Genomic DNA, 72,089 nt, shown 5'->3' with positions numbered 1-72,089 from the left:
ACCTGGGTTCGATTCCCCACAATCGTACACGCCCATTTTAGGTGTCCCCAGCCTTGATATTGCCAGAATATTGCTAAGGCGGCGTAAAACTAAACTCACTCACTGACGAATTTAATTTAATTATGTACTAAACAGGGTAATGGATGGCCACTGGCAGAGTTTATTGGCACCCTTAAAGTTTCATATCTCGAATTAAGCGAATCTTATCGGTAAAACATTTTTTCAGGACGGGGTCGTGATGTCATTGATACCTGCTATTGAATTGATAGACTGTTCACGTATTTGTTAAAGAGATTCGTGTACTTTGTACGGATTAGTTTATTGAGGTTAAGTAGGTAACATTTGGATTGAACCGCGTTACATTGATTGTAGAACTCAGCGTTACGATTCAAATGTAAAACTTAGCGACGTCCCTACCTCTAGCTCGATATAGTGAGCTCACCACCCTTCTTACTTCCTATAGTGAGTCAAAGTACAATGGGATTAAGGCAGCATTGACATTTTTAGCCATATTCTTACCATAGCATAACTAATATAGTTCTATGTAGTTGTAGGGAGTAAACAACACTTTTCCTGGTTTTCATATTATAAGAACTCCCAGTGTGAGTGAAAAATACTTAGTACAACAGACACGGTTAAAGTTGACGATCAGGTTCTCGTCAAGATTCCCAATGGAATCCGACATGGATCCATTCTCCTAACACTAACTAATATTCCCCAAAGCGGACGTAAAATATCCTTGTTTGTCTTCACCCCTGAATACCTGCATGGCCAGCTGACATCACGCATTGAGAATCGCTGGAATCAATGATACAGATAGCGATGTATCCCAAATACCGCAATACTCCTAAACCGAGTAACGGATCCAGATCAGAAAAGATCCCCAACGAGGCGACAAGATGAATCAGGGGTAAAGTTCGGCTGGTTGTATGTCATTGTTGCTCAGGATATCAATCACTGGTTTGTGATTATTTATTTGCCGCCTTCATGTAGCTGTCATATGTCTGAGTGGGTGAGTCTGATAAATGACAAACAAAGAACATGATATAGCTCGATGAATGCGCGTAATTAATGCCATCCTCACTGAAAGAGCTCAGTGTTCGAGAGAGAATGAGTTTCATCGTATTATCCGCCGTATTATCCGAGTTGTGAGTTGGAGCGTGGACAGTGGACATATGTACTTAGACAATGCTTTTTATAGTGTTTCAGCATTAAATAATAGCATCACCTGGAAGACGTATCCATAGCAACACCTGATACCTGCATCTATACCGAGACAGCAGATCGAGGTGAGACCAATTGTGCAGTGAGGGAATCCCCGATTATATCTGAGGTTTAGTACCTGCATGAGTGACGTCAGTTGGCCAAGTCTCGGTTCGTGGGACAGGAAGGGAATATTCAGACGGAATATCACGACACTAAACTACGCCACTGAACAACGTGAGCGAGAGAGAAGCTGACCAAGAGTATCATGGAGGAAATCTCTGTTCATGTGTGCCCCTGCAACAAGTTGACGTCACAAGTGGCAGCCGCAGCTGCATATCGTGGCATTGAGTCACCCATCACTGTCCCGAGTTTTATCTCTTCCATAAACTTCTGTCACACAGAAGATATTCTGCCAGTTACGACGAGGTGATTACCGATACTGAGACATTTATCGGGGGCCTAGATGAAGACTTCTGTAGGACAAGCTGGAGAACCGCTGGACCAAGTGTGTAGAATCTAAAGGAGATTATACTTTATTACGTGTCCCAAGTTGAAACTGAAATGTTAAACGGGAATCAGTCCGTAACATAATTAACCAACAAACAACAAAGAGACGTATTGTGAGGTATATAAGGTATATAAGGTATATAAGGTATATAAGGTTATATAAGGTTTTAGGGCGACCTTGGGCCTTAAAAGGCCTATATGCGCCCAACACTTAACAAACTGTTATATTTTTGTTCAGTTAAATTACATCGTACTTACCCGTTTTAACGAGGAAGTCTAAAACAGCTCTTTCTATGCAACCATACATTAAATTATCGCCAAGTATTGCGTTCATTGAAAAAGTATTTTGGGTTTTGTTAAGCACAGTTTCTTTAAGAGCCTTACGTGGGTTTTCATGAGCTGGACATTCAATGAGGTAGTGCTGAACTGTTTCCGGGCAGTGTAAGTTACATCTTTTACACAGAGGAGATAGGTCTTTATCTAAAATACTTCTTTATGCTTTTAATCCACAATGTCCCAGCCTGAGACGAGTTAAAACAACTTCATCGCTGCGACAACGCCGACGAATTTTAAAATGTTTGTTTACTACAGGACAAGTAGAGTACATGTGTCTACCTGTAGTTTCATTATCCCATTTATTTTGCCAAGATGCAGTTATTGAAGATGAAATGACAAACCAGTAATCTCTTGGAATGGGCTTAATTGAATGAATATCTGGCTGTGGTATGTTGCAAGCCATCTTAGCAAGTGTGTCAACTACTTCGTTTCCAGCTACACCAACATGTGCAGGAATCCAAACAATATCACAGCTGATGTACATGGAGTTTAAAACAGTATCAAGATAAAAGACGTCGTATAGTATGTCACTGCGTGGACCTTGTACACCTGATTAAATTGCTTGTACAGCTGACAACGAATCAGTAAAATTATTGCTTCGTGTTCATTATCTTTTACCCATTTTAAAGCTTGAAGTATGGATGTCAGTTCTGCTGCAAATATAGACAGATGATCAGTCAATCTAAATCTTTTGGATAAACCAATATCGGGAATATAGAAAGCTCCACCAACATGACCGGTTCTGGGATCCTTTGAAGCATCAGTGTAAATATGAGTAAAATTGCTATATTGGGTGTGAATGTAATCTTGGGTTAGGATTTTAATAACACTTGGTGACATTTGTTCGTTTACAAGCTCCGATAAATCCTGTGAAATCGAAGGTTGTGTTAAAGTCCATGGAACCGTTTTAGGGAGAGATCGAGCAGCATCCAACTGAAGATTGTTCAACTTGTACTGTAATGCAAATTGTTGTACAAGTAATCCAAACGGTGGTTTTCCATGATTCCAATCACACATGACATATTCCACACAATCACACAATATATCAGTTGCTGGTTGATACCTAGATGAAGCTTTTAAGGATAAATAGTACTTAAGGGCAACCTTAAGACGGTGATATTGCAAAGGAGGTTCTGAGCATTCCACCTGCAGGGCAGAAACTGGAGTAGTAGGAAAAGCACCAGTGCATATCCGAAGAGCTTTGGCTTGAACACGATCAAGTTTAGCCAAATGACATTTTGCAGCATTCATAAAAACTTGACAGCCATATTCTAATCTAGACAAAATTAGTGCTTTGTACAACAGAAGCAAGGATGATTTATCAGCACCCCACTTTGTGGCAGACACGCTTTTCAGTAAATTGAGAGCTTTAGTACATTTTGATGAAATGTAGTTGATGTGGTTTGACCAAGTAAGTTTTTGATCAAAGATTACAGCCAAAAATTTAAATTCAGAAACAAATTTTATGTCCTGACCACCAATGTGTAGCTTCAGATTTGGAGGAACTTTACGTCTTGTGAAGAACATAGCAACTGATTTAGAAGTTGAAACCTTGAACCCCCACTTTGAACACCAAAGATCTATAGAATTTAGAGCTAATTGGATAGATTTATGAACAAACTCAATGTTTCCAAAACGTCTCCAACAAGCACCATCTTCTGCAAATTGTGATGCATCAATGTTTAAAGGAAGTTCAGAAAAGAAATCATTGATCATTATATTAAAGAGCAAAGGGCTTATAACACTGCCCTGTGGAGTGCCATTTACAATAATTCGCATGTCAGACACGTGTTGTCCAATACGAACTTGTATGGTTCGATCAGTTAGGAAGGACTTTATCCACTGTAGCATACGTCCCTTTACCCCCAAGCTTTGCAGTTTAATAAAAGTCCATTTCTCCATAGCATATCATATGCCTTTTTAATGTCTAAAAAATACACACAGCATATACTCTTGGTTTCCTAGTGCTTTTTGTGCTTCATTTTGTAATCGAACTAGGTGATCTATGCAAGAACGAGTTTTCCTAAACGCACACTGTAGCCTCGTTCATAATTCATTTGATTCTAAGTAGAAACTCAAACGATTTGTGACCAACCTTTCCATGATTTTACACAGGTTAGACGTTAAGGCTATTGGTCTGTATGAAACAGGGCGAGATGGATCTTTACCAGGTTTGGGAACAGGGATAACAACAGCGTATCTCCAGCTTTTGGGTAACTTCCCAGATATCCAGCTTTGATTTATGATATTAAGTATGACTTCTAGAGCTGAATCTGGCATATGTTTAAAGTGTTCGTAACACAATTCATCGGCACCAGGAGATGTATTCTTGCCTTTTGATGTTGCCGATTATAATTCTCCCAGGTGGAAGGATAAATCATATTCAGGAAAAGGTTGAAATAAAGAATCTGAAATTATTGGACGTATTGTGAGATGAGAGTCAAGAGTTAACTCCCCTTAGAAAGGTTGTTAGAAAATTCTACGTAACGTGGTCTGAAACATATGAGTCTTCAATACACTTCTAGCAGCCCTTCCTGAATCAACATGTGCAATATATAACAGACGAGACATTGTTGCACAGCGTTATAACACTGACTCATTATTATCATAAATATGGCTCTTAACGATTTTATGAGGCAGTGAACATTTCGATTTACCTTTGTAGATGTGGGTCCCTGCATGTTGAGTGGCACGCTGTGCAGGCATATTGTGGGTGACATATTTCGAGCGGTAGATCAGGGTGACATCAAAATGAAAGCATATACCCCACATTATCCGGGAAAGTCGGAGATGAGTAAAGTCGGCAGTCCAAAATGACTGCACGCTTCATTCTTATCGGAGCTTCGTGAAAGCAGTATAAACCAAAGGGCCCTGTTTGTTGAAAATGTCAGTTCAGGATCAGAGGGTAGTCAGCACACACTTGACTGTTTAACGTTCAGTATTTATAAGTAAAAGATTGTTCTATTTATTCTGAATTCATCCTCTATGACACGAAAGCAGAACGCTAGTGCAAAGCAGGCTTTTAGAATGTCATTTCCTACATATAAATTAATTACTAGAGCCATGCTGAGCTTTCCATCTCTCCGTTCGGGGTCAACCAAGCGGACCTTTTGTCGCACTGTCTGCTATCAGCGTCAGGACGTTGTGTCGACCAATGACGTCTGATGTTGTGTCACCGTTACCAGATGACTGATGTTGTGTCACCGTTACCAGATGACTGATGTTGTGTCACCGTTACCAGACGAACGATGTTGTGTAACCGTTACCAGATGACTGATGTTGTGTCACCGTTACCAGATGTCTAATGTTGTGTCACCGTAACCAGATGACTGATGTTGTGTCACCGTTACCAGATGACTGATGTTGTGTCACCGTTACCAGATGACTGATGTTGTGTCACCGTTACCAGATGACTGATGTTGTGTCACCGTTACCAGATGACTGATTTTGTGTCACCGTTACCAGATGACTGATTTTGTGTCACCGTTACCAGATGACTGACGTTGTGTCACCGTTACCAGATGAACGATGTTGTGTCACCGTTACCAGATGTCTGATGTTGTGTCACCGTTACCAGATGACTCATGTTGTGTCACCGTTACCAGATGTCTGATGTTGTGTCACCGTTACCAGATGACTGATTTTGTGTCACCGTTACCAGATGACTGATTTTGTGTCACCGTTACCAGATGACTGATGTTGTGTCACCGTTACCAGATGACTGATTTTGTGTCACCGTTACCAGATGACTGATTTTGTGTCACCGTTACCAGATGACTGATGTTGTGTCACCGTTACCAGATGAACGATGTTGTGTCACCGTTACCAGATGACTGATGTTGTGTCACCGTTACCAGATGACTGATGTTGTGTCACCGTTACCAGATGTCTGATGTTGTGTCACCGTTACCAGATGACTGATGTTGTGTCACCGTTACCAGATGACTGATGTTGTGTCACCGTTACCAGATGACTGATGTTGTGTCACCGTTACTGATGTTGTGTCACCGTTACCAGATGACTGATGTTGTGTCACCGTTACCAGATGACTGATGTTGTGTCACCGTTACCAGATGACTGATGTTGTGTAACCGTTACCAGATGACTGATGTTGTGTCACCGTTACCAGATGTCTGATGTTGTGTCACCGTTACCAGATGACTGATTTTGTGTCACCGTTACCAGATGACTGATGTTGTGTCACCGTTACCAGATGACTGACGTTGTGTCACCGTTACCAGATGAACGATGTTGTGTCACCGTTACCAGATGACTGATGTTGTGTCACCGTTACCAGATGACTGATGTTGTGTCACCGTTACCAGATGACTGATGTTGTGTCACCGTTACCAGATGTCTGATGTTGTGTCACCGTTACCAGATGACTGATGTTGTGTCACCGTTACCAGATGACTGATGTTGTGTCACCGTTACCAGATGACTGATGTTGTGTCACCGTTACCAGATGACTGATGTTGTGTCACCGTTACCAGATGACTGATGTTGTGTCACCGTTACCAGATGTCTGATTTTGTGTCACCGTTACCAGATGTCTAATGCTATGTCACCGTTACCAGATGACTGATGTTGTGTCACCGTTACCAGATGTCTGATGTTGTGTCACCGTTACCAGATGACTCATGTTGTGTCACCGTTACCAGATGTCTGATGTTGTGTCACCGTTACCAGATGACTGATTTTGTGTCAACTTTACTAGATGACGGATTTTGTGTCAACTTTACTAGATGACTATTGTGTCACCGTTACCAGATGACTGATTATGGGTCATCTTCACACAAATACTCTACACAATGACAGTAGCTATTAAAGATGTTATATTTTCAACATGTGTATATTTTGCACTTTGCTATGTAAGAATCTCAAAAACAAGATAGTTTCCTGTTTTTCCCATACTGCAATCTGTGTTGTCGATATATCCCATACACCAATCCATCTTATTTCTTTCTTCAGGCCAGCCATTTTAGCTGCTGATATGTTTCATCTTGGCAGCTAACATTGTACGTCACGGTACGTCTTCTGCACATCAATCCTTGTTGTTGACATCTTCTGCTCAACAACTGAAGCTACAGACATTATTCTAATCAGCCTCTTATTATTCCACTAAACAATCTTAGCTGCTTATAATTTCCATACAACAATTATTGTCTGGTCCAGACACGAGTATTTACAGACCACCGCCATATAGCTGGACTATTGCTGAGAGCGGCCATAAACAACAACCAATCCAAACCATCAACAATTAATTTCTTATGGAACATTTCTGGAAACGGGAGAACGTCGGTAGAATACCTCCAAAGGGACAATGTACATACAGGATTTCCAAACAAACACCAGTTTAAATACAATTTAAGAAATCCTTGAATCACCATGATTCATAATGATTCATGTCAAGTTAACCGTCTCGGCAAGAGTTGGTGAACAACCCACCACTGAATCAGAGCTCGCCAAGGTCGAATATTGACTCATAATGTATCTTTACCAGGAATAATAGTGGAGTCTTTGCAAGTCCGGCACTGTGACCGCTCCTGTAGTGTGTTCATATATAGTGGTGAATTAAAGAAATTGTGTCTTGCATTTTGGTAAATATATAATTAACTTATTATGAGGAGTATCATTACGAACCATCGAGGTGTACCATGTTCCTTCTATACATGAAGCTGTTAGATGACGTGACAAAGTGGTGTATATAACTGTTAGAGTCGAATCAGCTCAATCAAGCTGATGATCACCATTAACTCAATTTTATATTTTCATATTAGGGCTGGTAGCGTCAGTCGAATGTCAAATCTCGTGGACGCACGCTCCGGGTGGTTTAAAACCTGACAGTAAATTAACTGATTAGAGGACAAATGACATTATTAAACGTCAGTCCAAACTGTTGAACGTGAGGAATGTAACAATGTGGGCGGATAATTCAATCTGAAGTCACATGCTACCAGCTATTGTCAGATTAGTGTTACAGTTTGTTCTGAAACATGTAGATATTGAAGCTCTTCTATTGCCTGACTGGTTGCAGGGTTTGAAGTACTGAAACATAGTGAAGCTCTTCTATTGCCTGACTGGTTGCAGGGTTTGAAGTCCTGAAACACGTAAGCTTTGTCTTGTGTTACAGATGATACTGTCTCCCAAAATGTGATCCACCCACGCATGACTCCCCGTTGGTCTTTCCGTAAGGCTTCCTGGGCAGAATGTGCCCCTAAATGTCCATGTTTGTCCCTCCGTAAGGCTTCCTGGGCAGAATGTGCCCCTTAATGTCCACGTTTGTCTCTCTGCAGGGCTTCCTGAATGTGCCCCTTAATGTCCATGTTTGTCCCTCCGTAAGGCTTCCTGGATGTGCCCTTAATGTCCATGTTTGTCCCTCCGTAAGGCTTCCTGGATGTGCCCTAAATGTCCATGTTTGTCCCTCCGTAAGGCTTCCTGGATGTGCCCTTAATGTCCATGTTTGTCCCTCCGTAAGGCTTCCTGAATGTGCCCTAAATGTCCATGTTTGTCCCTCCGTAAGGCTTCCTGGATGTGCCCTTAATGTCCATGTTTGTCCCTCCGTAAGGCTTCCTGAATGTGCCCTTAATGTCCATGTTTGTCCCTCCGTAAGGCTTCCTGGATGTGCCCTTAATGTCCATGTTTGTCCCTCCGTAAGGCTTCCTGGATGTGCCCTAAATGTCCATGTAAGGCTTCCTTGATGTCCCTCCGTAAGGCTTCCTGGATGTGCCCTTAATGTCCATGTTTGTCCCTCCGTAAGGCTTCCTGAATGTGCCCTTAATGTCCATGTTTGTCCCTCCGTAAGGCTTCCTGAATGTGCCCTAAATGTCCATGTTTGTCCCTCCGTAAGGCTTCCTGGGCAGAATGTGCCCCTTAATGTCCACGTTTGTCTCTCTGCAAGGCTTCCTGAATGTGCCCCTTAATGTCCATGTTTGTCCCTCCGTAAGGCTTCCTGGATGTGCATTTAATGTCCATGTTTGTCCCTCCGTAAGGCTTCCTGAATGTGCCCTTAATGTCCATGTTTGTCCCTCCGTAAGGCTTCCTGGATGTGCCCTTAATGTCCATGTTTGTCCCTCCGTAAGGCTTCCTGGATATGCCTTAAATGTCCATGTTTGTCCCTCCCTCCGTAAGGCTTCCTGGATGTGCCCTTAATGTCCATGTTTGTCCCTCCGTAAGGCTTCCTGAATGTGCCCTTAATGTCCATGTTTGTCCCTCCGTAAGGCTTCCTGGATATGCCTTAAATGTCCATGTTTGTCCCTCCGTAAGGCTTCCTGAATGTGCCCTTAATGTCCATGTTTGTCCCTCCGTAAGGCTTCCTGGATGTGCCCTAAATGTCCATGTTTGTCCCTCCGTAAGGCTTCCTGAATGTGCCCTTAATGTCCATGTTTGTCCCTCCGTAAGGCTTCCTGGATGTGCCCTAAATGTCCATGTTTGTCCCTCCGTAAGGCTTCCTGAATGTGCCCTTAATGTCCATGTTTGTCCCTCCGTAAGGCTTCCTGGATGTGCCCTTAAATGTCCATGTTTGTCCCTCCGTAAGGCTTCCTGAATGTGCCCTAAATGTCTATGTTTGTCCCTCCGTGAAACTTCCTGAATGTGCCCCTAAATCTCCATGTTTGTCTCTCCATAAGGCTTCCTGAATGTGCCCCTTAATCTCTATGTTTGTCCCTCCGTAAGGCTTCCTGGGCAGGGTGTGCCCCTAAATGTCCATGTTAGTCCCTCCGTAAGGCTTCCTGAATGTGCCTTAAATGTCCATGTTTGTCCCTCCGTAAGGCTTCCTGAATGTGCCCTAAATGTCCATGTTTTTTCCTCCGTGAAACTTCCTGAATGTGCCCCTAAATCTCCATGTTTGTCTCTCCGAAAGGCTTCCTGGGCAGGGTGTGCCCCAAAATGCCTCTGGCGAATAATATGACTATGGTTATGCAGTTCCAATATGATGTAATGATAGAATCTGAGTATACGTGATCTGGGAGTCGCATAATATATACCTTAAGAGTCGCGTGACGATCTTCGGAAGATCATAGAAAGAACATACTCGGTTGAACCTGCAAAACATGAACGAGCTGCTGGAATATCACTCGAGATAAACCGAATATTGACATGCCCATTGCACAGCTCGCATTTCGTATTGATATAGATATAACGACATGGTATACAGACGAGTCGTTAAGGTGAGGTAGGTGAATCAGTGGATAGGAATAGGTTATTTTGCCATTAGTGAGTGAAGATTTTATCAGAATTTCGATTCATATGCACAAGGAAACCAAACAGCAGGGTAGTTGCGCAACAGGCGAGCGTAACAATGGAATGTGTTTTCGTAAATGTCACTTACCTTATATCTCTGGGGACGTTCTATGTTTCAAGTATTGTTTTCGGTAAACTCTGTGTAAGGATGACCATTCAAGACAGAGATGAGTCTATATCTGTTGTCACTGCGTTAAGAAACCATTGCCTCGTAGGTCAGGGAAAACACGTTTCTTACCATGTGTTGTGTGTGATAGCTGCAACACTAAACGTGTTGTCGAAAGTTAACTTTGTTCGTTTCTGTGATTGCCACAATGAATGAACATTTAAACATCGACATGGAATTACTAAATTTGTCTCAAATACGACACATATTCTGTGAATATAAAGAATGTTCCTTTTGGAATCATATTTTCAATTTTTGAGGCAAGGATTTGGTGGGACATATTGCTACATTCAGCAATATATATATATGGAAATTAATATAGCAACACACAATCCATACACCTATAATTCTGTGATTTAAGAAAACAGAGCATTTTCCTGAATGATTCATTAACATATTGTATCGTGTTGTATAGAATGATCTTTTTTGAAGATATTTAAATCACGTGCAACGGCGCACAATGCACGTAGAATGTCATACCCCAACAGTGTTGAAATCAGGTTTTTAATGATAACATGTCACACTTTCTCCTTTCAATTTGGAATTAATATCCAGTACCGTAATTGCCACAGCTCGTCAGAGGCTACAAGGTTGCACATTATTGGCAAGAGAAATACAGGGCCCCGTTCCTCAAAGCGATCGTAGCGCTAAGATGATCGTAACTCCCATACTTTAACATAGACTTACGACTGTCGTAGCGCTACGATCGCTTTGAGAAACGGGGCCCAGGACTGTCTGTCAGACAAATTGGACATCCAGTTGGCCGCAATCCTTTCAAGACTCTTGGACAAACACAGGGCTACCAATGATGTTAAAGACCTTCCAAGATCTGACAGACCCCGTAAGACAACAATAGGGGAGGATAGAACATTGTTGAGACTTGTTAGGCGCCGTGTATGGGACTCAATGACATGGTTAACACTGGTTACCAAATAGAGCCAGTTCACAAAGCAGCACGTCTTGCTTGGTGTAATCAACGTGTTACCTGGATCATTGCAGCATGGTGGAGGGTTCACTCTTCCGATAAGAGTCGTTTCTTATTGCATATGGTGGATGGTCGTTCACGTGTCTGGCGGGAGGGAAAATCATGGTATAGGGATACATTTCCTTTGATTGCAAGATGGATCTCATTACCATTCGTGGTGACCTTGATGGGCATCGGTATCAACAGGAGATCCTTGAGAGGGCTGTTGTCCCACATTGTGATACCCATCCTCCAGCCATCAGATCCATCTATATGGAGACAATTACAGGCCTCACAGAGCACGTGCTGTTACCCTGTTCTTGCAACAGAATGCTGTTGAGACCAACCACTGACCATCCATGAGTCCAGATATTAATCGGACCGCCTCCGTGGTGTAGTGGTTAGAGCGTCCGCCCGGAGAGCGGAAGGTCGCGGGTTCGATCCCCGACCGCGTCATACCAAAATACGTTAAAATACGGTACTTGTTGGTCCCTGCTTGGCGCTCGGCATTTATGGGTACAACAAGGACTGGTCGGACTTCCGCTCTCCGGGCGAACGCTCTAACCACTACACCACGGAGGGGGTCGAATCAGTTTTGGTGAATAATCAAGACTATATATTCCCCTGCATTGACGCTTCCCTCCTGGTGATTGTATTAAGGATTTCGGTTAACCTTTAGGCAGGAATTCGGGAACACATTCGCTGGACCCAGCAATATATCACTTGGATTATTTTCAATTTTGCGGATTGTTTTGTCATTACATCCGATTTGTATTGTTTTCAAGAACTTGATCAATATGTTGCCCTGCGTGCACTGTTCATAAAGACAGCATAGTTCCTTCATGTGATTTATTGTATTCACATTGTTTGTTGTGAATATGAATGATTGCAGTTGTTCCAACATGAAAATTGTGCTTTTTGGACGTTTCGTCCACATTTCATTTTGAGAGTCAATGGATCCGTAAACCAATTCTCAAAAACCACTAATAGTATTGTTTCTATAACATTTAAGAAGCAGGAATATCTTTCATTCATGTTACTCGTACATGTGTCTATGTCACGTAAGAACAGAACAGTGAAACAATAGTGAAGAGACACGCTCCTACTCCCCAGCTCTAAGAACGATCAACTCTTAGGGACTCGGGGACATTTTTAACTTCTACACATACTTGCTGCACCCCGGAAACGTCAATTTTCTCCAAACTACTTTTACGCGTCAAAGAGATAAAACAAATCAATATATACATTAAAATTGTATTAAATGCCGCAGTAAGCGCACAAGCGGATTCGTCTTAATACTATCACACATATACTGAGCCAGCTAGGAAATCATCTCTCGATGGTAAAACTAAATATAATCCAGCTTCGCTGTAAACCCAGTTCGTCTCCATTTAGCCTAAATGGGAAGCCTGGTTCCATTCCGTTAACTTTCATCCAGTCCTTGCATTGATGCATTTGTATTAACCGATTAGAAGATGAAATTCGTCAAATTTTGACGTCTGCTGTGAGAGCTCGCTCGCCACGAGAGCTCTTGTCGTCTGCGCTAGCGATTGGCGGATAACGAGCTTCATCCTCGTCTTTCCCCGTGCGGCGACCTCCTGCTTGCCAACATTCAATTAGACAAGCCACGACGCTCGCGAGTGTGACCGACTGTTCGCAGTTGTGGGACTTTCATCTTGGAATGTGCACATAGTTATTAAAGCAACATGCTGCACGTTAGACTCCTCATCGTTCTTCAAGGGATGTTATGCATTTCAGGTAGGCCCTCATTTCCTCAACTGCACATTTCATCACCTCTATGATTGTTTTGTTTTAAAGTATATCTTTCCACAGGCCTTAAGTCCATCTTGAGGTAGGTCAGAGTGCTCTGAAAGGTCAGTCTCCAAAGTAGTAGAGTACGTACTTATGTAGGTCAGCTATGCCACCAGTACTATGTCTAAGTGTACCACGGATGGCTGTACTGTCTTCACTGTGGAACTATTAACTTGTGAAGTAATCTTGATGACTCCCGAACCTGCCCGTACTGAAGTGTGCATGTGATTGTAGAAACATTTTGTTAGGCATAAGTCGATGTTGTGGGTTACTTGATGTTACTACCTGTGACTAAAGGTGGCAACAGGTTATGGATCTGAGTACATAATGGAACAATTCGAGGATATATAAAAAGTGGTGATAAGGAAACGACCAGACATCTCCTCCTGTTCCTTATCATCACCATCGCCATAGAACGATCATATCCATTCCCAAAGTCACTTGAACCCATAACAACACTGATGTTGATGGGAGAGATGGGTGCAAGTTGTTGCCTACCTATGTGATAATCATAATGATGACAATATGATGATGATGATGATGATGGTGATCATTGTCGACAATGTGTCGTTGCTGCTGTAGTCAAAACACCATACACGGCTATAAAGCTGACAGTAGGTTATAACATTGACGTTTCTGTGATGCAACAACATTCCCATGTATGGACCATAACCGTCCGTGGCATGCCAGGTTTTCCTACGGTGCACTTTTCCCCATGCTGCCCTAATCAGTGTTATTGTCTGTGATGAGCAGTAGGCGCCCAATACATTGTCTATCGGACTACGGACTTGGTGGGCTTCTCCTCACGGAGGCTGTGTAGATCATTACAACACGAGACTGCCACAATCGATCAGTTCTCACGCGGCAGTTCTCTCCGGAATTTCTGCTTTCCATACCAATATGTACATAAACATTATGCAACACGGCTTTTGCATGATAACAATATGGTGTTGTGTTTGGCTGTACTTTCCTTGTGAAGCAGCATGGGATGCTAGTGTAATTGGAATGAATGCCCCTACCAATACTACCACACAGTTCAGTAGTGTGGTTTCCTTAACACATCCATACAGTGACTCAACATGCCGTGCTTCATTAGATGTCCAATGTAAAGGTTGAACAAAAAGGGACGTCTGAAGAAATGGATTTGGCTCAATATTCATAAAGTAAAATCATCCCCTTTCCAACAACATCCGTCACACGCACGCACACACACACACACACACACACACACACACACACACACACACACACACACACACACACACACACACACACACCTTGAGCATACACTAGTGCGTGGCTATATAAATATCCAGTGCGCTATATAAATATCCAATAACAACAACACTAACACTAACATACACACACACAGACACAGACACACAGACACTATGTTTTGCAAAGACAAAACCCCCAGAAACACAAAAAAGAAGTAACTTAGAGGCAAAACATCAGTTGATTCTGCATTACATGAACCAAAAGGAAGGGACGTTTCATGAAAACACCTGTTGAGGTCATGTGTGATGCTGTATATTTAAATAAGATTTTGATTAAGATTTACTAACACAGTTAAATCCTCACATGACCACCTCCGTGGTGTAGTGGTTAGAGCGTCGCGGGTTCGATCCCCGACCGCGTCATACCAAAAGACGTTAAAATATGGTACTTGTTGGTCCCTGCCTGGCGCTCGGCATTAATGGAGTCAGTATAATGTGTCTGGGCATGGTATCTCAGTGGGCTAGCACTATAAAACCAGCTTAAGTCTGGGCTAGTATATGAGTGAAATATTCTCAAGCACGACGTTAGACCCAATTTCACCTCACCACACCTCACCTCACCTACAATATTCCCATAACTTCACACGACGCACATCAGACAGGTTGGGATAGTTAACAGCACCTAGGGGCAACAGTTCGAATGATTTGAATGTCTGTGCTTCGGCTAAATCCTCTGTTGTATTTGTGCATGCTTAAACATATATATCACGATAAATATGGGACTACCAGCAATTTGAAAGTTAAACAGTCTGTCATTGATGGAGATCAACAAAAATGTATTACCGACGTTGACTGTTTAATTGCTGATTTTGAGACTTTTGAAATTTGTGAAGTGAATAAAATACCTCATCAAGATGTGTCGATGTTAAGCTAGAGTGCTATCTTGGGAAACTATGTAAGACGTAGAAGCTATTACATGAAGCAGTGTGGATTAAAACACAGAACACAATGCCATGTGTGATGTTAAAGGATAGGACATGAGTATGAAGTACAAATCACGAAGCAACGACAAACTATGTTACAGAATGGAGCACGGCATGAAACAATATTGTGTTACTGGGTGGGACTTGGCATCAACCAACGTTGTGTTAAGTGTTACTGGGTGGGACTTGGCATCAAACAACGTTGTGTTAAGTGTTACTGGGTGGGACTTGGCATCAAACAACGTGGTGTTAAGTGTTACTGGGTGGGACTTGGCATCAAACAATGTGGTGTTAAGTGTTACTGGGTGGGACTTGGCATCAAACAATGTTGTGTTAAGTGTAACTGGGTGGGACTTGGCATCAACCAATGTTGTGTTACGTGTAACTGGGTGGGACTTGGCATCAAACAATGTGGTGTTAAGTGTTACTGGGTGGGACTTGGCATCAGCCAATGTTGTGTTAAGTGTTACTGGGTGGGACTTGGCATCAACCAACGTTGTGTTAAGTGTTACTGGGTGGGACTTGGCATCAAACAACGTTGTGTTAAGTGTTACTGGGTGGGACTTGGCATCAAACAACGTTGTGTTAAGTGTTACTGGGTGGGACTTGGCATCAAACAATGTTGTGTTAAGTGTTACTGGGTGGGACTTGGCATCAACCAACGTTGTGTTAAGTGTTACTGGGTGGGACTAGGCATCAAACAACGTTGTGTTACGTGTTACTGGGTGGGACTTGGCATCAAACAACGTTGTGTTAAGTGTTACTGGGTGGGACTTGGCATCAAACAACGTTGTGTTAATGTTACTGGGTGGGTGGCATCAACCAACGTTGTGTTAAGTGTTACTGGGTGGGACTTGGCATCAACCAACGTTGTGTTAAGTGTTACTGGGTGGGACTTGGCATCAAACGATCTTTTGTGTTGAATTACAAGATTGACATGGCACAAGACAATGTTTTGGGTAGTGTTACAGAATTGAACATGACTATGTGTTGAATAATGGTATAGGAATCAGCACTGTTTAATGTTCGTGGAAAGATGGTGATTTAGTACGGTATTATTCTGGTGTGTCCACAGCTCCTACAATTAACATGATTGATTATTACATTTAAAATGCAGCAGGGTTGAGCGTGATAGCACTGCTGGCGGTACCTACAGGCGTGATCCCCATGTAGACTGTCCATCAGGATGGGATTACATGTTGCTGGGATGTGTTCCTGATCCGATATCCTGCTTGTGTCCTACACTATCGTATCGTCATTATGTTTCACTTCAGCCCAGAGGTATCAGAAGTATCAGGTTCAATCCGTGCCGTCTCAGCCCCCAGTAATGCCATTTGGCGGGTTCAGGCCGGAGATTGGTGTACTGTTCGTGTCTCGATATTCACTGTGTCAAACTGTGTTTATATTCATAACATGGACGTTAGAGATGCAGGGACAGTGGGGGTATATTGATCAGTGGGGTATAGTGCAGATACAGTGGGGGTATATTGATCAGTGGGGTACAGTGCAAGGACAGTGGGGGTATATTGATCAGTGGGGTATAGTGCAGGGACAGTGGGGGTATATTGATCAGTGGGGTATAGTGCAGGGACAGTGGGGGTATATTGATCAGTGGGGTATAGTGCAGGGACAGTGGGGGTATATTGATCAGTGGGGTATATTGCAGGGACAGTGGGGGTATATTGATCAGTGGGGTATAGTGACCACATTCTGTATATGTCACACTTGTATATATGTGTTTACATGGTACATAGAGACAAATGGACAACACCGCGTGTATGGATAGCGTAACATGTATGGGCAGGCGCGCTTCATATTGAATGCATAATGTGTAAATATACTCTGAAAATGAAGGGAATCATCATGATTATGATTATGAACCAAAGTAAGTTTTGACCTCAAATACCTACCTATAGCCTGCCGCAACAGCAGAGCCACACAGGGTAGTCCTTAGTTTGACACTTTCAGCGAAGGTCGACTAAACTCGAGAACCATTATTTCTGTCAGTGTTATTGATTCTCCTTCGAACAGTATTGATTGACTTGATTTCATTCATTGACTGTGTTTGAACTGGCGTTGCACCATCTGAAACACGAGGAGCACCTACAGGATATTAGAATGCCGGAATCTACCAGATGTTAGGTGCAGTGTGCAGTACGTTCAATGTTTCACAGCTTGTGATCAGAAGACTGTGGAATACGTTACAACTGTTGACTATTTCACAGGGCGTCCCAGATCAGCGACAACAGAGCAGGATCGACTGATCCGCATCAGGGCTATTTCAGATCGAATTGCTGCCAACTTTCATCTCGCTATTTGAGTTATGGGTCAGACAATTAGAAATCGTCTCAATGCTGCTCATCTGTCTTCCGTGGTATACACACTGGCGACACTGGAGTAGTCGTTGCCGGTCACGTGTTTTCTGATTACTTGGCCCTTGTTTGGTTCTGTCTGGCAATGTCGACATGAACTTCAAGTCAAGGTCAGCCTGACACCTGGTGTGGTTTTGGTGCGGGATGGCGTCACCGCGGCAGAGCGAACCCCACCTCTTCTGTAAAGTAAAAGAGTCGATGGACAGTATTATATGGACAAGTTACGGACACCAACTGATGTCCAGTTTGACCAGTGAAGATCCGGGTTAGAATTGGTCTTCAGCAACCCATGCTTGTTGTAAGAGGCGACTAACGGGATCGGGTGGTCAGGCTCGCAAACTTGATTGGCACATCGTATCCTAATTGTGTAGATCGATGCTCATGTTGTTGATCACTAGATTGTCTTGTCCAGATTCGATTATTTACAGACTGCTCCCATATAACTGGAATATTGTTGAGTGTGGCGTTAAACACCAAACAAACAAGCAACAGATGATGCCCAGTTTGCACAGGGTGGTTCGAGTTCAGTGGTTTAGGCCACAACAATCGTCAGTGTTTATCTTGGAGAACTAGAACGATAGAATGGCCAGCAAAGAGCCCAAAACTACGCCTCATGAAATACGTTTGGGACACGATAGACGTGTGCGTCATCGTCGCAGGCCGCCGACCACGTTGTTTGAACTTGGTCAAGCGTTGCAAGAGAAGGACAGTCTCCATCAAATCGCCATTGGGAAACCTATGAGTGTCTCGTGGAGTAAATGAATATTTGACCAATCGTGACAATGTTCCAGAAACGTCAACTTTGAAATTTCATGTCTTACACCTGTGGTGTTTCAAGGCCCTTGTCGGTCATACTTCATTAGCGATTGTAATGTGTCAGTTTCATTATTGTCATGCAAATATTTCTAGATACTAATATCTGTTAATATGTTGGACCTTTTAACTTGTTTCCGACTATATACCTATTTCTTTAAAGCGTATACAATATATGATAACATGGCACATATCAAGAGACATTTGGCCATGGTATGTTTTCGCAAACGCGGGCTGGATTCTAGTCTTATAAAACAAGATATTTGGTCATCACATTCTGATTACCAGAGGAAATCTCGCTTTGGCGAAATCAACAAAATTAGAGAATATTGTTTAGTATTGGGTTTAATATATCAATTTCATAACAGACAAAATAACTTATTGAGTGAAATTGGATTTGGCGTCATTTTCTTGTCATTAAATACTGTGGAGTTTTGGGATGTCGATCTGTCTACTCGGACCATGCTAACAGAGCACTAGCTATTTGGGATGTCGATCTGTCTACTCGGACCATGCTAACAGAGCACTAGCTATTTGGGATGTCGATCTGTCTACTCGGACCATGCTAACAGAGCACTAGCTATTTGGGATGTCGATCTGTCTACTCGGACCATGCTAACAGAGCACTAGCTATTTGGGGTGTCGATCTGTCTACTCGGACCATGCTAACAGAGCACTAGCTATTTGGGATGTCGATCTGTCTACTCGGACCATGCTAACAGAGCACTAGCTATTTGGGATGTCGATCTGTCTACTCGGACCATGCTAACAGAGCACTAGCTATTTGGGATGTCGATCTGTCTACTCGGACCATGCTAACAGAGCACTAGCTATTTGGGGTGTCGATCTGTCTACTCGGACCATGCTAACAGAGCACTAGCTAGTTGTCACAGACTCATACGTGTAATGGTGGTTCCTACAGACAGATACAAAATATTATACAGAGATGAATTTAAATATCATATAGAGATCTACACAAATATATTTTATACAGAGAAGAATGAAGTTATCCTAAATGAGAGGGTATTATTATTGAGTGAAAAGTGAAGGTATTATAAAGAGAAGAATGAAGGTGTTATACTGAGAAGAATGAGGGTATTATATTGAGAAGAGTGAGAGGTATTATATTGAGAAGAGTGAAGGTATTATTATTGAGGAAGGATATGAAGGTATTATACTGAGAAGAAGTGAAGGTATTATACTGAGAAGAATGAAGGTATTATACTGAGAAGAGTGAAGGTATTATATCGAGAAGAGTGAAGGTATTATATTGAGAAGAGTGAAGGTATTATATTGAGAAGAGTGAAGGTATTATGAAGAATGAGGGTATTATATTGAGAAGAGTGAAGGTATTATATCGAGGAAGAATGATGGCATTATATTGAGAAGAGTGAAGGTATTATATTGAGGAAGAGGTGAAGGTATTATATTTGGGAAGAGTGAAGGTATTATATTGAGAGAAGAATGAAGGTATTATATTGAGAAGAGTGAAGGTATTATATACTGAGGAGAATGAAGGTATTATATTGAGAAGAGTGAAGGTATTATATTGAGAAGAATGAAGGTATTATATTGAGAAGAGTGAAGGTATTATATTGAGAAGAGTGAAGGTATTATATTGAGATGAGCGAAGGTATTATACTGAGAAGAGTGAAGGTATTATATCGAGAAGAGTGTGATATAGAGAGGTAAGGAAACATTCTATAGAGGTGAATGGAGGTGTGATATAGAGAGGTAAGTAGACATTCTATAGATGTGAATGAAGGTGTGATATAGAGAGGTAAGGAAACATTCTATAGAGGTGAATGAAGGTGTGATATAGAGAGGTAAGGAAACATTCTATAGAGGTGAATGAAGGTGTGATATAGAGGTGAAAGGAGACATTCCACAGAGGTGAATGAAGGTGTGATATAGAGAGGTAAGGAGACATTCTATAGAGGTGAATGAAGGTGTGATATAGAGAGTAAGGAAACGTTCTATAGAGGTGAATGAAGGTGTGATATATAGAGAGGTAAAGGAGACATTCTATAGAGGTGAATGAAGGTGTGATATAGAGAGGTAAGGAGACATTCTATAGAGGTGAATGAAGGTGTGATATAGAGAGGTAAGGAGACATTCTATAGAGGTGAATGAAGGTGTGATATAGAGAGGTAAGGAGACATTCTATAGAGGTAAATGAAGGTGTGATATAGAGAGGTAAGGAAACATTCTATAGAGGTGAATGAGGGGTTTGATATATAGAGAGGAGGTAGGGAGATATTCTATAGAGGTGAATGAAGGTGTGATATAGAGAGGTAAGGAAACATTCTATAGTGGTGAATGAAGGTGTGATATAGAGGTAAGCAAACATTCTATAGAGGTGAATGAAGATGTGATATAGAGAGGTAAGGAGACATTCTATAGAGGTGAATGAAGGTGTGATATAGAGAGGTAAGGAGACATTCTATAGAGGTGAATGAAGGTGTGATATAGAGAGGTAAGGAGACATTCTATAGAGGTGAATGAAGGTGTGATATAGAGAGGTAAGGAAACATTCTATAGAGGTGAATGAAGGTGTGATATAGAGAGGTAAGGGAAACATTCTATAGAGGTGAATGAAGGTGTGATATAGAGAGGTAAGGAAACATTCTATAGAGGTGAATGAAGGTGTGATATAGAGAGGTAAGGAAACATTCTATAGAGGTGAATGAAGGTGTGATATAGAGAGGTAAGGAAACATTCTATAGAGGTGAATGAAGGTGTGATATAGAGAGGTAAGGAGACATTCTATAGAGGTGAATGAAGGTGTGATATAGAGAGGTAAGGAAACATTCTATAGAGGTGAATGAAGGTGTGATATAGAGAGGTAAGGAAACATTCTATAGAGGTGAATGAAGGTGTGATATAGAGAGGTAAGGAAACATTCTATAGAGGTGAATGAAGGTGTGATATAGAGAGGTAAGGAGACATTCTATAGAGGTGAATGAAGGTGTGATATAGAGAGGTAAGGAGACATTCTATAGAGGTGAATGAAGGTGTGATATAGAGAGGTAAGGAAACATTCTATAGAGGTGAATGAAGGTGTGATATAGAGAGGTTAAGGAAACATTCTATAGAGGTGAATGAAGGTGTGATATAGAGAAGGTAAGGAAACATTCTATAGAGGTGAATGAAGGTGTGATATAGAGAGGTAAGGAAACATTCTATAGAGGTGAATGAAGGTTTGATATAGAGAGGTAAGGAGACATTCTATAGAGGTGAATGAAGGTGTGATATAGAGAGGTAAGGAAACATTCTATAGTGGTGAATGAAGGTGTGATATAGAGAGGTAAGCAAACATTCTATAGAGGTGAATGAAGGTGTGATATAGAGAGGTAAGGAAACATTCTATAGAGGTGAATGAAGGTGTGATATAGAGAGGTAAGGAGACATTCTATAGAGGTGAATGAAGGTGTGATATAGAGAGGTAAGCAAACATTCTATAGAGGTGAATGAAGGTGTGACATAGAGAGGTAAGGAAACATTCTATAGAGGTGAATGAAGGTGTGACATAGAGAGGTAAGGAAACATTCTATAGAGGTGTGAATGAAGGTGTGATATAGAGAGGTAAGGAGACATTCTATAGAGGTAAATGAAGGTGTGATATAGAGAGGTAAGGAAACATTCTATAGAGGTGAATGAGGGTTTGATATAGAGAGGTAAGGAGATATTCTATAGAGGTGTGAATGAAGGTGTGATATAGAGAGGTAAGGAAACATTCTATAGAGGTGAATGAAGGTGTGATATAGAGAGGTAAGGAAACATTCTATAGAGGTGAATGAAGGTGTGATATAGAGAGGTAAGGAAACATTCTATAGAGGTGAATGAAGGTGTGATATAGAGAGGTAAGGAGACATTCTATAGAGGTAAATGAAGGTGTGATATAGAGAGGTAAGGAAACATTCTATAGAGGTGAATGAAGGTGTGATATAGAGAGGTAAGGAAACATTCTATAGAGGTGAATGAAGGTGTGATATAGAGAGGTAAGGAAACATTCTATAGAGGTGAATGAAGGTGTGATATAGAGAGGTAAGGAGACATTCTATAGAGGTGAATGAAGGTGTGATATAGAGAGGAATAAAGGTGTCAGATATACATATTTATAGTCTTTCTTAACCACGTGATCATGATACAGTGGGAATTGTAGAATCGTCTCAGCTTTTAGCAGAAATGTCTGATGGATAAATAGAAAATTTTGTCGCTTCTATTTGCATTTCATTTAGTTCTTCATCGTGTAACCTGTTGTTACGCTATTGCTCTTTCAAAGAAGCTATGTCCGCAAACTGATGGCTCTGTATGAGCTGCAGTGGCATCTACCCTGTAATTAGAAGTAGGTGCCAAAGAACTAGGTACATACAGACAGAGAGATATGTCTGTACTGACAGATATGGAGTTGATTGTCCAGAGAATCCCAGCCGTCAGCAAGAAAAGCCGAATTATCTACCATCTTGGGGGCCATTAAGCATTATATAACACAGCCTCCTAGTCAACCTCATCCTTGACCTTTCCCCGAGGCTGAGTGATGACAATAGTCTGCTCCCTGCTGTAGACAATCACCTTCTCCCCTCCCTAATCACCAGCTAGGATTCGAGTCCGGTTCACTACGTTCAGCTGTCGATGTAGTCGTTGCTGGTTCCTCTCACAATGTTTCTCTGTAATACCCTCAATTTGCTGTGTCTGATCATGTCTATCGAACTAGCAGTGATAGAATCATGTTAGGTAAAGCTCTTGATTATACAATTTGAATATTCTGTTTGACGATAATTACACTTGAGGCAACTTCTGACCTGTTGAGTTTATTCATATGCTTTTTGTCTCCACTTTTGTCATTCGATACACACTCGGATTTGCTGGTGAAGATCAATGGCAGAAACTGTTTAGATAGTTTAGATTTCCGTGTTTATTTGCCCTTGTTGACCCAGGTTTGAGTCGCGCCATTACCCATTTACTTGTAGGCACCCACTTCGTTTGGTAACAGGCTTTGGTTGGTCAGGTTCTGTGACTTTGCTGATAAGATTGAACGTTTATCACAATATATACCACAGGTTTGCCTGCCCTAGACTCGATCAGCCAGACTGCCGTGCTGTGTACCTGGTGTATAACTGCTGCTTCAAATAATGTCCAATGGCTGTTTTAGATAACTTGTTTGAGAGGCATTTAAACGTTGGGGCAGTGGAGAGACAGAATGAGGAAGGATTACAATACCTGGATGAACAGCTTCTTTATTACAGTGAGAGGGATGTGTTAAAATAATGTTTTCGTACAAAAAATGTTCACATTTCTTCTCATGTTCGATCTGCACCCATCAAGGATGTCTGGTGAGGCCGTTATTGTTCTCGGTTTATATTAATAAGCTGATTACAGAATTTAACCATTTTCAGTTCAGGGGGATATCAGGCGCGTAGCAAGCCAATTTTTCACGTAAGCCCGATAGGTTACCAAGCTTTATATTTAGATAGTATTGAGGGCTTGCCCAACCTTTTTAGCAACAATCATGTGTAAGCCTGGGCTTTTTTTCTTAATGGAAGCTACGCCCTTGGATATTTATCACAGAAGCAGCGCCTAACATCTGCTCGTTATTATACGCTGATGACATCGCTAATTCTGCACATTAAGTCGGGAGATTACAGCAACAAATCGACTGTGCAAGCAGGTTCTGTGATAAGTGGGAATTGAGCCTAAATTTGAAAAAAAATCAAAGATTATTGTTTTCAGAAAGGGATAGTTAGTGATATTGTATTCGTGTTTAGGCCATCGGCCCATGCACACCATTGAACATAAATACAATAATATATTGAAAGTGAGGAGGAATATTTCGTGGTATTACAGTTGTCAACAAATACAGACTGTTTCAAGCTACAAATATCTTGGACTCTTCTTCACACCTAAACTTATATAGACTAAAACGTTACAAGTATTATCAAGCCAGGCAGAAAAGACACGTCTACTCATGTATAAACTACATAACAGAACCGGCGGTCTACCTACCTCAACAACAGCTAGACTCTCTGACAGTCCGATCTTGCTGATTCTTACGTACGGCGCAGAATGTTGGGGATTCAGCAACATCGATTTATTGATAAAAGTTCAAACTTAATATTTCAACAGGATTTTATATTTACCATCTTCAGCCACTAATGATGCCGTTCTAGGAGAGTGCGGAAGATATAGAATATGCACTAACTGTATTTTTAAATGTGTCAAATACTGGATTAAAATCTTACATATGGATAACGAAAGACTCCCTAAACAGACTTACAAGATGTTACGAAAACTGGATGATGTCAGCAAAACGTTAAAAAATGTACTTTACCAATATGGATTTGGATATGTATGGATGTGTCATAAAGTCGACATGTCGATGCATTTCTATCAGAATTCAAACAGAGAGTGAGAGACTCTCCAAACCTGGCACACTTCAATGAACTCAAAGTCTAAACTTTATGCTTACTCGCTTTTCACGTCATCTCTAACTATAGGAACATTATCTCCGTCATGTTGATAAACGTATATTTAGACAAGCCCTACCAAGACTCCGATACTCGTGCCACACCTTCGTGATTGAGAAAAGACGATATCTCAACATAGAACAAGAAGACCGACTATGTGCCTACGGTTCTACGTATTGGAACTAATGAAACTGAAACTGAATATCACTTTTGCTTGTATGTGGTGCCTATAAACATCTAAGAAGTAAAATGCCTAAAGAATAAATATCATTCTAATCCTACATACAGTAAATTTATTGAATTGATGTCCTCTGAATGTAAATGCGCACTTTCATCTGTATCAAAATTTGTATTTTTCGCATTTAAACAACTTTCATCACAAACCCGATGTCCATCCATGAGTCACCCTTTTTATGTATCGTTTTCATTCAGTATGTACATAGTATTGTCATTTTACCCAATATCTGTGGGCCAGTGGCCTGAAACTTCAAGAAATAAACATGTATATAAACGTACTGTTCTTGTTTGGTGTGACCAGATGATCAGATGACCTTCAGATGCTACACGCTACACTAAACCGTTAGTTCCTGAGTTGTGTAGGTTGTATCCAAGAGTTGGAGAACGTCGGTGGGAGTACAGCGATGGATACTGCTCCACGACAACTGATATCTTCCTGCAATATTTTACTGGTTTCTATTATTGTTTCACCGGACACCAGAACTGGACTTGACACATTGCACCCATGTGGGGAATCAAACCCGGTCTTCTGCGAGTGAACGCTTTAACCACTTTACATCAACCGATATCCTCGGTTATTGATACTTAAGTGACTTATTTGACAATAGTATGCCAGAATCATGAAACTGACCAAACTTGTTGACGTCATACGACCATTAATGCTAAGACTTGGTTGTGACAACAGGTCCACTCGTTTCACCGTGAGCTAAAACGTCAGTGGAGGTGTGACATAGTTCCTGTTTCACTATGAGTTATAGCGTGGATCTAAGTGTGACATAGATCATGTTTCACTATGAGTTATAGCGTGGATCTAAGTGTGCCATATTTCATGTTTGACTTATGAGTTATAGCGATGATCTAAGTGTGACATAGTTCCTGTTTGACTATGAGTTATAGCGTGGATCTAAGTGTGACATAGTTCCTGTTTCACTATAAGTTATAGTGTGGATCTAAGTGTGACATATGTTATGTTTCACGAAACGTCCACGTGGAATGTGACATATCCTTTGCTTAGCTGTGAATTAAGTTAACGTGGATCTAAGTGTGATGTCATCTGTTCCACTGTGAGCTATAGTTGTCAGTATGACATATCCATGTTTCACTGTGAGCTATAGCGTGATCTAAGTGTGACATATCCATGTTCCACTGTGAGCTATAGTGTGGATCTAAGTAGACATGATCATGTTTCACCCTATAGCGTGGATGAGCATATAGTGTGGGTCTCAGTGTGACATATGTCATGTTTCACTGTGAGCTATAGTGTGGATCTAAGTGTGACATATCCATGTTTCACTGATGAGTTATAGTGTGGATCTAAGTGTGACATATCCATGTTTCACTATGAGCTATAGTGTGGATCTAAGTGTGACATAATCCATGTTTCACTGTGAGCTATAGTGTGGATGACTAAGTGTCACTGTGAGCTATAGTGTGGGTGTAAGTGTGACATATCCATGTTTCACTGTGAGCTATAGCGTGGATGTAAGTGTGACATATCCATGTTTCACTGTGAGCTATAGTGTGGATGTAAGTGTGACATATCCATGTTTCACGATGAGCTATAGCGTGATGTAAGTGTGACATATCCATGTTTCACTGTGAGCTATAGCGTCCAGTGTGACATATCCATGTTTCACTGTGAGCTATAGTGTGAGTGTTAGTATGACATATTTCACTGTGAGCTATAGTGTGGGTGTAAGTGTGACATATCCATGTTTCACTGTGAGCTATAGTGTGGGTGTAAGTGTGACATATCCATGTTTCACTGTGAGCTATAGCGTGGGTGTAAGTGTGACATATCCATGTTTCACTGTGATGTAAGTGTAAGTGTGACATATCCATGTTTCACTGTGAGCTATAGTATAGTGTGACATATCCATGTTTCACTGTGAGTGTTAGTATGACATATCCATGTTTCACTGTGAGCTATAGTGTTGGTGTAAGTGTGACATATCCATGTTTCACTGTGAGCTATAGTGTGGGTGTAAGTGTGACATATCCATGTTTCACTGTGAGCTATAGTGTGGGTGTAAGTGTGACATATCCATGTTTCACTGTGAGCTATAGTGTGGGTGTAAGTGTGACATATCCATGTTTCACTGTGAGCTATAGCGTGGGTGTAAGTGTGACATATCCATGTTTCACTGTGAGCTATAGTGTAAGTGTGACATGGTTTCACTGTGAGCTATAATGTAAGTGTGACATATCCATGTTTCACTGTGAGCTATAGTGTGGGTGTAAGTGTGACATATCCATGTTTCACTGTGAGCTATAGTTTGGGTGTAAGTGTGACATATCCATGTTTCACTGTGAGCTATAGTGTGGGTGTAAGTGTGACATATCCATGTTTCACTGTGAGCTATAGCGTGGGTGTAAGTGTGACATATCCATGTTTCACTGTGAGCTATAGTGTGGGTGTAAGTGTGACATATCCATGTTTCACTGTGAGCTATAGTGTGGGTGTAAGTGTGACATATCCATGTTTCACTGTGAGCTATAGTGTGAGTATGACACATTTCACCCCGAGCTATAGTGTGGGTGTAAGTGTGACATATCCATGTTTCACTGTGAGCTATAGCGTGAGTGTAAGTGTGACCTATCCATGTTTCACTGTGAGCTATAGTGTGAGTAAGTGTGACATATCCATGTTTCATGTGAGCTAGCGTGAGTGTAGTATGATGACATATCCATGTTTCACTGTGAGCTATAAGTGTAAGTGTGACATATCCATGTTTCACCCCGAGCTATAGTGTGGGTGAGACTATAGTGTGGCTGTAAGTGTGACATATCCATGTTTCACTGTGAGCTATAGTGTGGGTGTAAGTGTGACATATCCATGTTTCACTGTGAGCTATAGTGTGGTGTAAGTGTGACATATCCATGTTTCACTGTGAGCTATAGTGTGAGTGTAAGTGTGACATATCCATGTTTCACTGTGAGCTATAGTGTGGGTGTAAGTGTGACATATCCATGTTTCACTGTGAGCTATAGTGTGGGTGTTAGTATGACACATTTCACCCCGAGCTATAGTGTGGGTGTAAGTGTGACATATCCATGTTTCACTGTGAGCTATAGTGTGGGTGTAAGTGTGACATATCCATGTTTCACTGTGAGCTATAGTGTGGGTGTAAGTGTGACATATCCATGTTTCACTGTGAGCTATAGTGTGGGTGTGAGTGTGACATAGTGTGGGTGTGTTTCACTGTGAGCTATAGCGTGAGTGTTAGTATGACACATTTCACCCCGAGCTATAGTGTGGGTGTAAGTGTGACATATCCATGTTTCACTGTGAGCTATAGCGTGAGTGTAAGTGTGACATCATCCATGTTTCACCCTGAGCTATAGTGTTGGTGTGGGTGTAAGTGTAACATCCATGACATATGAGCTATAGTGTGGGTGTAAGTGTGACATATCCATGTTTCACTGTGTGCTATAGGGTGACAATTTGGTGCAGTGTGGGTGTAAGTGGCCATACGCCTGACCTGTATTCTTGTGCGCTGACCAGGAAATATGCAATCTCCTGTCTGAGGTGGTATGAGGAGGACGCCATTACGGCAACGCTCTTTACCTCGTAGGTGTCGGCGGCAACGTCCCCATGGAGGATACAACGCTGCATGGGGCAGGAGTATGTCTCAGATAGGGTATTATTAGTCCGCGACATAATTAGCAATGCAATCAGGTGATGGATGTGCAAATAGTTGTATTGTGAAATGTGACATGTTCTTCACCGAATGCTTGGTCTGGACAAGACTTTTGCTTGGTTAAACCGAGATGAGACCTTTTTAAAAGACCATTGATAATTGTGATACATAATTAATTGTTAGCAATTTGTGATTACATGTATTAGATATTGAAATATGTATTAAGGATTAATAATTCTCGCTTCATAGTCACAAGATGTTACAGTTACGCGACTATTTCATTACATCCCTACTAGCCCGTACACACACACACACACACACACACACACACACACACACACACACACACACACACACACACACACACACACACACACACACACACACACACACACACACACACACACACACACACACACACACACACACACACACACACACACACACACACACACACCGATTCATCCCGTCCGTATCCTGACATGACCATACGAGCAGCCTTCATTGATTTCACAAAAAGGTAAACGTAAAGAACAAGTTTAACCACCCACTCACTCACTCAACCAGCCACACATTCACCCACTCACGGTATTACTTGTATCAGATACAGCAAGTGAGGCATTGTAATGATTCAAATTAATTGTTGGAATTTAATGTAAGCCTTGAGCTGTACAGATAGTTTGTATTTTCGTTGATGTAGAAGCTCTGAAAGCCCGAACGCTAGTTTCCTCTATAACCAAAGTGCCCCTAGTCTCAGAGTACAAGGCAGTGTTGTAGTCGCACCAGCTCACCCCGTAGCCCACGTCGTAATGCTGTGTGTGTTGAGTGGAGCACCCTGACCCAGCACAGCACTTTTACACACTGCTTATCGAAGCGCCATCATGACCAGCCCAAGATAACCAGGATGTCCAACAGTGTTTCATCACAGTCGCGATACCGGGAGACATACTTACAAGTGGCAGTTGCCTGCAATTGCTTACAGCTCTGCATGTGTTATACGTATGTAGTGTGCATTAAGACCTGTATCTCGCCATGTTATTACACACTGAGTGTTGTTTCAAGCGATTCACAAGTAGGCATAGTGTAGGTTCGAGGGTAACCTTGCTGGCGGCAACAGGGACTATAGATATCAAAACACATATAATCTTATATCACGTTTGGCATGAAAGGAGACATATTAACGTAGTTACCTCTATAAAAGTACTTCATCAATCTTTTACATATACGCTTAATATGTCGGTTGAGTAGATGTTTATCCGAGGAATATCGTCTTTACTGTTTAACACGGCACTTACAAGTACAACCAGAAATTATTGAGAATTTAAAGATTTTTTTATTGTTTTCACTCATTACTCACGTATTAAATGTGAATATTAGCAGAACATAACTCCAGATTCAAAGACAGGTGAAGACAGTTTGTCAAGTCACCATGGGCAGCAATGCAGGCTTCAATGCGGCGGGGCATACTACTGATCAAAGAGGTTAGAAAGTCGTGGTCCATGGTGTCCCAATATCGGACCACCTCTTCTTTCATTTCAGCAATATTTGTCAGATTTTTCTTATTGACACTTTCCTTTATAAGTCCCCAAACGTTTTCTATTGGATTTAGGTCAGGGCTATAGCTTGGCCAATCTAATAATGTCATATTTTGGGTCCGAAACCAGGCCTGTGAATGCTTTGAACGATGTTTTGGGTCGTTGTCCTGCTGGAAAATCCCCAAATTTCCATAGAATACGAGAGCAGATGGAAGTAAATGTCCTTCGAGAATATCTGTGTACCGCTCACTGTTCATATTCCCTTCAAATACACAGAGGGACGTTACCCCTAACACAGATATGCCATCCCACACGTTTAATTTCGGACTGTACTTTGGGCGCTGAGACAAAGGTTTTTCAGTTTGTTTGGTCCAGAATTTCAGTGTATTAGGAAACAGCCACACTGAACTTTCATCTGAGAAAATCACATTGTCCCAGTTAAAATTTCTATGCTGTAAGCACCAGTTCAACCTTCGCTCCTTTTGTTCAGGTTTTAGATCGTTGATGGAATTCCTCGACTTTTCTCCAACCCATTGCATGCAGCTCAGTTCTAATTGTCTCCTTACAGACAGACACAGTTCCTCTATCAATCCTATCCAGCCTTAAGTTTTCTAAACTCCTTCGTTTGTTTTTAGAAACAAGAATACCAAGCCGCCTCCTGTCACCGACAGTCAATATTCTGGGCCTACCTGCGCCTCCTTGGTCCTCAATGCCATGTCCATTTGCAAAAAATTTCAAAACACGATAAACAGTGGACAAAGGGATGCCTGTTCTACTTGAAATCACTTTAGCTGATCTGATGTCCTTGTTATAATACTCTAAAATCAACTTCCTCTTCTCTAAATCGTCCATACTGAGGATCACTGAAAATGTCGTCTGCTATCAAGTAAACAAAGGGGGATAACTCTTCACAAACTAATGAAAAGGATTAACGGAGTTGTCTCTCTTGAATGAAACCAAGCACTTGATAGCTGGTCAAGGTTGTTTATACTAGAAATCCGATTAAACATATTCCTAAAATTCTCAATAATTTCTGGTCATACTATATATGACGGCGGCCTGTAATAATCGAGCCTGGAACAGGCGGTCTAGTGATTGACATCATGAGCATCGATCTACGCTATGTTGATACGATGTCATGCACGAACAAAGTAGACGGGCTTGCCACCCGACTAGCCGTCTCTTACGGCCAGTTCAGTTCATTTATTCACTAAAACCACTCACAGTGGTACATAGCACAGATATGCAGTGATACATAATGTAATATTGATATTGATACGAGGCAATATCATTGAACTTTTGATAGGTTTACATAAGTACATGTAATGTATTGGCTTAACTTATCAACAATTGTGTAATTTCTTTCCATAAAAAGACTTTGCAGTTTAAAGTGATTAGGTCTTTTTCAACAATACTTTGTTTCTATCTGCTTATAAAGAATTACACTAAAAAATACAGTGGTACTCACCACCCACTTCACCGGAGTTACACATCAGACACTTTTGGTCATTAAAAGGCACATGATGCCAGCGTCCTACTTCAACAGGTAGCCTTTTATTACCAGTTCTAAACTTCAAAAGCGGTTGTGAAGCTCTAACTGGTAATAAAATGTAGTATTCAGCACCATAAAATGGTTTTATACAATCATATGTTTTACCTTTAAACGATAAAGATTTTTCAAATTGCCATTGTGTTATAAACAGATCTGTTAAAATTTGTTCAGCTTTACAGAGGAGCCAGTTCCTATTAATACAATTCTGAATATACCACTCGGCAGATATATGATAAACCACAATCGTCTAAAATAGATTTAACACAATGTAGCCAAGCTGGCTGGTATTCAGTACAATTGTCAACTGTTAATAATTTAGTGTACACTTTAAGTGTAAGTTTATTTTGGTTTTCATTATCTAAAATGTCACACTTATAGGATAATACTCTATTTTTGACAATAATACTTAAAGGGGGCGTCCAGTCTCGCCGTATAACATATAAGCCGGGGTACTTCTACGTAAATGAAGCACCTTCTTAGTAAACAATCTATGAACTAATTCTAACTTTTCAAACTTACTAGAGCCCCATACCTCACAACTATATAATAATATTGGTACAATCATATAGTCGAATGCTTTAAAAGACAGTCTGGCGGTAAGTGTACATTTCTTGCTTTAGCTAACAACCAAAACATTGCTTTCAGGCCTTGTTCTCTTAAAGATTTAATGGCAGCATTATATTTCCGATTCTTCTGGAAATTTATTCAAGGTAAATATAAGTGTCAGAAATGTTCAATTTTTGTTGTTGAAAATTCACCCTTGCAGTTCCAGAGCCAAATACGACTACTTTAGTCTTTTCGATATTTAATTTTAGCTTCCACTTTACACAATATTCTCTAAAGATATTAATACTATGCTGTCACTCATCCGGACTTTCAGCAAATAAGACCATGTCATCAGCATACATCAGTACAGAAATCTTAACAAATCCAAATATATCATCAATTTCTACATCATCACAGGCATTAGTCGCTAGATATGATTCAACGCCATTAATAAACAAATTTTCAGAATTATTTGCATCATCTTTCTGTTTGTAAATAGGCTTATTTGTCCCTATCAACCATGACTGGGGTGCGGTGCCACATTCCAAAACCAAGTTAAACAACTCATAATATAGTTCTATAAATGAATAATATGCTCATTTTCTATTCTCTCTATTCCGGCAGCATTCCGTGTATTTAAATGCTCAATACACTTCAAAATGTCTTCAACAGTAATTTCCCGATCAAGCACATCATTCTCAGGGACCATATCTATGTCAAAAACATCATTTACATTATCATTAAATTCATCTGCAGCATTTATATTCTTGAAGAAATTATAAAAATCATCCAAAGGCACGTTGGTATTTTCTACTTTTCTGTCTTTAAAGAACTTACGGTAAGCATAGTCGCATCTTATGACAATTGCTCACTAAAGGCAATGCTAATCAACTTACGAGTAGAAATGTTTGATCATCAACATACTAATATGTTCCGCCGTGATATTGTTGATATAGCACGTTTAACGACTTCCTATAAACATGTGTGAGTGTGCGTGCGTGCGTGCGTGCGTGCGTGTGTTGATGGGTTACCTGCTCTTCCACCTCGCCGGAGCTGCTGTGTGGTCACTAGGTAGCACGCCCCGTCGTCATCATGTTCAATATGGTTACAACGTGTGGAATCAAGATTAGTGACCTCTGTCGTGACATTGCTAGACTATTGATAAAAATGGCGTTAAATCTCACTCACTCTTTGGCCTTTTAACGATTGTACAACCAAGTCTCACGGCTCACACAGACACAGGTCGGGCGGTGGAACCTTCTCAAGGAACCGTAATTCCTCGGAGCTATTGATTGTATTTTAAACGACCATCCCCAAATCTGTAAAACCATTTCACCGAGTCTTAAGGTGGCACAGTCGTTCAAGTTCTCCACTGGACATCTAAAATGAGTAGTTTGGTGCTTGCCTATAGTTTATCTGCCGACAACGAAATCGGATGTTATATTCAGCTTGGAGTAGCAGGATTGATGGTTACATGGCAAAAATACAAGACGTGTTGAAAGTTCAACTTGCAAAAGAGATATACATTTTTTCAAACTCGTAATCTGCATTTGTTATAAATGTTTCATGAGAAATAGGTTCCAATATCTTCATAATGTTATTATGGTTGTCACCATGTCTGTCGATAGACGTGGCTAGACGACTGCAACATGTGTAGCTGTGGATCGACCTTCCACAATGCTGAGAACTTGCTTCATCACACTGCACGGCCCTGACTTCACCCATGGACCGTCTTTGAGTGATAATATCCATACTGCTCATTAGGACAATTTATAATCTTCTAACGTTGCTTCCAGTTTACTCTGAGATAGCGAACAGAAACAGACTTCATTCCGGAAACACAAAATTTGAATCTCAGCTTCAGTATCATCGATGATCTGATATCGTCCAGTAATGGTGGAACAGCCACTTACCTTCCTCCCATTTACCCACCAACACTAGAACCCACTGGTTCATAGTTTTACCTCTGATAAAAGTCTGGAGTGACAAAAAGACTGTTTGACAAGATCAGGGACTTCAATTTCCCAGCAGTCAAGTTTCCTCTAATGAGAAGCAATATTCCTGCAGCTCCAGCCTTTGGTCTCTGAATTGAGCAACTATTGAAGTACAACCGAGCATGCTCTTTCAACGAGGAATTCAAAAAGCCTCACGTGACTTTGGCTCGAATGTTGTTTGATGATAGCTACAACATTCAGAGCCACAGTACATCTTTTAGAAGGTTTATCGGTGCGGAGAGTTCCGAATTTAAGGCATCAATAACAAAAATGACATTTTCTGTTCTGACGTTATGATCATATAAAATGCTTGTCATTTTTATTCTACATGTCCATACATACATACATTCATACATTCTAACATTTGTATAGCTCCGATATCCAGCTCAGCTCAGCTGCTCAAAGGCGCTTTGTTTTTTCCCTCGTTCACTGGATGTCAATCTCAACGGCACATCGTATTGTCAATCTCAACTCCCTGGGGATCATACAACTCTTGCAGCCACTAGGCGCACCGAGTTATTGTGGCATTCCCATCCTTACGAGGTACCCATTCACAGCTGGGTGGACTGGGACACATAGTCACAGTACTTTGTCCACGTTTACTGCACGTTGCTGTACCCGCAACTGAGTGTTTGTACGTATTTATGTGGCCACCATCTGGTCATATACCAACGTATTCGTGGGTTCTTTTAAGTGCACAGGGTTGTGTACTGTACACTAGGGGTTGTGACAACACTGAAAGAGTCTGCACACAAAGTTGACTCCAAGATTTTTACACCCGGTCACAGGTGGGCTCGATCCCGTCACCTCAAGCTCGCTGGATCACTGGCCTGGCGCTTTAGCCAGTTCGCCCACCCCGCGTCCATATATCCCAGCCTTCCATGTATCCTTAAAATATATCTTCACATAACATTTGATCTCATTTTGAAATATGTCTATGAAACCACTGAAAGCTACTGACATTTGGAATACGTTGGGATGACAATTTATAACGACACAATAGTATAGGTGCCTTGAGAATAAACCAGGAATGGACAAGCAGACAAGTTGAACCTGTTGTTCAATGTCTCTAAGAGTGAGTTAAGTCAGTGCGAGATGCTGGCATTGGAAGAATGCGCAAACAGAGAAGGAGGAAAGAGAATTAGAATAAATCCATCAAGTTTCAGTTTGAAATGGCTGATTCTTTTTTGAAGATCTACATGATACTAATTGCACTTGTTTCTAATACTTTTTTTCTCATGTTGTGCCTCAACACAGTGTTTATCGTCAACCATTGAAAGGACATCTGTGACAACAACCAGGTCAGTTAACATGTACATCAACTTGCTGCACAAGGAAATCAGTTTTGTGCTTGTAAGAAACTAATTGAAGTGAAGCGTTATTGGGACATTGTTACGGATTAAGTCAAAGGTTGAAACTAAGACGTTACCAGGAATCAGTCAGTAGAAGAACTAGCAGTGACACCAAGAAACAACAAAGAAATTCTAAAACATATTCTATTATTAAAGTTCACAAATCAATATAAATCAACACAAAGGAATTGCTATAGCAGTACAAACTTTTGTGGCAGTACAAATTCAGTGGTAATATAACATAAGAGCAGTGGTTACAGCAATAAAGACAATGGTGGTGATATTGACGGTAACAGTGATCTGACTTGGAGGAAGGGCTAAGCAGAGAGCATTCAGGTTATGATCATCACGTACAATGATGGTTTTCTTATGTCTTGAATTGTCAATAGCCAGGTCCTCTTACATACCTCTCTTAGGCAGATGATTCTGAAATAAGGTACTTGTTGCTTATTCCAGATCATTCTATAATATTCTTTAGGTCAAAACACAGTGAACGCCTCTTGAACTCTGTCTGAATATAGTGTGTCTAAATAAAGCACTACACATACCTCACTGATCAACAGGTACAATGTATAGGAGTTGTTGCACAACCTCTGACACTGCCCCATAACAATATTAAATCTGGCCACCAATGTGTTGTAAAACAAATTTATTTCCCAAACTTCTGCACTGGATTTCCCGGTTCATCGGTCACCTGATTGTCTGGGTTGTTTACAGGTCGCCATCGCATGGCAGGGTACTGCTGTATGACGTCATACAAATATACTTCCATATTAGGCACAGATTGTGAATTGTGGGTGCTACCGGTATTCCAGGACATTCTTTGCTTAACTTACTGTAGCTAACTTCCACTGATTCAACCATTTACTTTCACTGCAAATTTCCCCTTTACACCAAACGGAATTTGTATATTGGGATACTTAAAGACACAATGTCACACATTTTCAACAATATTATGGCCTATAGTTTATATATTGGGGGCAAATGCACTCACTTTAGCTTCCTTGATGCAATAAAGGAATTATTCTTTACGACTTGCCTGAAACTTCGAGGCGAAGAGCTTCCAAACAGACAACACTTGCCATATATGGAATGTAAACGATTGCTCCGTACATCGAAAGCAGTCGCACGCGGTGTTTTCGGTGTTTGCCGAACGGGTTTCAATCACAAGTTGTGCGTAGGATATTCGTAAAGAGCGCTCCAAGGGACATAACTGTATGGGGTTTCGCTTGAAATAATGTTCAGCCGATAGAGGTCACGAGAGTCGATTTACTGCAACGTTGCATTAATTCGTTCGAACTTTTTGATTTAATATTGTAATCTAAATACGTAATTTTTAAAAAATAAATAATATGGTAGTTTCCCTGAGGGCTGATAGTTAGTATTACTGAGATAAATGCATTATGTATTTTTAGAGGAGTGTGGTGTGCCATGGTGCCTTTAAGATGATGTTCTATATTGCAAGATGTTCTGTGTAGTGGTATTTGAACTAACCCACACCTGCGGTACTAATGTTAGGGACATAATGTATGGCTTAGGGGAGGGGAGGGAGGAATGTGTGTGTGATGATGATGATTTTAAGGGGGTCATCCATTTTGTTGTGGCGAGCTGGGGGCATCATCAATTATGTACACACAAATCAATATGTTTAAAATTATGCTTAGAAATTATGGGTTAGGGGAGTGGGGGTGTCATTGATATATTTCTTATATTTGTGAAACCCCCGAGTAGAGGTAAGGTGATGGCGAATATGTAACAAAAGATGGGGTTCGAGCCTATCTAACTTAACTCATCACAGCGAATGCCTGGTCTACTCGGCCACTCTGTGTCTGTGGTGTAAATCTGACGGCCTTGCTTCAGTCCATGTCGTCGACCATCAAATACGTGTGACGATATCCTTCCACTGTATTTCTACCTAACATACTCTCCAGTCAACGTGGTAGTATTTTCACTGGATCCAGTCCCTCCAAATTTTCCTGAATGGAGTCTGACATTAATGTACCAGATCCTTGCAGGCCATTTCTCTTCGCTTCCAACTTGCAGTTAAGAGGGTCTGTTTACATTATTAAGTGCACAGAGAACCCATCGATTACAGAAAGCATCAACGGGCTTATTTTCAACCTTTCCATCCGGGCGCCCCAGCTGAGATCTTCCAGGTTTTCAATATCTGCATTTATTGCAAAACCAGTAAAACTTTAGGCTGTTGCCAAAACAGAAAGGGCGGGTAGGTTAGGGCACTCCTGCAGATGCTGAGTTACCGACACCGTCGTCAGTGGAAGGGCCACTCTCTTTAAGAAGTCAAACGATCTGAGAAACCCTCTTTCTTCCCCATCGCTGGTTTTCAATCTCGCATTGAAGCTGATTACACGGGGGTATATGGTGTGTCTGCTTCGTATTTGGGAGTTGAAGAGGAAACATAGTTGAAACTCGTCCACTTTCTGCTAAGAATCACGTAAATGTCAGTGTGTCCCAGAGAAAATGTCCAAGAAAAAAATATGTGGAAATAAACCCCACTCTGGTTGGGCAACTTTAACTGAAAAAGATCCATGTTTGATGCTAAAGGGATATCAAGCTGAAGAAATGTCAGCCCAGACCGCATGCTGGTTTCAAAAGAGTTTCATATATTTGAAGATAAACCGCATACTGGTGTTGCTCTGAATGTATTCTAATGTCCGCAAGTGCACCCAGGGTTGGATGTGTGACGATTGACCGTATAGGTGGTGCGACAGACAACGTAGGGAACAGAATATTGCGGCTACGGATTGCTATTTTTTATCTTTATTTCGCAAAGCATACGTAGTTGGAACCTGTGTCACACGCATACCGATCACACCAATAGTTGTGTCACAAGCATACCGATCACACCAATAGTTGTGTCACAAGCATACCGATCACACCAATAGTTGTGTCACAAGCATACCGATCACACCAATAGTTGTGTCACAAGCCACACCAATACCGATCACACCAATAGTTGTGCCACACCAATAACGATTACATCAATAGTTGGATCCAGTTCCACACGCATAGCGATTACATCAATAGTTGGATCCAGTTCCACACGCATAACGATAACATCAGTAGTTGGATCCAGTTCCACACGCATAACGATTACATCAATAGTTGGATCCAGTTCCACACGCATAACGAGTATATCAATAGCTGGATCCAGTTCCACACGCATAACGAGTATATCAATAGTTGGATCCAGTTCCACACGCATAACGATTACATCAATAGTTGGATCCAGTTCCACACGCATAACGATAACATCAATAGTTGGATCCAGTTCCACACGCATAACGATTGCATCATAAGTTGGATCCAGTTCCACACGCATAACGAGTATATCAATAGCTGGATCCGTGTTACATGCATAACGATTAAATAAATAGTTAGAATCACTGGAAAGGATAATGGGTCCAGTTCCATTTGTTTGGAATTGTTTCATGCTGTTGTTCTATAACAGCTTCAGTCTAATCACAGTGACGTCACTTCTATAATTATACTTTAGAGTGACTATTGTCAGCAGACACTCGGTATTCAATAACAATCTCAAGCCAGGTATTGTAGTATATTTTATTCAACAATTTCCAGTGGTTAAAGTAAATCGATGAAACCGGAGTGGAATATGAAATTCAAGAAGACTATGAAACACTTACGAATCTATATGAAGCCAAAGCTGTTTTAGGCGATGTTTATATTTAACGTCACATCCGCTTCTTGCAAGAGCCAAAGGTATGTTCACATCACTTCAGAGACTGACTATATATAACAGCTGTGCGGAGTGGTAGTGTGACCCACATATCTATAGGAGTGGTAGTGCGACCCACATATCTATAGGAGTGGTAGTGCGATCCACATATCTATAGGAGTGGTAGTGTGACCCACATATCTATAGGAGTGGTAGTGCGACCCACATATCTATAGGAGTGGTAGTGCGACCCACATATCTATAGGAGTGGTAGTGCGACCCACATATCTATAGGAGTGGTAGTGCGACCCACATATCTATAGGAGTGGTAGTGCGACCCACATATCTATAGGAGGAAGGACCCACATATCTATAGGAGTGTGACCCACATATCTATAGGAGTGGTAGTATAGGAGTGGACCCACATATCTATAGGAGTGGTAGTGCGACCCACATATCTATAGGAGTGGTAGTGTGACCCACATATCTATAGGAGTGGTAGTGTGACCCACATATCTATAGGAGTGGTAGTGCGACCCACATATCTATAGGAGTGGTAGTGCGACCCACATATCTATAGGAGTGGTAGTGTGACCCACATATCTATAGGAGTGGTAGTGTGACCCACATATCTATAGGAGTGGTAGTGCGACCCACATATCTATAGGAGTGGTAGTGTGACCCACATATCTATAGGAGTGGTAGTGTGACCCACATATCTATAGGAGTGGTAGTGCGACCCACATATCTATAGGAGTGGTAGTGCGACCCACATATCTATAGGAGTGGTAGTGTGACCCACATATCTGGTAGTGGACCCACATATCTATGGTAGTGTGACCCACATATCTATATATCTATAGGAGTGGTAGTGCGACCCACATAGTGTGACCCACGACCCATATCTATAGGAGTGGTAGTGTGACCCACATATCTATAGGAGTGGTGGTGCGACCCACATATCTATAGGAGTGGACCCACATATCTATAGTGTGACCCACATATCTATAGGAGTGGTAGTGCGACCCACATATCTATAGGAGTGGTGGTGTGACCCACATATCTATAGGAGTGGTAGTGCGACCCACATATCTATAGGAGTGGTAGTGTGACCCACCATCATATGACCCACATATCTATAGGAGTGGTAGTGCGACCCACATATCTATAGGAGTGGTAGTGTGACCCACATATCTATAGGAGTGGTAGTGTGACCCCCACATATCTATAGGGTGGTAGTGTGACCCACATATCTATAGGAGTGGTAGTGCGACCCACATATCTATAGACCCACAGTGTGACCCACATAGGAGTGGTAGTGTGACCCACATATCTATAGGAGTGGTAGTGTGACCCACATATCTATAGGAGTGGTAGTGTGACCCACATATCTATAGGGTAGTGGGGAGTGTGACCCACATATCTATAGGAGTGGTAGTGTGACCCACATATCTATAGGAGTGGTAGTGTGACCCACATATCTATAGGAGTGGTAGTGTGACCCACATATCTATAGGAGTGGTGGTAGGAGTGTAGTGCGACCCACATATCTATAGGAGTAGGGTAGTGTGACCCACATATCTATAGGAGTGGTAGTGCGACCCACATATCTATAGGAGTGGTAACATGACCCACATATCTATAGGAGTGGTAGTGTGACCCACATATCTATAGGAGTGGTAGTGTGACCATATCACATATCTATAGGAGTGGTAGTGTGACCCACATATCTATAGGAGTGGCGCGACCCACATATCTATGACCCACATATCTATAGGAGCGACCCACATATCTATAGGAGTGGACCCACATATCTATAGGAGTGGTAGTGTGACCCACATATATAGATATAGACCCACATATCTATAGGAGTGGTAGTGCGACCCACATATCTATAGGAGTGGTAGTGTGACCCACATATCTATAGGAGTGGTAGTGGTGTGACCCACATATCTATAGGAGTGGTAGTAGTGCGACCCACATATCTGTAGGAGTGGTGGTGCGACCCACATATCTATAGGATGGGTAGACCCACTATAGGAGTGGTATCTATCTATAGGAGTCTGACCCACATATCTATAGGAGTGGTAGTGTGACCCACATATCTATAGGAGTGGTAGTGTGACCCACATATCTATAGGGTGGCGGTGCGACCCCATATCTATGACCCATATCTATAGGAGTGGTAGTGCGACCCATATCTATATGACCCACATATCTATAGGAGGAGTGTGCGACCCACATATCTATGTGACCCACATATCTATATAGGAGTGGTGGTAGTGTGACCCACATATCTATAGGAGTGTGACCCACATATCTATAGGAGTAGTGTGACCCACATATCTATAGGAGGAGTGGTAGGTATCTATAGGGTGGTATGTGACCCACATATCTATAGGAAGTGGTAGTGTGACCCACATATCTATAGGAGTGACCCACATATCTATAGGAGCGGTAGTGCGACCCACATAGTGCGACCCACATATCTATAGGAGTGGTAGTGTGACCCACATATCTATAGGAGTGGTAGAGTGACCCACATATCTATAGGAGTGGTAGTGTGACCCACATATCTATAGGAGTGGTAGAGTGACCCACATATCTATAGGAGTGGTATAGTGCTGTGACCCACATATCTATAGGAGTGGACCCACATATCTGTAACATGACCTCCATATCTGGTGGTGGTAGTTGTGTGACCCATCATAGTGTGACCCACATATCTATAGAGCGTGGTACTATGACCCACATATCTATAGGAGTGGTACTATGACCCACATATCTATAGGAGTGGTAGTGTGACCCACATATCTATAGGAGTGGTAGTGTGACCCACATATCTATAGGAGTGGTATTGTGACCCACTAATCTTTAAGAGCGGTAGAGTGACCCACATATCTGTATGTTTGAATATGCGTGTCTGGAAGACTGTCCTCGTACCTTCACGGGACACTGTACAGTCTATCATCAACTTCATCAGATCTTCCAGTCTGAGGCCACGTGGTTGTCATCGCTGTACATGTATACTTCCTTTCTTCGTCATAACCGGCGCATAATCAGTAACACAATCAGTCATTATCGCATGAAAATGACCATGTAATCACTGTGAGATGAATGTTGAGATCTATATGACTGATTAACTGAGCAACTCGGGTTTAGAAACACCACACAGAGAAATCTCTTCACGCTGTGCAGGCAAGCGACACGACTAGTTCCGTTATCATGAGAAGATTTCGTTATATGGCTCTGTCTCTATCATAAGCACGTGTTTTATGAATCACATAAAAAACATCATTAATGCGCACATGTGAGCGCAGTCATTTAAGCAAACATTAAACATACACATGATATTTTCAAACGTCGTCATGTACGACATTTGGCCACTGGCGTTATATTAACGATATATTTGCAAGATGATATTTCACGACTTGTAAGTGTATTATTACTTTCTGTTATATATCGGGAGGCGAAGGAAGCCTGTAAGACTTGTGTAAGGCCAGTTTTAAACAATGGGGTTATATCAAACTTGCTTTTGAAATGACTACCCTGAAAAGCGTCAGACACAGATAAAATATAACGTTCAGCATAACGTTCGCGTATTTATTCAGTTTCCCGAACACTTAAGCGATTCTTGTACTGTTGACATTTTATCACTTTAAATGAAATAACAGTTATGAGCCCATTCAACATCAGCGTTATGGCCTCTGCATAAACATACAGACAATCTCGGTCCGCTTTTGTTTCAAAAGATAGTATCATGTTCAGTATCTGTTTAAGGGCATTTAAAACCACACATAATAACCTATATCTAGCTTTAGTTTACTAGTTTGATATCATCAGTGTCAGATTAATTGTGTCTCGTTTTTGTCCTTCGTCCTCTCAATCCGAACCTTTCCTGGATAGACAATTCATCTTCTTCCACTTGCTCCTGATACATGTACCTCCTCCATACCAGGACCATCCACACTCACCGCTCCTCACACGTCTTCGACTACAACACACACCCTATCAGAACATTGACATCCTTCCGGCTGCATTGTGGGTTGGACATCGTAGGGACATCCTCTTCCCTGAAACCAGGACTACCCAGCTTTCAGTTTTGTTTGGTCCTTATTCTGCCTTGTGTTTTCTTCACTGGAAATGACTGTTTGGCATTTTCTGTCCAAATCGATGTGGAAACGCTCTGAAATGATCAGTAGTCAGCGTAATTTGATATGTCTGCGTTATTAAGGATAGTCATAAACAGTGTCACATTGGGTTAGGGTAGTGATTAAAGCCTTCGTTGCCCTCGCTGAATCTCCATGGACAGTTCCAGATATTGGTACAACGTATGAGGTCCGTTCGTGGTTTCCTTCGCTCTTATTTGTGTGGTATAATGCAACTCGCTCCCTTTGTCTCCAGGCATCTCTGTGCTTGATGCCTGGTGCACATGTTCCGTAGGGGGGATTTACACTGCTGTACAAGAACAGAATAACATGAGGCAAAACACGGATTAGTTTTGATGATTTGAACATAAATGAGTCGGGTCTGCAGGAATATCTTCACAAAGAATCAATGAAAGGCCCGCTTATCTATTCTGCTGCTTCACAAATGTCGGCCAGCAAACACGTGGATCTCACAAGACCGCGGTAGCCTTTGATGTGCAGATGGAGTTACCCCAAATAGATTTAACATTATACATCTGTAATGTCAAACCAATGAATATTAAGTTGACTTATAGATAACGAGAGAAACACATTGATTTCCTTTAACAGTGCGGTGTCTTACATGAGCGTTAGTGCATCAGCACCGCATTAGTTCCTAATGGTTCGTTTGACCCGGCAACACAATAAAAGACACACAGTGACCACTTCCTGGCACGTGCATCATATCATGGAGGGTCCCTTTTTGCGAACACCTTTTCATAGTGATGAACAATACACATGCTCCGCCATGTTGTCATTTGTCAGTGTTCAGTCAGATAGCTGTTAGTTATGGAGTGAGTGAGTGAGTGAGTATGGTTTTACGCCGCTTTTAGCAATATTCCAGCAATATCACGGCGGGGGGACACCAGAAATGGGCTTCACACATTGTACCCATGTGGGGAATCGAACCTGGGTCTGCGGCATGTCGAGCGAACGCTTAAACACTAGGCTACCCCACCGCCTCGTTAGTTATGGAGCTAACTCTGTACCAATGCTGGTATGTGGCACGAATATAAAACTGGTTTTGTCTGTTATAGCAGGCTAGCTTTATGACACAAACTTGATGTGATACTGTCCTACTTAATATGACATTGTCCCTCGTGTTATGATATTGTCCTACTTGATATGATATTGTCCTACTAGATATGATATTGTCCTACTAGATATGATATTGCCTTACTTGATCTGATATTGTCCAGCTAGATGCGATATTGTCCTACTTTATATACTTATCCTACTAGATATGCTATTGTCCTATTAGATATGATAGTGTCCTACGTATTACAATATTGGTCATAATGCACGAATTGATGACGTCATGGTCCAGACGGGCGAGCTGCATCAAGGGTTGGCTAACAACTTCCTTTTTTCACAATACAATAACGGCAGGACGCTCATATACAACCACATATGACGTGACATGCTGTACTCTTCAGAAGAATACGAATCCTTTCACTGAATACTTGAGGCACTTTTGTGTTTATACTGGTTTGAACAACAGCGTTTCTGATGAACAGTTCGTCTTCCTTCAAAGCATCAAAGAAGACATCCTAGATTAAATTGATATATTCGTTTGCAATTAATGTTCGTGTTTTTTAAACGCAATCTGGCGAACTGGCTGGTTACTTTGATTCCCAATGAGCAATGCTAAGCACTTTGACAGGAAATGTGACACCTGTCATCCTGTCCTCTCAATACATCATGCAGCCGTCATTCACTACCAGGCTGATCTGTCCATTTCATCACACGCATTATAAAAATATTATATATTTATATAATATCATTGCATCCCTAATATGGTTCCCTGGCGTATTCCTCACTGATCTTCAGTAACCCATGATTGACGTAAGAGGCGACTGATGGGATCGGGTGGTCAGACTCGCTGACTTGGTTGACACATGTCATCGTATCCAAGTTGCGTAGATCGATGCTCAGGCTGTTGATCACTGGATTGTCTGGTCCAGACTCTATTATTTACAGACCGCCGCCATACTGCTGAGTGCAGTGTTAAACAACAAAACAACCAACCAACCTCACTATCACCCTGGACGTCAATATTTGAGTGAAAGTAAGTGACCAGCATCACCACAGTCCCAGGTCAGTTTCACTGTACATCACCACATACTCGTGGTACCGAGTCTGAAGTGGTCACTCATGTGCCACTGTAACATATGAATGTGACATATCACATGACACTGAGGGTTTAAGTCAACTGACATCACCTGACAATGTCACGTGACCCACATATCTAAATGTACATGTATTTCCAAACTCTAGTGGACATCGATTCAAAGCTGAAAATACATCAGAAGGTTTATACGAGGTTATTTCGTCTCCTTTTAGACCCAAGACACCCGTGGATTGTGTGGAAGCAATAAGATACAAAACATAGAACAGTTTTATGCACTGATGCATTGATCCGTGCATTCAGTGCACTTCATCTGCAGCGAGCACGACTTTACTGCAACACTCGTATTAGGTTTACTGGGAGTGCTCCGCGGGGCAGAATCCAGCAGCACTTCACGCCCGTTCCAGACTTGATGAGAGGTTAATCCTCTCTGAGTCTGTTAACCAGACACCATGTGTAGACAGAGATTAAGAGAGAAACAGCCGTGTTCACTTTACTGGCATCAATTTGTTAGTTGTGCTCAAATAACTGCAGTGACGAGATGTATATTCCTGAGCTAACTAGCATTGGGGGTTTTAAACGATTTTGGGTGTGTTTGGCTTTGGTTGGAGGACGTGGGGGTGGGTGGGGGTTTCGGGTTAGGATGGTTGGGCGAGATAGGGGTAGGGGGAATATCCGAAATGTTGAAAATAAGCCGATTGATTACATATCCATTGTAAAGTACAGACATCGCCTCTGACGAGTGACGTCATAGTAGTTGACGTCATGTAAACTCCCAGAGCCTGTTTCCGGTCATGCGTGTAACCCCATTGTGTAAAACTCTGTGACTAAGTCACTCATTTGCGTGTACATATGTAGATGCTTTTATCACCAATGCTTTTAGTGCAAGCCAGCCCAGGTTTCTTCAAAACACATATACACGTCATTACGCAGACTATTCATCACTTCTAGCATTCAGTTTAGGAAGAATGTTGACATTAAGAGTGCAGACCAGAACCCAACAATCGATCAAAGATACATCGGAGATTTCCGCAGTACGAGAGAACACAGCATACCACTCGCGCTCACGACCTCCCAGATGTTAGTTATGGCTAAACCAGTATAATTGTAGATTCCTGTCAATACGTTAGGGCAGGATGAGCCGAGCTGAAGCTCCGAGATCCTTGTCCTCAATTGACGAGCATCTCTCTTCAATAAGTCCACCGATCTGAGAAACACTCTTTATTCTCCCTCACTGGTTTCCAACATGACCTTTCAATTCATCAGCATCATTTGGGTTTTATGGGTAATGTCTGGCTCGGAGTTTCATGGGAATTTAATATGTAGTCTAAGCGTATACGTGACGCTGATTCAGTCTCCTCATCTTTGGTGTTGTCTGTCAAAGTCAGCCTGCGTTCCGACATTGATTCCGAGCTAACGCAGAGAAACATTACTTACAACACAGTGAAAGAATTGTTTCTGATGTGCCACAAGCTAACGTTTGTTAGCATACAATAGTGATAAGTGATCCTCCCTGCAACTTCAGTTTCAACACAGGGACAGAAGTGTTCCTGATTGTGCCACAGGCTAACGTTTGTTAGCATACAACAGTGATCAGTGATCTTCCCTGCAACGTCAGTTTCAGCACAGTGACAAACATGTTCCTGATTTGATTGTGCCACAGGCTAACGTTTGTTGGAATACAATAGTGATCAGTGACCTTCCCTACAACGTCAGTTTCAACACAACAGTAACCACAGATGTCAGGGGCGATGGGGTAGCCAAGTGGTTAAAGCGTTCGCTCGTCACACCGATGACACGGGTTCGATTCTCCACATGGGTACGATGTGTGAAGCCCATTTCTGGTGTCCTCGCCGTTGCTGGTAGGTTGCTAAAACGGCGTAAAACTAAACTCACTTACTCACAGATGTCACACTCGTATTGCTGTGACTGAGCATGGCTTGTTTTGATACAATAGATAAGGTTTTACAAAACTTAAAAAAAAAGTAATTCAGACATTTCGTTCATCCACCCGTGTTACAAAGCATTGACCTTCATGCCAGGGTAAACTTACAATCCCACAACAAGTGGGTAATTATTTCACTATCAGTTTGGCAAAATGTACATAAAGTACTTTCATATAGCATACATTCTCTTCCTGAAGCCAGTGGTGGTGTACCAATTAATTGAAATTATCGACCAAACGGCCAAGCAATCGGTCACATTTTCTCAAAATCGAACACAAACAATTTTGGAATTACTGTTTTAGTGTTTGAAACTCTTGATGATGGAACATATCTTAGAAGTTGTCAGGGCCCGAAAACGTGTTTTATTCTTAGAAAACTCACTTCATTTGCTGAAAATTCATTACTGAATATTTCTTTAAGACACTGGGAACTTTATGTTCTGAACTTCATGATGTAATAGTCGTCACTGTAAAGTAGCAAGTTGTATCAATTTACACTGGATGTGAAATTCGCAAATGCAATTTGCGCAGTTTCTACAAAACAACCCCCCAAAAAACAACAGAGAACCACACGATGTTTTCTTTATACTTATCTGCAATAACAACCTGAATAGAAATCTGAAAAATGATGCTGACCAATTTCTTTGGATGACTGCTCGTTAGTAACAAACCAATCATCAATTGTGAGATTTCAACCAGTCCCCAACACTAGAAGCCAGACATTTCAGTCATGCTCCTATGTGGACACCCCTTCGGCCGCAACTATGACAAACTATTCACTCCCTCACTACTGTGTGAGTATATGGACCCTTTGTGGATATTTAAGCAAACAAATTAAACGTTTACATACTGTTTGAACCATATATAAACGAATCTGACGCAAAGAACTTTCTTTGTGGCTCTCATCATGCTTTGAAGGGATGTGGATGGTTCTGTATAACCGAACGTCACTGCCGCTATGTTGAAGTATAAATTCAGCATCTCCAAACATATGGACCTGGTTATAGAGAGCCCCAGGCGAGGCTTCCTTCTACAGGTTCCCGTAAATCTGGGATTGATCCTAAATCTTATTCAGACGTAAAACAATCAGAGGATGCGTATTGCGTATAATGGCGTATTGATTGTGGCTATATTGTCACTCATCTTCTCCTGGTGTATAATGTCCCCCGACACGACGCGGTCCTGTGTTCTCCCGAGTCTGGAGGACCAGTCGGTTAATGAGCATCCACATCAGTGGGACTACTGCAGGAAGTTATATAAAGATATACCCTCCAGTAATACCGTGAATCAGTCGTCATTACCTCGGAAACAAAAACATTCATACGTCATATTGTATGAAATATTTGATATAGAAGGCTATTATAGAACGTAACTGGTGTTTACGTACACGGGTTCTCTGATGTTACACAGCTAGTAAGGGCTGATGTGTGGGACATAATCACGGTGTTACAGGCAAACTTCTACACAACCACAAACTACCTGGAGAATACTATTTATCCGGCCATTGATGATATTCATGCATCAGGTTTACTGTTCAGCCTATTGTACAAAAGCATGTTTGTTTGCACTTAATCGCCTGTTGGTCAACTGCAAGCGTAGATCGACAGCTGTAAATATCAGATGGTGGAGCAAAACAACATTCACTCTGTCTCTGTCCGTCCGTCTGTTTATCATTGTGTAAATGTTCCGCCAAACCCTGCAAACTGATCTGGGATCAACATTATCCATGACAATGTCAAATGTCTATTATTATTCCCACTATTTATTTCCCCTTTACATGCATTAAAATGTTTCTTTGTACATGAGGTGTTATTGTCTCTCCATATTACAAATATGGTATGCTGCTGTCTATTATTATTCCCTCTATTTATTTCCCTTTACTCTAAGTCAACAGTGTTGGAACTGTTGTCAGACTTTGACACCAGGAATTCAGTTAAGCCGAGGCACCAGCATGTCAGTAAGATCGAGGCACCAGCATGTCAGTAAGATCGAGGCACGAGAATATCAGTAAGATCGAGTCACGAGGATGTCAGTAAGATAGAGTCACTAGGATGTCAGTAAGATCGAGTCACTAGGATGTCAGTAAGATCGAGTCACTAGAATGTCAGTAAGATCGAGTCACTAGGATGTCAGTAAGATCGAGGCACTAGGATGACAGTAAGACCGAGGCACTAGGATGTCAGTAAGATCGAGGCCCTAGAATGTCAGTAAGATCGAGGCACTAGAATGTCAGTAAGATCGAGTCACTAGGATGTCAGTAAGATCGAGGCACTAGGATGTCAGTAAGATAGAGGCACTAGGATGTCAGTAAGATCGAGTCACTAGGATGTCAGTAAGATCGAGGCACTAGGATGTCAGTAAGATCGAGGCACTGGGATGTCAGTTAAATCGACTGATTGACTGATTGAGTTTGGCTAGGACGTCAGCTTTTAGCAGATATTAAGTAAGAGCAACATGCAGTAAGATCGAGTCGGGGACACCAAGATGTCACTAGGATGTCAGTAAGATCGAGGCACTAGGATGTCAGTAAGATCGAGTGAAAAGGATGCCAGTAAGATCGAGTCACTAGGATGTCAGTAAGATCGAGTCACTAGGATGTCAGTAAGATCGAGTCAGTAGGATGTCAGTAAGATCGAGTCACTAGGATGTCAGTAAGAGCGAGTCACTAGGATGTCAGTAAGATCGACGCACTAGAATTTAAGTAAGACAGGGCACTAAATATAATATAATGTCTGTTAAAGTGGAGCATTTGTTATCAGTTAGACAGGGTCACCAGTAAGCCAGTTAAACTATATGGCTAGGATGTCAGATAGACTGGGGCACAGTATGTCAGACTGGGTCACGTGGATGTAAATAACACTGGGGCTCTAAGATGTCCGTTAGATCGGGGCAGTAAAACCATTTAGACAGGGGCAGCACCTGATGCAGATATCTCACGTTCAAACTTAACAATGTGGAACTGCTTCGCCGAATACTATTATCCCTACAACTGGTTCCGTGACGTGAGGTCGGCAGAAGTCATCAGTTGGACTAGGAGGACTCGTACATCACATCCACAGACATCTCTCTCCGACATTTCCTCGGGGGATGGGAGGTGTTTGAGGCGCTATTGATTTAATCGGCCTTACGTAACATGAAGATTCGGCCAATGTTTGGTTACAGTTTTATTGTCCCGGGAGTGTTGCAGTGTGTTTTCATGTTATTAGGTTGAAGACACGGAGAAGTGATCGAACATTGGATGTAGTCAGATACCGATTTCGTTGCCGCTTCACCAAGGATAAGGTGAAGCACTTGGAACACTTGAACACACATTAATCTCGGGGCATTGAAACTTGGCGAAGAAACACGCATTAAGTTCAAGATAACTCACAATTGGACATTCGCTGCAGCAAGAAAGGGGCGGTGGGTAGCCTAGAGGTTAAAGCGTTCGCTCGTCACGCCGATGACCCGGGTTCGATTCCCTACATGGGTACAATATGTAAATAGAAGCGACAAAACCCTTTCCAGAGGCAGAGTTGATTTTAAGATTGTGACAGTCTGTGCAACACTCAACCCATACAATGTATGGGGACAGCGCGCAGCATTCGATTGTGTTATCTTACGATTCTTCCGCGAAGTAAAGTATTGTCACTGTTGTTCTACACATGCGTAATGAGATATGCACGTGCTAAGACTTAATGCATGGACTTAAGTTCAACTTGACTCCTGGAGCTCCTGGACTCATGCGCAAAGTTGATCGTAATGGACTTTAACATAGACTTACACTCTGCAATATTCCAGAGGAATTTGGCGTCGATCTGTAAATAATCGAGTCTGGACCAGACAATCCAGTGATCAACAGTCTGAGCATCGATCCATGCAAATTGGATACGCTTTCATGTGTCAACGAAATCACCCACGCTGACCACCCGATCCCGATACTCGCCTCTTACGACAAGCATGGGTTGCTGAAGACCAGTTCTAACCCGGATCTTCACGGGAGACAAGCATGGGTTGCTGAAGACCAGTTCTAACCCGGATCTTCACGGGAGACAAGCATGGGTTGCTGAAGACCAGTTCTAACCCGGATCTTCACGGGAGACAAGCATGGGTTGCTGAAGACGAATTCTAACCCGGATCTTCACGGGAGATAAAGCATGGGTTGCTATAGACCAATTCTTGTCCGGAGCTTCACGTGTAGGCACTGTGAAGGCTCCTATTACTTCATCGTTTATAAGACCTGAATACAATGGGTATCTGAATGTGAAACTCTTGTGTACATGACAGCCAGTGGTTTTGGTCGTTGCTAACGCTTCCAGTCACTACCTTGTCTAGATTCGGTTTACTCCAGATAATGTTGTAATTATCGGAATGTCGCATTGAACAACATTCCCTCACTTACTCCTTGAAGCTCATGTCTCGGTACCAGTGACTACTTTGATGAATACCTTCTTACGGGAAGTTGGAGAGAATGAGTATGGCTTTACGACCTTTTTAGAAATATTCCAGCAATATCGCCACAGGAGACACCAGACATGAGCTTCACACGTTATGCTCATATTAGACACACTTCAAGGTCGGTGGGACAGGCAGCTCTTACCATAGAACCTTGATAGGTACCTTCTTACAGAAACATATAAAGACATCATACGCACTGGACAGACGTTAACCTTCTAGAAGCGTATTAGACATAGATGGTGACTTCCTGACTGCGTATTGGACATAGATGGTGACTTCCTGACTGCGTATTGGACCTAGATGGAGACTTCCTGACAGCGTATTGGACCTAGATGGTGTCTTCCAGACAGCGTATTGGACATAGATGGTGACTTCCTGACTGCGTATTAAACCTAGATGGTGACTTCCTGACCGCGTATTAGACCAAGATGGTGACTTCCTGACCGCGTATTGGACATAGATGGTGACTTCCTGACCGCATATTGGACATAGATGGTGACTTCCTGGCCGCGTATTGGACATAGATGGTGACCTCCTGACCGCGTATTGGACATAGATGGTGACTCCCTGACCGCGTATTTTACCTAGATGGTGACTTCCTGACCGCTCATTATACTTTGATGGTGACTTGTTGACTGCGCATTGGACATAGATGGTGACTTCCTGACTGCGCACTGGACCTAGATGATGACAGACCGCGTACTGGACCTATATGGTGATCGCTTCTTGACAGCGTATTGGACATAGATGGTGACTTCCTTACCGCGTATTGGACCTAGATGGTGACTTCCTGACAGCGTATTTGACCTAGATGATTACTTCCTGACTGCGTATTGGACCTAGATGGTGACTTCCTGACAGCGTATTTGACCTAGATGGTGACTTCCTGACAGCTTATTGGAAATAGATGATGACTTCCTGACTGCGTATTGGACCTAGATGGTGACTTCCTGACAACGTATTGGACCTAGACGATGACTTCCTGACTGCGACTTGGATCTAGATGGTGACTTCCTGAACGCGTACTGGACCTAGATGGTGACTTCCTGAAAGCCTATTGGACCTAGATGGTGACTTCCTGACAGCGTATTGGACCTAGATGGTGACTGCCTGACCGCGTATTGGACCTAGATGGTGACTTCCTGTCCGCGTACTGGACCTAGATGGTGACTTCCTGACTGCGATTTGGATCTAGATGGTGACTTCCTGTCCGCGTACTGGACCTAGATGGTGACTGCCTGACCGCGTATTGGACCTAGATGGTGACTTCCAGAATCTTCTCGATTTGCTAATATACTGATGCACAGTTTATAGTTTATTTTAACCAGATCTGCATTGCCGATTAAAAGAATATATTATGTTATCACATAATTACAATGGCAAACATCCTGAATATCTTTATACATGATTTGTCTGTGTTGATTGTATAATGAACACTTGGATCTGTGACAAAATGTTTAGTCCCTAATGGTGACTTCTCGTTGATGGATGCCCTTTCAACTGCACATGGATTAACAGTGCTACAGTATGAATACACTATTCCAATTAGGTAGAGGTCAAATGTAACACTAACACATGTTAAATTTGGGGTTGCATTTTCTCAGTAAAGTACAGACTCTAGTACTTAGTCCCATCCGGGAGGAAGTCGCATTGGCTGAGCGGGTTAGATGGCTGAGTTGGTGTGCTGGCGATTAGGCCCCTGACTCTGAGGGTGTGGGTTCGAATCGAGGATGGTACTCAACACCAAAAACGTACAAGAATCTGTACTTTACTGAGAAAGTACTTTACAGATATGTAGTAATATTCTGAGATGCACGAATCTTAGTCATTACTGAACCTATGTCTGGTCTCACTGAACCTATGTGTACCTTTAATGGAATATGACCCGTCGGTACCAATATGACTGTCGGTTTAATGACCCGGCGGAATATGATCCGTCGGTACCAATATAATATGACGCCGTCGGTACCAATATGATGATATGATCCGTCGGTACCAATATGACCCATCGATCCGTCGGTACCAATATGACCCGTCGGTACGTGTGTGGGAAACCGATCTCAGTTACCCTGTACAGGGTATAGCATCTTCACACGCAGCATCAGCAGCCACTTTGAGCCTTTTATCTGCGTATCGAGATAAACTATCTAGACCCCGTCCTTTATCTACTTAAGCAACACTCTCTGACATTATGGGGAAGACAAGAATGCTAACAACAAGCTGTTGTAACCAAATTTGATGTGAACGTTAGCATAATGAGGCTAATGCTTGGTTACATTTCACAAATCAATCCTGTCTATTACATTACAGCCTACAAATCTAGTTACCTCGGTTTAGCGGACTCTCGAGTTGTGTTGTCGTGTCGTGTTACCGCGACGTGGTGGTAGCCGTGCCGAGACGGGCAGCTTGTTTGCGGCACGGACGTGTGATCGTGTTTCACGCCTTGAACGGATATGTAATCTCATCATACTCTCATTTAATGGAAGGAGCGATGGGGTCAACTTGTGTTAGTACCAACTTAGCTGAATATCACCGCATTTTGTCATTTGTGTCAGAATAAGCTGGCAAGATATTCACAGATAGCAATAGTGTTTCTTTTGTGATTCCTTAATGCATATTACCATAAGCGTTTGACTGTTTTCAGCTTGGAAGATTGGCATGTATTTCCACATATTATCGACACCAGACTGTATCAATAGGGATAAACTGTGTTTATTATCATTGTGCCACACATTAGAATTGTATCAATACACATCTTTGGGACAGAAACTGTAAAGCGTAAGTAGTCCCTTACAGACGGAAACCTGTCTTCAACATCATGGGTTCCGCTACCGATAGGCGGCCAGTCTAACGTTTCCCCGAGTCATCCTGGTGACCCGGACAGTTGTACTGCCTTGCACACAGTCTGACTCACATTGTGTGAAATATATAGTGCTCGGTCTTCCTGAATAGAATAATATGTACTGCCTTTACCCTGTGAGTAGGATAATATGGATGGGCCTCAATTTGTCAGGGAGATAATATAGATGGGCCTCACCTTGTAGTGGGGTAATATAGATAAGCTTCGCCTTGAGAGTAGGATAATATGGATGGGGTCCTCAACTTGTCAGGGAGATAATATAGATGGGCCTCACCTTGTAGTGGGATAATATAGATAGTCTTCACCTTGAGAGTAGGATAATATGGATGGACCTCATCTTCTGAGTAAGATAATATAGATGGACCTCATCTTGTAGTCGGATAATATAGATGAGCCTCGCCTTGTGAGTTGTGACAGTGCGATGCGTACTGATCATCTTTAATGAAGGATTATACATCCCGACCTGCTCTTCTGAGTAGGATGACCTATTCTGACTTCACCTTATCAGCAAGAGATAGATAAATGAGTCATGTATGCCTTTGCCAATATGCGTGTATTTGACAGTATCCCTAATGTACAAAAACGTGACAATACTGGCAGTGGGCAGGGAAGTGGCTGTTGAGGTGGTTGCCCATAACGCCCTGAGACGGCGGACATGACGGCTGCTGCCAGGCTACGTGGACATGAATCAGCTGTCAGACTGTAACCTGGCAGACAGCCTTGTCTGGACGCTGTCTGATCCCCTTGTTGACTTTGACAGACATCAAGGTCACGGACCATGGAAAGTGAAGGAGCTAACTCAGATAGTGTGTACACGTCTACTTAATTCTCTTCCCGCTAGTGTTCTCTCTCCTACATGACCTTTTAGGTGTCTGTGTTTTCTCATAGAGATGCAACCAAATATTTTTGACTAGGTGACTATAAAATGTATCTTTAAAGCAAGCGTTGATAGCAGAGATTTCTTATGGATGTGGAAAGGGTTTTGTCGCTTCTATTGAAAATGTCATACTCACCATTAAAGAGAATGTGTTCATCTAAATCTGATATTGCCATAAAATTGGCTGAAACGTCTTCTTTATGCAGCTAAATTGCAATGTACAGCAGGGAGAAGCTGTTTTTACACATGCACTTCAGAGTACAAAAACTGCAATATCTGGCTGAGGAGCAATAGCTATTGCGTGATGAAAACCTGGTCGATCCCCGGTTGGCCATGTGTCTAGGTTTATCAGCACCACGCCGTGTTTGGGATGGTTCACCACAGCGGTAGACGTCTGAGCACTGAGCCATTTTACAATGTCAGTTAAAAAAAGTGTTCAAACCAATTGAGGAACCCATATATTCCGCGAAAATAGCACCCAGCGTCGATATATTGCTGTAATTCTGTCACTACAGGGTTACGATACAGCTCTACCATTCACCCTCTCGTGCTTATAGGAGTGGTGGTGTAGCCTAGTGGTTAAAGCGTTTGCTCATCACGCGTATGACCCGGGTTCGACTTCTTACATGAGTACAATGTGTGAAGCTCATTTCTGGTGTCACCAAAAGTGATATTGCTAGAATATTGCAAAACGCGGCGTAAAACCATATTCACCCGCTCTTGTCCCCATAGGGGCACTTGGAAAATACATCAAGATAGTATTCTCCAATAGTTATATTAGTGTATTTTGTGACTGAATTGATTGCTGTACTAGATATTCACATGACGTATGTTGTTTGTACTGTTGACAGCCTTCAACCGGTCCGCCTACCCCTACCTGGCATCAGAGCAGCAGCTGATGAGGGATCTCCTGGATGACTACGAAGCTTCAGTGAGGCCAGCAGAGAACGCCACGGAACCAATACAGGTGTCCCTCGGAATCATCATCGTCAAGATCCTCGACCTGGTCAGTCGCATCTTCATAAGGCATCTCTGCCAGAATAGTAATCTTCATACACATTTCTAAGCCTGACTGTCCTGTCCTTTGAGTGACATCTGAGAAAGGTTCAAGGAGACACTAGAATTGGTCTCAGACAACATTTAACTGAGTGATACATTGCTCAGTTGTGGATAGGACATTACAAGAAAACAAACGCATTGCTTCAGACTTAAGATGTATGCTATAATTTCAAAACCTTAGCATTTATATATTCCAATTTCGTAATTTGAATATGTTAGACATTAAGAAATGAAACATATCTAAATAACTGTGTTTTGACAAGAATATCTACTGTTATAAGTTTGTGCGATGTGCAGACGGCTGATGGCCAACAATAATAGCAACAGTGTACAACTTATTTTCAAGCAATATGATATATAAAGGAATATGGATATATAAACATCAACGATCTCGATATAAATTCTCTCCAAAAGGATTTCATATCCCCAAGAAAAGGTTCAAGATTATTCTATGATAAATTGAAAATGTGAAACCTTATATGGGAAACAAAAAATGGGAAACATTATTTGACTGTATTGATTTTGATTGGCTTTATGATATTTGATATTTGCAGAAAGAATTTAAGAGATGTGAAACTGTTAGATTTTCAATAAAACTTTCTGCACGGAATTGTTTATACAAAAAAAGATCTTTCCATAATGAATCTTGTTGACAATTACAATATGTTCTTTTTGTAATGTTTCTGGTGAGACCCTATGCCATGTATATTGGGGATGTGATGAAAACTTTCTGGAAGGAACTTCAGCAGTGGATTACGAAAAGTATCCAAGCACTTAATTTGACAAAAACTTTGATCTGGTTTGGCTTTTTAGGTAAAAACCCATTACTGAATCACATAACTTATCTGCTAAGAGGTATATTTACACTTTCTCTCTGAAATATTTTTTTTCCAAAAGTTGATAATTACTTATATTGAAAGACATATTCACCACTGAAAAATTCATTTCCAGAAGAAATAATAAAGTTGAAAGCTTTTCAGCAAAATGGTTTCCTCTCATCCCGGAATTTAATCGTAAATGACTATTTAACCAAAACATATTACTGATATTGATATTTAATGTACTATATCTCATCTGAGCCCACAAGCTGTTTTGTACACATAGTCCTCTATATGCTTGTATTCATCGTATTGGGAACAATAAAATAAAAAACAACTTATTTTCAAGCATAAACATTTCAGTTCCAACATATGTGTACCTCGAGCTCCCGAAACATGTCGATGAATCTGTATCTGTAAAATAAAAAGTAAAATAAACAATATTTGAAACAAGAAATGATACAAGTGAATATGAAATGTGAAAATACTTGATGAATATTGTGATTTTATTTTTTAACCGTTCCAAGAAAACTTCGCAGTTTGGTTTGGAGTTCAGAAATATAGTCTGCAAAATCTTTCATTTGTCGATGTTTCAAAACACAAACTCAACACACTGAGAGGTAATTGTGTTTGGTATGTGTTCAACTCACGTTGTTGGGAGTGATTGGAGAATTGTGTCAGGCGTGTGTGGTTGATTCTGACAATGGTCTGTCTATTTCAGGACCATAAATATCATTACAACCAAGAGCTAAGTTCTGACCCGGTTGCAAGGATCATGTGACCGGCATAAATACGGCAAATCTACCGGGCATCGGGTTCTGTTGGTAATATAACTGAGGCAGAGGAAATAGCCTTGTATAACATGTAGGTGCCGTAAGGTCGTCAGGACTAGCTAAGATGATAAGCCTGGCACCGAAACATTGTTATCACACTTCATGGTAAGATCGTCGACATTGTTGTTACCTCGAGTCATCCGTCTTGTGGTTACATTGACCTTGCCAACAGCGTCACTTAACGAACAGGGGCGGGGAAGTAGCCGAGTGGTTAAAGCGTTTGCTCGTCACACCGAATACCCGGGTTCGATTCCACACGTGCTTACAATGTGTGAAGCCCATTTCTGGTGTCCACGGCCGTGATATTGCTGGAATATTGCTGAAAGCGACATAAAACCAAACTCACTTACTCACTTAACGAACGTCACGTGTCATACAGTTTCCAGTGCAGAAAGACTTCATAGCGGGAGTTCGGATTAACAAAATACCGGGTGTTTATAGGATATTTACAGCAGTCTGTTATATATGAAACTCTTATGGTGCTTGAAAGTGCGTGAAAGGTCTAAGAGGTATTGGTCAGTATGTTTGATGTGTGGTAGCTTTGGGTGGCTTCCATAACTGACGGGGACGATGACGTGCAGTGTGAGATAACGAGATCACGTTGAATCTGTGTGCAAGAGCCTGTAAAACGGGTCTTGATAAGGGATAATGCTCAGCTTAATTATGCTGACCAACTAAATATATTTGCTTGCCGTAGGTTTTGAGCGTAGTACATCTGGAGAGTATTTCATATACAATGTAGAATTTGGTTGACTGAGAAGACAACGAGAAAAGAAACATGATTAAATAAGAGGCTACAAGGGTTGTATCGCATTGTACAATTGTATAGCACTCACAATTCACAACAATAGTGGAAAACTATCACAATGTTCATAGATTCGATTGTTTGAATGGTGTCGCATGTTCAGGATATCTAATCTTACTGTCCAGGATTTAGCACCACAACAAGTAGTAACAGCCCTCCTATTGATCTTATATAAATAGGAAGAGTCAGCTTTCAGAAATTGTACCAATTGAGCAAAAACGCCAGTAGAGGTACCGCCAATCACACTATTTATTTTTGCTCAACATTTTACCAGCGCTTCAATCATTTGCTGCCACTGCAGTCACGACAAGACGACTCATGAACAATATGTGACATATTATGTTTGGAGATTTAATAGGTGCGCAGAAGGATAGATCTATATCCTATATCTATAATTAATCTGGTATTATTTTGTTCTGCACTTTGAAACGTCATAGGCAATGTTAGAAGATCTGGTGGTTTTGGTGAATGTGTAAAATGACGGTAAAATGAAGGCATTTTATTAATTGTCTAAGTGAATCATGGTTTGCGCATACACGCCTACAACGAAAAGGATAGTTAAAAAGCGACTTATTATTATCTGTTTTGCATCAAAAACAAAAGTCAGTAATACCAGGCAGTTACCTTGTTCCAGGATGGTATCCATCAATATCCACAAAGAATAACACAATCTGCACCCGACAAAGAAACGTGTTCCATGTCTGTAAATGTATACAATGTTTAGGAAAAGTGTCTCAACTGGTCACGTAACTTGTTTCAGGTTTTCACTGGTCAGCCGAGATAGCACGCCTGACATCTATGTTGTTGATGTTCACTGTTCTTTTTAAAACCCCATTTAGTTAGACAACAATGAGCAATCACTCACTACAGGCATCTTACACAGGGTATGGGTGTATCCCGTCCTCACAAGAAAACCTTGCTTGTACTACTGGGTTACTTGATTAATATCAAAGTAGAACCATCATCTAAGTTACGGCATCTAATTTGCATCCACCGTTTTTTTGTCTGCTTGTTTTGGTTGTAGAAATTAACCCTTTGGTATTTGTTTATACATTGTCTCAAATATTATGTCTTCTGTCCTTACAGACAGTAGCCCAGTCTCATGGCACGCCGTCGAATCGTCTCAGGACAGCTGATGAGTCCTAGGTGGCAGTGTAAGACTGCCGGGTTGAAGCCATAGATCAATGCCCCTTTAACACAGAAACGTTGGTGTTTCAGAACGAGAAGAACGAGTACCTGGAGATGTGCGCTTACCTGAGGAAAAACTGGCACGACCTCCGTCTCAAGTGGAAAAAGAAGGACTATAGCAACGTGGACAGCATCAGCATGCCCTCCAACCTCATCTGGCTCCCCGACATCGTCCCCTACAATAAGTAGGTAGAGTGTTGTATCGTGTACAGTAGACTTGATGTGTACACGGTGTTTCCATCGAGATACAAGGAAAGAACCATGTATACCGAGAAAAACAGATAAGCTCGTTTCACCAAATGATACCATTTTGTGCCAGACTTTTCTCTCTGTCACTGGAATAGATCTAATGACTATTGGCTACAAACAGTAGTCCACAGTAATACAGCAGCGTTCATGTTGTTGATATTGTGTTGAAACGTTTGGTCAAACCAGAAGAGTTTTCCATAAAACTGAAAAAGACTGTACATGTACATCACTGACTGTTGATGCTTCAAACTTAATAACATTTTCAGATTAAAACGTGTTTCCATAAATGACCCACAGGGAATGACAAGAACCACTAACAGTTTCCTGTTCCTAAACGACTAGCATTTCATCCAGGTAGTTTACTATAGGTTCTTGTTGACGGACTTGGCCTTCGCAGGTAATGGTGTAAATACCTCTACTCGCAGCTACCATCAATCTTACCGTCACCAGTCTGGTCAAATAATCACACGTGTAGTAGATGCCAAATATGGAGAAAAATATCGGGAACATCCTGCACCCAACAGTGATGAACGGTTCAAAATCTTGATGCTGTCGAAGCGTATGTCCAAAATGTGACAATCAAAAACCTATTAACCTGTTGAATGTGTTTCGGAGGGGTTAAAGTTTTCTAATTTTATATTATCTCATTTTCTTTCAGTGTTGAATCACAGTTCGACATTGTACAGACTATGGTGCGGGTGTACGCTTCCGGTCACGTGAATTGGATGCATCCGGTACGATTGCGCACATTATGCCAAGTTGACCTCTCCAAGTTTCCATTTGATGAGCAAGTGTGCAGCATACAGTTGTCCAGTTGGACGTACAGCGGGATGGGGATCAACATCAGTTTGTGGGGAGGATCTGCAGACCACGCCATTGACCTGGGTGGAGGGTTGATGAACAGTGAATGGAAGATCATCAGCTCCACCGCCACCGTGAAGCAGACCCACTACTCCTGCTGCCCGGAACCATACCCCGACATGATGGTCACCCTGACACTGAGACGGAGCCCAGCCTACTACGCCCACATATTCGTCATCCCTGCTCTGCTGCTTGGGGTTCTTGTGCCTTTCCAGCTTCTTCTTCCACCGGAGTCGAAAGAGAGGCTCACTTTAGGTAGGATATCCGTCGCTGAGTGAGATGTCATACCGCTAGTCTTTGTAGTGATTGTGTTGTATACAACAAGCATGACGTAGGGGTACATACATGGGAACACCCAGAATGTAGAGGGCTTTAGAAAAACTGATACATATTGAGTTCTTTGGAATAGTGAGTTAAAAAATTATGTATCGGTATTATTTCGGCCTTATAGCGATCTTTGGATCAAATATATTCAGGCGCAGACGAATCTGAGCTAACAAACCTGACCTTTTATATAAACCCAGTGAAATCGATTATAACATTGAATTAAGGAAAACATGGCAAATATGCGGACCTCGCATACGAAATGTCACGCTTACATCTCCTGTACGACTCCTTATTGTTCTCTGGTGCGGTAGGATTGGCATTTCTCTGACTGGTACTGGGAGCTTACCCTTTCAGACCCTCTTGCTAATGCAGAAGGTGTTGTGGGGTCGTCACATCTCAGAGGGTTTCCCTATGCAGCGTATCCTGGGAGAATGTCCCTGCCACTGTCAGGGCTACTTGTAAAGTGCATGGGCCCTGAGCGGATGTTAAGCCTAACCAACTTCACTGTGTCACGATCGCTCAAATCCTCTTTGCTGCGTTTATCTATTTTAAACAGTGTAGTATATATCTAATGCTATTATTTGTGCAGGGTCAGTGTTGATCCTGTCGGTGTTGCTGCTAAGTATGAAGCTGCAGGATGTCCTCCCAGACTCCGTCGCCACCATCCCCGCCATAGGTGAGTGACAATAGCGTGTAGGAATTGACATTATATAGATGGGTGGAGTTTTAGTCCGGTTTATACAGTATTTCAATTAGATCAGTGTCACAATTAGCAATTCCATAGATAAATATTTTCATGGCCAATCCGTACTGGAAACCACGGTCATAGGATTATGACAATCCCTCGAGAAGCAACTAGAATTGAGTGAATCGAAATACATGAATATATAATAGCCTTCCATAAATAAATAAATCCCCTTCGCTACAAGCTGTGACACCCAGAGATGGTGATCAACCAACCCCTACACTACAAGCTGTGACACCCAGAGATGGTGATCAACCAGCCCCCTATACCAGAAGCTGTGACACACAGAGGTGGTGATCAACCAGTCCCCTACACTACAAGCTGTGACACCCAGAGATGGTGATCAACCAACCCCTACACTACAAGCTGTGACACCCAGAGATGGTGATCAACCAGTCCCCTACACTACAACCTGTGAGACCCAGAGATGGTGATCAACCAGTCACATACACTACAAGCTGTGACACCCAGAGATGATGATCAACAAGTCCCCTACTCTACAAGCTGTGACACCAAGAGATAGTGATCAACCAGTCCCTCCACGACAAGCTGTGAGGTCCAGAGATGGTGATCAACCAGCCCCCTATCAACCAGTCCCCCCCTATACTACATGCTGTGACACCCAGAGATGGTGATCAACCAGTCCCCTACACTACAAGCTGTGACACCTAGAGATGGTGATCAACCAGTCCCCTACACTACAAGCTGTGACACCCAGAGATGGTGATCAACCAGTCCCCTACACTACAAGCTGTGACACCCAGAGATGGTGATCAACCAGTCCCCTACTCTACTACAACCTGGTGTGACACCCAGAGATGGTGATCAACCAGTCCCCTACACTACAAGCTGTGACACCCAGAGATGGTGATCAACCAGTCCCCTACACTACAAGCTGTGACACCCAGAGATGGTGATCAACCAGTCCCCTACACTACAAGCTGTGACACCCAGAGATGGTGATCAACCAGTCCCCTACACTACAAGCTGTGACACCCAGAGATGGTGATCAACCAGCCCCCTATACTGCATGCTGTGACACCCAGACATGGTGATCAACCAGTCCCCTACACTACAAGCTGTGACACCCAGAGATGGTGATCAACCAGCCCCCTACACTACATGCTGTGACACCCAGAGATGGTGATCAACCAGCCCCCTATATTACATGCTGTGACACCCAGAGATGATGATCAACCAGTCCCTCCACTACAAGCTGTGACACCCAGAGATGGTGATCAACCAGTCCCCTACACTACAAGCTGTGACACCCAGAGATGGTGATCAACCAGTCCCTCCACTACAACTGTGACACCCAGAGATGGTGATCAACCAGCTGTGAGCTGGGTGTGACACCCAGAGATGGTGATCAACCAGTCCCCTACACTACAAGTCCCCTGTGACACCCAGAGAGATGGTGATCAACCAGCCCCCACACTCTACATGCTGTATACTACAAGCTGTGACACCCAGAGATGCTGTGACACCCAGAGATGGTGATCAACCAGTCCCCTACTACCTGTGACACTACAAGCTGTGACACCCAGAGATGGTGATCAACCAGTCCCCTACACTACAAGCTGTGACACCACAGAGATGGTGATCAACCAGTCCCCTACACTACAAGCTGTGACACACAGAGATGGTGATCAACCAGTCCCCTACACTACAAGCTGTGACACCCAGAGATGGTGATCAACCAGTCCCCTACACTACAAGCTGTGACACCCAGAGATGATGATGTCAGTCCCCTACACTACAAGCTGATCAGAGACCAGTCCCCTACCACTACAAGCTGTGACACCCAGAGATGGTGATCAACCAGTCCCCTACACTACAAGCTGTGACACCCAGAGATGGTGATCAACCAGTCTTCACTACCTGTGACACTACAACCAGTCCCCTACACTACAAGCTGTGACACCCAGAGATGGTGATCAACCAGTCCCCTACACTACAATCTGTGACACCGAGAGATGGTGATCAACCAGTCTCCGCACTACAAGCTGTGACACCCAGAGATGGTGATCAACCAGCCATCTACACTACAACCTGTGCCACCCTAAGTTGGTGATCAACCAGTCCCCTACACAACAAGCCATGTCATCAAGTGATCGCTAGACAAGACTAGCCACAGAAGTGAGCGTTCGTCGTGGGCCACTTAGTGCTGTTTATCAACTTTATGTCTAATGCATCATCTGTAATTGGGAAGCTGAACGGCTCCATGTTTCTAGTTGAACCCATTATCGGTCGTCTGCGGCCGGTTTTTGCTGTTGTATATGGATGGTACAAGTCGTATATCTGAGTCTACCCTGTCGCCGCTGAGCCAATGACTGTGATGTATGACCAGCAGATTCCGACTTGTTGCTAGTGTGTAATGTCAGTCTGTGCGATATGTTATTGGGAAGTACCATGGCGGACGTCGCCTGACAAGAAAGTAGCACCTGTGCCGGTATTAACTATGTAATGGCATGACTAAAACCTGGGTTATGTATTATGCTTGTCAAAGATAATGATCCTCGTGTTTATTGTCAAATCTTTTTTGAAAACATATAGATGTTCTGGCGTCGTTGAAGGTCACTTTTCACATCAATAGGAATTTCTTTTGAAAGCAAAGTAATCTATCTTTCCTGATGCTGCAAAAGCATGTTCAATGAGTAGTTTTTTTGGTTATGTATGTACTATAATCCAGTGTATATAAAGCCGTTATCTAACAGTTTTTGTAACTTGTACACGTATTTCCTTCCTTAACTCGATCAGATTTTAGTTCACGTCCTTTTCGAAATCAGCGAGCTTCCCCCAAACTACACCCTGCAATAACCAGCTCCATAACTCCCCATACATGCAGACGTTTGTCAACACTTGGTAGTTTCCGACATATACAAGGCATTTGTTAATCTGGTGTATATTGTTGCAGAGATGTACTACATGCTGACGCTCATCTGGGTGGTAATGTCAATGCTGTCGTCCATCTGGGTTCTGAACGTGCACAACCGAGGACCACGTCGCGGGAAAGTACCGGACATAATCCGTTGGGTAAATAACATCTTGTCATTCTTTATATTCATGTTTCTTTAAATTTTAGCCACTAACAAGATTTCTTCTGCGGGACTCGGGTTGTTTCATTACAACATTCTATTTGCATAACGTAAAGTTGACATCAGTTCAAATCTTAAAGCGTTGATTACCTTCGATAGTGTCAAGCAACGATACTGACTTACTTAAATGAGGCTATTGGTTTCCTCTGTAATTATTGAGTAACATTACAAAGTAAACTACATCATGTCTTTAACAGGCTCTTGGAGTGCCGTCCCTACTCTTTACATTTTCAAAACTAAAGAGTAAAGAGTTACGATGGTTGTGATGATTTTGTGGGTATTATTCACGTGTTGTATCATTGTAGTCAGGAATGACGCCCGTGTTTAATAACGACCTTGATTGGCAGATCTTCCTCCGGAGTCTGAAACGGCTCGTGTGTCTGGGCAGTGACAACTACTACCCCCTAGACGAGATGGAGACCATTACGATGAGGGGACTGGACAAATCCGCCACCGTCGGGATGTCAAGCCTGGGGGACGGGCCAATGAGCAACCAGGACTCACGACCCCCTACGAAGCTGGAACGCGATGTGGATGAGATACTGAAGCAGGTTCACCTGCTGACTACACGAGCGGCTATTTGCGAGGCTCGACAAGAGATGCTGAGCGAGTGGCACCAGGTAGCCCTCGTCATGGACAGAGTCCTCTTCTTCCTGTTTATGTTGATATTCCTCATGTGTAGCGTTATCCTTCTGACGTAAACAGCTGGCTCATCCACATGTAATCAGTTACACACCCTTATTACATTATATATGGGTATGAGTTGGTAGTTAACGGGTATACTAGCTGTCAGAATAAGAATTCGGTCTTGGATAAAGCTTGACCACTGCGTTCACAATATTGAATCGTATGAAACTATAGGAAGCAGAGAACAGGATTTGAAAACAACACATTTGAATGATATTTAAGTCCTGTCTGACATGATCTCAGGACAGTACTAAATCGTGGTTAGAATCACATAACTATGATCACCTACTCCTGGTCTGTAACACCTGGTCTGTAACACCTGGTCTGTTGAGGTGTCACCACCGTCAAAACACATTCTCAGTAAAATAAAGACCCGAGAACCTGTATCTTCTTTCCCACAGACAAAAGTAAAACCAGGGTGTAGTTATTGGGTGTTCACGAAACACTGTTTATCCTGTTCGTAGGGATCGACTATAAGTGCAGTTAACAAAGAAATGATCTCACCTTCAGGTGCAATCGTCAAGTTCATTTCCAGTACCATATCATCCCTGTTATTGATCGAATAACGGTACCACAGGTTCTAGTTCCAGGGTCATTATCAATGTACATTTGTTTGTAATACACGTGGAACGTGGTGGAACGTCGTCTCCAGCAGTAGTTCCTGTATGAACATAACCTTCAGCTGGAACATGTCAGCTTATGTCAGGAGCAACAGAAATATCCATATATGTGTATGTATTCCTGACCTTCAGCTGGAACGTGTCAGCTTATGTCAGGAGCAACAGAAATATCCATATATGTGTATGTATTCCTGACCTACACTGTGTATATACATGACTGGGACTCCTCTAGCTCGACCTCCAAGCAGGAACAGTTCTATCATCAGTATTGTCGCTGTATATTGGACTCATGTGATATGTATTATGAATATTGTATTGATGCTATTTGTTTTGGATATCAAACTGTATGTGTTACCGTCATAGATTTGACTTGAGATATTTCACGACTATTTATCTCGCTCCATTACCTTGTAAATATCAAGAATACATACTTTTCAACGCTTTCCTGGACAATGTGTCATTCTATTTATGTTACATTTACATAAGTAATCCATTTGGTGTATCACGGCGTATTATGAATGACATCAATGTCAGCTGTTAAATGTGCAGATCATGTCACTGTATAAGTCGTTTTGTATTGGGTTATAACTCACTTGTACCGGCCTTGTCACTAGCCTTGGTGTAAATGTTTTATATAGGTATGCCAAATTAATACTCGTAACAAGAAAATCTAGTTTATATATTATACTATGGCTTTCAGTTTACAATCATCATTTCATTTCATGTTAGACATATATATTGTCACGGTAAGTGATGACAATGGCTATATATCCATCAGTTATGATCACAAGTGGAAAACTTGTATTTCCAAGTATGGAAAGAGCACGGCCTGAACACCAGCCCACAGCTGCTCGTGTATAGCGACACCTAGCAACACATTTCCAAGTAATACAACAAACACAGAGATAGAAGTGCTGATGACCTAGACACGAGTCGATAAGGGTTCGTGTCGGGGGGATTATTTCGTAATCTGTGGACGGGACTGCTATTTTCACGTGATAAAATCCATGTCTGTAAACCGATATTTGTCAATATGTAATTTTCATACTTTGTTATAAGATGAAATGAGTTTTCATTGTAAAACTTTTGTGTATTTGAAACTTTCTCTAAGAAGAAGATATTATCATAACTAAAAATCGACACCTTTCATGTAATCTTTGTTGAGAATGCAACGTTTTCAAAATGAAAGTAGAATTCTGTTTCGTTTGCTTGAAGGTTAAATGTTGTGCACATGTTTCTGGTATTTGCAAACAAATTACTAATTTGGGCAGCCGTAGATGACGTCATATTGTCGTGAGATTAGGGTTATCTCCCCCAAAACGTCGACGATTGCCGATATATAATATGACGGTAAATAGCTTCAAAACTACAAGTTGTAAATAGACGGTTGTTGTGACGTGTGCTCGAATTGATATTTTCTGTACGTTCATGGATATATATAAAGTGTACACCATTGGAATATGGTGTTTTAGAATGGAGGTAATTGCTGCATATTCATTAATAAAAAAACGACAGATGATGGATATTAATTTCCTTCCAATGGCATTTCGTTGGTGCCACATGCGTGAATTCCCATTCAAAAAAAGTAGGGGATATTGGATTTACAAGATTGATAAAATGCAAATGATGAAGCCAAGGAGGAAACAGATGATGACGAAAAATTAAGGGAAAATGTGACAATTTATTCCATTCCTTCGGATACATATTACTTTTTCTCACATGCATTGGCATTGGCCAGTGGTATGCTCGCAAAATGGAATATCCCCTACTTTTTTCTAATGCTATATATTGATATTCTCCGCAATGTCAGTCGGAGGCACGCTCATGGCGATGTCAAACACGCACATTAATAAATTATGCGCCATTTGTTAAGTACATTAAATGAAACCCATACATGATATGTTTATAATGATGACTACGGTAATAGTAGACTTGTGTAAGTGTCAGTGTAACACCATTGTCTGCTAAGATGTGAAGTTCAACACCGTATATCCATGTGTCTGTTGGCTTCGCAGTATTACATATGTCAATACTCTCACCTCGGATATAACGAAGTCTGTATGAAGAATGTTCGGTTATAACGATCCATGTATCAAACCGCAGCAGTCGCAAGTAGCATAATTGCAAGTGGAAAGAACTAACACCGACCAATTTCGACAGAGAAACATAAAGCATATCGGAACGACATAATGCCATTTAACTTTGACATAACGGACGTATTTCGAGGGTTCCTTCAGTTCGTTATATCCAGAGGTGTGTGTTTGTACAGTTGTCATGTTAGATCATTTAACGTTTATACATTCTAGATGTCATTGTAGATGCCGGACGTATAATTTGTTGAGTTGTTAGAAATAAACTTGAAAACCATCAAGAGAGTATGTGCTGCTTCCAAGACACAATAGATAATACACAAGAACGGTACATGAACCACCCTGTACCTCCACCCAGCAGGTTTGTAATTAGCAAATCTCTCTCTCTCTCTCTCTCTCTCTCTCTCTCTCTCTCTCTCTCTCTCTCTCTCTCTCTCTCTCTACGCATGTATGTACTTATTGCGTATCTGCGTGTCTGTATGCTAGTGTGTATTGTTGTGTGTGAGAATATGAATGTATGCGTGCGTGCGTTTGTTTTTAGGTTTAGTATTTCAGAGCTTTACACAGACTTTGAAAAATGGGAGTCATGGTGACTCACAACATCTATTTTGAGGTGAGCACGACATCACTCTAATGACAACACCTTCCTGCGGGTTGGCATCCATTTCGCTTTCAAGAATACATCCTTCCCAACACAAGATTGCTGCTGTTACTATAATGCTAGTTAAAGTATGACTGTCTCCCCCTACATAATATGTTAGGAATCGGGAATCTCTTTTCAAAATGCAGCAATATTAAATTTCCCCGTTTTGTGACAAACAACCCTTCCATTACGGATGAGTAGATTTGGGGAAGAGAAAACGGCGCTTGAACACTGCAATGTAAAACAGACAGTGTGGTTACAGGTTTGGATATTAGAACAAACTCCACCAAGTAATGCGGTTCAGTTGGAAAATGAACTGCTGTACAAAATGACTGTGTCCAGTGAACCTGTGATGCCATCGTTCTTTTACTGTGAGGCTTCAATATCTGGTTAATTTCATTCTTATGAGCGATATGAAAAAGGAAACAAAAGACATGCAATTAAATACATATACAAATATGACTTGAGTAAAACTCATAAACTGCCAGACAAAAGAACTATGTGTTCTGTGAACCTGTGATGCCATTGTTCTTTAAAGAAAGAACTATGTGTTCTAAGAACCTGTGATGCCATTGTTCCTTAAAGAACAATGGCATCACAGGTTCACAGAACACATAGTTCTTTTGACTTTTTCATATTATATATATTTAATATCCCAGTGACTGATTTGATTGACTTGCGTTAAGCTTGACTTGTATGATAATATTTTGAGAGTCTTTTACAAAATTGTTGCGTCAAATACGCAGGAATCATGCGTGGCCCTCAGAATTCACGATGACAATACAACACAAAACAATAAAACTCTATATAAACAAGTGATTTCTGCAGGTGTATAAATATATAAAATATGAGTCCAGATATTTCTTCTTCTCAAATCTCCTGTATATCTGCACAAGATCTTTCGCCGTTCAACGGCTCTTCAGGTGTACAATGAAAGCTCAGATATAAAGGAGATTTGACAAGAAGAAATATCTGACTCATATATATATATATATATATATATGTGTGTGTGTGTGTGTGTATGTGTGTATATATATGTGTGTGTGTATAGATATATATGTGTGTATGTATATATATATATATATATATATATATATATATATATATATATATATATATATATATTATAAACAATGCAGTTCAACAGCTCAAAACTCTGGAAGGAAATTATAGAACAGTGCATTAAATACCAGCATAGTTGATTAGCTTACTCAACACATCTTCAGAACAGCGCGAACGTCTGTAACCCAAGAGCTGTCGAAGATTTATTAACCATGTTGACTCTTTATGACAAGACTCACTCACAGAATATTGCAGCGATCAAGAATGTCAGTCTTCCATCGACCTGCTTACACACGTCTGGTAGTGCCGGGACTCACGGTTGGACTTGTAGAACACAGTCCCTCTTGAGACGCTTGCCGCAGCGGTGAACACACACTTTATTACGGCACTCCGTGACAGTCAGTCACATACAGGTAACTACACACTCTCCATCCTTCACTGCTCGCTGTCTGTCTCCCTACCCTAGAGTAGCCTAGACACTTGAAACACGACCTGGATAAGTCACGGGAAGAACATTACAGAGAAACGATGGATGCACCGGACTTCTACTTGGCACCATATAGTAATCAGTATCATGTCAACGTGTACTCTTACACTGGAACTCAAGGAGAGTCGTTGAGAAGCCATGGGTATATATGTTTCACTGTGTTTGCATATCGTGTGTCGATGCCTGCAATCAATTTACCCTCCTGGAGAATAACTCTACAAGTGTTCCTCTGATGCAGATGTTTGAAAGATGCTGCTTAAGCTACGATAGTTTGTGCTATCTTCATGTAAATAGAACATGCATATACTAAGATAAGTCACATTCTTTACCCAGCCGTATTTATCGACTTCAACAACATTGGTTGCTGTGAAAAAAGATGATAGATAAGTTAGCAAGCATAATACACGTCGATCTGTTTTGTACCGCCATGCATTGACTCCCCGGAGCT

At 41.7% G+C, this 72,089-nt stretch overlaps 1 protein-coding gene across 1 annotated transcript; it reads left to right on the top strand.

The window, feature by feature from the left end:
• Nucleotides 1–12,985: 12,985 nt before the first annotated feature.
• LOC124291443 (neuronal acetylcholine receptor subunit alpha-2-like) lies at nucleotides 12,986–67,467 on the top strand. The gene is made up of 7 exons (XM_046728437.1): nucleotides 12,986–13,178; nucleotides 56,921–57,075; nucleotides 60,803–60,957; nucleotides 61,680–62,137; nucleotides 62,799–62,885; nucleotides 65,872–65,990; nucleotides 66,400–67,467. Exons 1-7 carry the CDS (start codon nucleotides 13,127–13,129, stop codon nucleotides 66,751–66,753), a joined length of 1,380 nt encoding a protein of 459 aa, XP_046584393.1. The 5' UTR covers nucleotides 12,986–13,126; the 3' UTR covers nucleotides 66,754–67,467.
• The last annotated feature ends 4,622 nt before the right edge of the window (nucleotides 67,468–72,089 follow it).

The sequence above is a fragment of the Haliotis rubra genome, unplaced genomic scaffold, assembly GCF_003918875.1.
Source record: "Haliotis rubra isolate DU_JTF1 unplaced genomic scaffold, ASM391887v1 Scf491, whole genome shotgun sequence".
NCBI lineage: Eukaryota > Metazoa > Mollusca > Gastropoda > Lepetellida > Haliotidae > Haliotis > Haliotis rubra.
This window is presented reverse-complemented; position numbering and strand designations above follow the sequence as displayed.

What these genes read in the sequence shown, in the direction of transcription:
- LOC124291443 (XM_046728437.1), top strand. Translation starts at nt 13,127, where the DNA reads ATGCTGCACGTTAGACTCCTCATCGTTCTTCAAGGGATGTTATGCATT. An exon ending in AGGGATGTTATGCATTTCAG is followed by an intron (nt 13,179 to 56,920) that starts GTAGGCCCTCAT and finishes TACTGTTGACAG; the next exon opens with CCTTCAACCGGTCCGCCTAC. An exon ending in GACATCGTCCCCTACAATAA is followed by an intron (nt 60,958 to 61,679) that starts GTAGGTAGAGTG and finishes ATTTTCTTTCAG; the next exon opens with TGTTGAATCACAGTTCGACA.